Here is a 69,344-nt window from a genome sequence, read left to right on the forward strand (position 1 = left end):
TCTTACTTGACTGTATCCACAACCCTTGCTTAAATTTTGATGGGATTGTTTTTAATTCAGCCTAGACTTTCTTACATAAACTCTGAAACTTCTTTATATAGTTTAATCTTGTTTATTTGTGATATACCACTTATCTTTTATTGATTTATAGAAAATTTTATTTTAGAATTTATTCTTTGAATAGAACCTGATTTTCTTCCAACTTTATTTTAATTCTATGGCTATCCTTACCTAATTATGTACTTAAGTATCTTTCAAGATTTTTAAAGAAAATATTTTGCCCTTAACACCAAACAAGCTTTAATTTACAAACCTCACATGATTTGTTTTGATTTGAAATTAAATCGGTATAACATATTATTTATACTTTGTTTAATACTTTCGAAAAATGTTGGATTTATATATTTTCTTTTGAAAAAGACAAACTAATTCCCTCTATTTCAATTTGAAGTTGTTTAAAATTGTTGTACTATTTTCCCTAATAGCATTCATATTGAAACTGTTTGATTTATAATTTCTTCCTAAGCTTCGAATTAACTCCCTTTATGCTCCATTTCATTGCTCATATATATCTTTATTTGATGATGATCTCACATATTCCTTCAAATCCTTACGAAATACCATCTTGTACAATTGCGAACTTGAGTATTCTTCCAATTTCTCGCATAAACCTTTTGTGCCATTTGTCTTTCTCTTCTCATGTTTCATATTCCTTATATGCGCTAGTTCTTAGGGACACGATTTGTACGTACGGAAAGTGAATCTGGTCAGTATACGAAGTTATAAGGAGTTGTAGAGTTTTGAGGCAACAAGAAGAAGTGATAATACTTTGTTAAGAGTTCTGAACGAACATTGTGCCTATTTAATATTAGATTTTGAAATTTGGTTTGCATCAAATTATTTTTATTAACTTTTCCATCCCCTAATATATTTTCTTCTGTGTTTGTGATATAATTTTCTTAGTATCTTTAAAATATTCAAAAGGGGATGTGAATATGAATTTTTTCTTCATGTTAGATAAATTTTCGAAGGTGAAAATTTTTGTAAGTTGGATAGGATGTAACATCCCGCATTTTTTAAAAATCTAATTATGAATAAATTGTGATTTTATTTTATTAAGTTTAAAACTTTATAATTTTAGAAATTATTTTATTAGAAATAATTAAATAGATTCAGAGATCATTTCATTTTAAATCAAATAAGATTCTTAAGTAATTTTATTATAATTAAATATTTTGTATAATGTTAGTAATTGAAAAATAAGAAAGAATTGTACAATCTAATTTAGGTAATTTTTATTATGAAAAAGTTATGACTTATCTTATTAATATGAACTCTTTATTTTTAGAAATTGATTAATTAAGAATAATTAGATTAGTTTTATTAAATATTTTGAATTAAGTTAATTACAATTCTTGTGTTATTTTTATAATTGGTTATTTTTTTATAATTTCAAATTAGAATTCAATAATGGAAGTGTTATATAATTAAATTTAAGAAATTTCTATTGTGAATAAATTATGATTTATTTTATTAGTTTTAGTTCTTAGAGATTAATTTACTAGAAAATGATTAAATTAATTTTTATAAATACTTTTAGTTTAAGTTAATTAATGTTTATGTACAATTTTTATTATAATTAGTATATTTATTTTATAATTTAAATTAAAAATAATTGTTTGAGCTCATTGATATGTTGATAAATAAAATCTTATGCGTTTAGAAAGTAATTTTTATAGTATTATATTTAAATCTTAAATTGTTATTTTATCTCAAATATTTTGTAAAATTGTTATATTACTCATATATATTTTACCCTAATTCTAGAATTACCAAATAAAATCCTAATTTCACTAAATTCCTAAATTTATACCCTAAATCCCTAAATTAAAACGCAACGCACACACACATACGTTTAGCAAGAAATGGGGAAAAATGGAGAAGGAAGGAAAGGGAGTTCTTGAGAGAACTAGTGAAATAGAGGAAGAGAGATTGAGGGAGAACAGGACGCAGAAGGAAGAGGAGAAGAGGGAGATGGTGCTGGTGGGTATCCTTGCCACCGTCACTGTCGTTATTGCAAGAGAGAAAGAGAGCCTGCGTTCAAGAGAGAAAAGGAGATACTGTCCGCACTGCTGCCTCCATCGCGACCGATCCCCCGCCGCTACTGCTAGGGTTCGTTGCCGCCACGTCTGCCACCGCCGACGAGCCCGAAGAGAGAGATAGGAGTTCGTAGAGAAGAGAGACGTGATGGGGAAGATAGGGGCTCGTATCGCTGTTGCCGTTGCTGAGGACAGAGGTTCCGGTCGAGCTGCACGCCGCTGTTGCCATTGGAAACTACTACTGAAGCCACGATGCCATGGTGGTTGCTACTGGAGCTATACGCTACTGTCGTTGGGGCCAGTGATCGAGGTGTCGTTGCAGACTCTATTTCAGTTTAGGTCCTTCACTCCTTAACTTGTTCTACTTTCACTTTTACTTTATGGTCATCTTATTTCTGCTACCTTGTCTCCATTCTATTCTTTGTCAGTTACCAAAATTTTGAATTATTATTATTGCTGTTAGAGAGGGCTATCAGTGTTGCTATTCTAGTTCTAATCCTGCTGCTGTTGTCTTGAGTTCATTATTAAAGCGACATCGAGGTAGGGGGTTTAAGTTAAATGATTTTAATTTAAGAATGCCTACAAGGTTTATTGAATAACTGCAAATAGATTTAATAGCTGTGAATAATTGATTGATTATGTGAATAATTCTATTTAATTACTAATTGCTATACTTGATGTAATTGCTCTTGATTGTGTTTGAACCTCATTACTTGTGTTTGTAACTGATTGGCTGAATTGTGGTGAATTGGGTGTTGATTGAATTGCTTGGGCCTGAGGCCGTGACTGGTTTGTGTTTGAGGTCTTGTTCTGCATAAAGTATCTGACTGGTTCAGTATAGACTTAATGAACCTATGCTTGGAACAGGACGATCATTTATACCGTGTAGGTAACTTCTTTTATGTTTATGGATTAGTAAAGTATGAAAAATCAAACTCTTATAGCATAGACTTAATTGAACCTATGCTTGAGACAAGTTGGTCATTCATACAGTATAGGAAAACTTTTAAGAGTTTCATAAAGAAAAATATGGGTTTAAGATTTTGAATAATTAACTAATGCTTTTAAAGATGGTTAGTTTTCTTTAGATGTCTCTAAACGAAATCAACTATTTGCGTTTTATTCTTTACTTTCACAGCATTCTCGACCTCTACTGAGAACATGTGGTTTGGTTCTCACCCCCAAATTTTTCACTCTTTCAATGACACAGGTTTGAAGATGCAATATGAAGCTGCAAGCGATTAGTAGGCTTTCCTTATGGTTTTAATTACTTTCATATTGTCCCCTCGCTCTTGTCCTTTGAGGTTTTATTTTAAGAGAGGGGTAGGTGTTGTATTTGGGTTTATATAATTTCTTATGTATAAAAATTACTATTAATAATATTTATGTGATTGTTATTATTACTTGCAATGTTTATCCTTGATAGATGTCTTTAATGAATAAAAACAAAATTTTTTGGCATTTTCTTAAAACTGAATTGCGAATTCAATACAAAGGCTCGATAATTAAATAGTTAATACTAGAAAAGGTTACGTGGTGTTCTTTCTGGTAGAAATACCTTGACTTAAGCAAGGTATTTTGCTGGACGGGACGTTACACCGACCGGGTAGGGTGGGTCGAGTACCCGCGAGTTCGGGTGCTCCTGCAACCCCTACCAATTGATTACATGTACCAAAGAAGGAAAATAGAAATCGAACATATCTCCAACTGAGAAGACAAATCCCTCAGTTAGATTAAGTTGTCCTGTAAGAATATATATATATATATAGATTTCTATTTTCCTTCTTTGGTACATTGGTGTTTTGATCATTTCGAAGGTTGTGTTATATCATTCACATCCATGCTATCCAAAACAACACAACAATTAAGCATGTCTGTACAACGTATAATAGAGAATAATGAGGAAGCCAAAATTAGATCAAGCAAAACATATTAATCATTTGTCACAGCAGTAGGGGGTTATCGTGAATTAAGTTTTATTAAAGAAGATGTGAGAATTTACATTACGAGAGAGGTGCGAAATGTTTTGAAACTAGAGAATGCAAAAGAATTTGGAAAATACTTATTAAGAATGAAAGAGACGAATCAAAATTTCTTTTTCGAGCCTGAACTTGAGGCTGATCTGTCAATTAAGATTACTTTTTGGGACAACGCAAGAAGCATGGTTTCTTGTGAGTATTTTAGAGATGCTATTGCATTCGATACCACTTACAATACAAATAGGTAATATGTTGTTCTGGTTTATGTGTATTTTGAAATACTTTCAGTGTATATAGATAGTTTTTCGGTGTATATATGATTTGTTTTTGTGTCATTGTATTCGAGTATAATCTGGTTTTTAGTTCTTTTATTGGGGTGAATCTCCATGGTCAGTCAACACTTCTGGGATATGCTTTGATGAAAAACAAGGATATTCAATCATTCAAATGGTTATTTGAATGTTGGCATCATTGCATGGGAGGAAATGCTCCGAAAGACATTCTTACCGATCACTGCCCATCGATGCAAACGACTATTAAGGCTTGTATGCCCACAATAATTCACCGATAGTGTATTTGGCATATCATGAAGAAGATCCCAAGTAAATTAAATGGCTACAAGTGACTCGAAGAAATTGAACACAAGATGAGTCATGTTGTTTGGAACTCTTTTAAAAAAGAATAATTTGATAGAAATCAGAATGATTATCTAATGAAGTATGATGTTGGAGATAACAAGTGGCTCTCAGTTAATAATGTCTTTATTAGGATTAATTGATGTTAATTTTACTGTGTGGATATTTATGTATTTTGCTTCTGCAATAGAAGTGTTAAACTGTATGTCTTTCAGTGTATTTTGGTTCTGAGTTATGTTTTTTCTTATTTTTTTCAGAGCTTTTCGAAAATTATCATTTATATATTTCAGTTTATCTCAATAACTACTTCTGAGCCAGCATAAGAAGCACACAAAGGAGCGGAGCATGTATGTTTTTTTTAACAAGTTTATTACATGCAACAGCTCACTTATCCAATTTGTCAAATAGTATGATAATTTCCTGGGAAGCAGGGAGCAAAGAGAGAGAGTTAGATATTGTAAATTTTAATACTGTCATACCGTGTGTAACAAAATCTTCAATAGAAGCTCAATTTCAGCATGTGTATACTCAAGAGAAGTTCAGGAAAGTCTAAACATAATTTAGAGGAAAGGTGAATTGCATCACAAGATTAACACAGTCCTCTCTAGGTTATATGGTATATAAAGTTCTAGAACAGGTTTCTAACTCAATATTCAACAAGTTTGCGGTTACATACAACACGATATCATCTGAAGTTAAATGTCAGTGCTTATTATTTGAGTCAAGAGGGATATTATGTCGTCACTCTCTGAGCGCGTTAAGATTTGAGTGAGTAAATAAAGTGTCACCAAGATATATATTGGAATGATGTAGTAAGAATGTAAAGAGGAGGCACACACATATTAAGAGCAGCCACAACAAGCCTCTATTGGAGCCAAGAAGTAGAAGATTTGACAATTTTATATTTCGGTCACAAAATATTTGTGAATTTACATCAGAATCTAAGGAGTTGACTGGGATTTTGCACCATGCTTATGATAATGCTATGGTTGAGATGCAAGAATACAAAGCCAAAAGCAAAGAAAAATATTCTTTATCTCACGGTGATACTTCGTTGGAAGATATTAACAAGCTTCAAAGTCCTCCATGGGTGAGAACAAGAGAACGTCTGAAAAATAAATTAGGATTGAACACAGAAAAATAGATTGCAAATGCTGCAAAGAAAAAGAAAAAGAAAGCTCTAAGTGAGGTAAAAGTGATGTTCGTTAAATAGGAAAAATTGAGTTAGTGCATGTTAATAATTTTACTAATATATGATTTACTTTTTATAGTTGAACCTTTTTTATAGTGGTTCAGTGGTGTAGTCAAATTCCAGCCGTTATCATGGACATATTATGAATTATCAGTTTAGAGGTTCAAGAGAATAAGATAGATTTTCAGTATTTTTATGAATCCATTTTGTTGTTTTTTGACACAATTTTGGTGTAATTTATGGAAATGAGGTTTAGTATTTATATTTCTTGTTTTGTTCTATTTTACCATGTTTTGAAATTAGTTTCTTCAATTATTTGATGGAATTTATTTGTTTTAAATATACAGTACACAGACAATTCAATACTTAAGCAGTGTAGAAATTTAACCTATAGAATTCGATGTTTATTTGAATAGTTTACGGTGTATTCGGGAAGCAATTCAGTGTATTATAGAATTTATTCTTCTTTTCTTGCTTTTTTTTAACTTGGATTCGTTCAGATTAACAACATTTCAATATAGTACATACAGGTTCGTAGAAGTTTAATTTTGCAAAGAAAATTTATGAAAAGCTTGAATTGAATATTTACAAGATACAAAGTATGTGTTTATTTGAACTATACATTGTATAGACAATTCAGTACACAACCAGTATAAAATTTCTTAGCAATTTACAATATTCAAACTATTTACTATTAATGTCTCCTCATTCCAATGTACAGTAAGGACTTAATATTATAGCAAATTGCTTGGATAGTTTTATGGCTTCAGATTCTTGAATGGCTTTATCTCTAAGTTGATTTATTTCGTCAAATAGAATGAATGAAGCATATTCGACTCTAAAATGAGCAACTTATTCCTATAGTTTAAAGAAATTTCTTTATTAAACTCCATTGATTTAGTAATAGAGAGTTTTCTATTTTCAAAGATAGTTACTTGTTTCCAATTCTTCCATGAATATTTTCCCTTTTTAATATTTTTCGAATCAATTATCTCCAATTAGTTCATCATATATATTGCACAATCCCATCTAAAAACAAAAATGAAATAACACATTAAAATAGGATAGTACAAAAAATACAGTAAAATTTATTAAATAAAAAGATTTGATACTTTGTTCGCTGTCCACTGATGTTGACGTATGGTGTTTCGACACTCTCATCTTTGTCTATCAAAGTTTTTCCTTCGACAAATACCTTCATTTGTGAAATTTTGAAGTCCGAAAAACCAAAACAAGCCAAGTATAAGAAACTTTATATTTAACACCAAATTACACCAAAATAAATGAATGATAACGTCACACAAAAAACTACAAGTGCACCTTATTTCAAATAGATAGAAATAATAAAATTTATAGAGAAAACAGAAATTTATATCAGATAAACAACTTACAATAAATTTATTAAGTTATGTTCTGTCTTTCCGAAGGAGATTTTTTGTTTAATGGGTCAAGGACATGAAATTTCTTTTTTTCAACATCCACCATCCATATCCATCAATGCTGCGCATAACAAACTAGGACAAACATATGAAATTTGGCCAAAAAGAATAATTTTTTAGTTTAATTGGCACCTAATGTAAGAATTATTTAAGAAGTTTTAACGAAAGCTTACAAATGGATGGGATGCAAGATTTTTCTTCCGGGAAAAAGACCAACGCGGCATTCTGCAAAATTTGTATAATACACCAAAAGAAACAGTTACAACAAATAATATATTTTACAAATACACCGAAATTTCAATGTACTACAGCTTACCACAATATCAGGGGGAGACAGTATATGAGTTTTTCAAATCTTTCAATTTTTTGTTGTTCAGAATTTGACACATTGCCAAGACAACCTATGAAAATAAAAAACCCAAACTTAATACATATATGGCACAACAACTCATAAGAAAATCATTAATGTTATTCTAGTATTACCATATTTTCGATATCTGATTTGGCTTTTAAAGAATCAAAGTGCATTCTGGTTATTTCCATTGAGATTCATGCTTCATCTTAAAAATCATCTCCCACTCATTAGAGCTTCCATCATCAGAAGTCTTGATACTTGTGACCTAATGAAAGCATTTCTCCTTAAGATCATGTGTTATTTTCTTTTGTCTCATGAGAGTTTTGAACCTGTCAAGGAAGCTTAGTGTAGGCTACACCTTTTCTGGTGAGAGACTTTTTTGCTTAGCATACTTTAATGCTATTGCAACCCCAGTATTTATGACCTCAACCAATTTTTCCACTTTTTCACTAATATTAGACTGTCTTGAGAATTTTTCTTGTCATTCGGTGGTTCACCCTCCTGAGTAAATGTAGCTTCTTCACTTGATTGAGAAAAATCGAGGCTAAATGATGGTGCAGGAGTCATTCTTCAATGCAACATTGGCAACCATCATTCACGGCTTGAGCAGGTGGATGACTGCATGGTGACACATAAAATAGATTAAGAATACACAGAAAATATTAAAAAAGACTTTTATTAAGTAGAACTTAAACATTAGTAGGAGCTACTTTTTCAAGAGATTCTTGTTGAGGTTGTTCTTCAGTATATTCTTCTGTTGGAGACTTTACATTAGGTTGTTGAGGTTGTGGAGGACTGCAAGATTACAGAAAAAGAATTTAATTAATTCAACCAAATCAAGTTCACTTCAATTCACATGAAATACACCGAAAAATAAATCAAATACACTGTTATTTAAAAAGACATGCAACTCAATAAAACATCCACAAAATGACACCAGAAACACTACAACAAATTTTTATGGGCTAGTTACAACAAATGCATCAACAAAGTCCCTCAAGAAATAGTCTTCTTCTTTTGTGGCTTCTTTTGTTCCTTATTTTCTTTCATTCTTTCTCCTTTTTTTTGTCTTTTGGTTGTTTTCTCAACTGTGCTCTTTTCGTCCAGTTCTCCGGTTTCCAACGGTTTTGAAATCGGCAGTTTCAGGGGGAGGACCGGACCATTTTCCTCGTCGATTTTTGGTTCAACCAGCTGGTCCGGTCCGATTTTCAGAACATTATCTTCCTCAAACACCACGACCACTAGACCAGGGGAAGCAAGAACCCCACCACCGGCTGAGACCACCTCCTAAGACACGGTCTAGGAGACCTTCTGAGGTCGAGATACAGGAGTAGAAGGAGAAGCATCCAAACTCGCCTCCTGATCCATGGCAGCCTTCAATCTCGCCAAGATACTCAAGCCATCGGCCATTTAAACTAAAAAATATTAAGGAAAAAGTGTAAGTCACAAGCCCAGGAAAACTAAAGAAAAACAGAGGAAGAGTTACACACCAATATAAGTCTGGCACGTCGCCGGATCTCCTATAACATCTCGAGGGTTCAACGGACGCTCCCGGAAGACGTGCCATAGAACATCGGCAATATCCTTATTCTCCGAGGACAACCCCTAATATGTAACGCTCGTCAAATGCAACGCTTTGGCACCAAAATTCCAGTACGTCGCAAAACCTTTCCGGAGTCAACCAAAAGGGATGGCACCCCCGAGCTGGGCGCACCTTGAAGTACTCCCGCTTAAACCCGTGAAAAAAAAATCCTCGAAAAGACCGAATATGCGCCGGTTGGGCTGGGCCCTAAATGACACATACCCTTTCTTGTGGTTCCCCTCCTTCGTCAGTAGGGTACATAAGAAATAAAAATAAAAAGGCATCTACTGAAGCCGGGAGCTCCAGATACTCTCATACGAGCTCAAAAATTCCTAATGGCTGCCCAGCTGTTCGGGTGTAGTTAAGACGGCGCCACATAACACCTGGACAAAATTTGAGAAAATTTGAGAACGAGCTGGACAAAATTTGAGAAAGGAGGTCGCACGCCTAAGTGTGTGAACATCGACTCATACACCCACATCCAGTCCGGTACGGTGGGCGATTCAGGGTTTACGTGGCAAACCCTCTCATCAACACCCGGGAGAACGAGCTCATACTAATGCTCCACTTCACCGCCCCCGCAAACCACTCCCTGATCACGGAGCCATTGAAGATCCGTCTCCGTCATCCGAGACAGCGTTGCCCAAACATCTGATGTCACCCAATAATAAGTCGTGGAAACGCCACCAGTCGGAACCACCGGAGCACTCACCTCCTCACTCCTCCGCCAATACATATCTAAAAGAGGAGAGGAGCACCACTAATTAATTCACCAGAGCCTACGGTAAAAAAAAACGCAAAAGACCAAGTCTAATATCTACTGCAAAAACTAAAACTACAGTGGTGCTCATCCCCTTCGAATAATTCACTACGTCTACCCAAAAAAATAGTCCCGGTATAGAGAAAATGCAGAAAGCAAAAATCATTCAGACACTCAAAACATGTGCAAAAAGAGGAAGAAAAATACCAACCTTATAAAAAACTGAAGCAGAAAGCAGCACGAAGGCACTAAGAAAATGCTGAAGAAGAAATACGAGACAACAGAAAGGGGAAAATATGAAACACATGGAATAGAGAAGAAATGAAACAAACAAGGGATAAAATAAAAAGAAATTAAAATAATTTTAGAAGTAAAAAGACAAAAAGCCCCAAAGAAAACAAAAAGGCGAAGGGCAGAAATGAAAAAGCAACCCAAGCGTCCTGTCGTATATATTGTTATTAAGACACTTGGGAAAGCGCGACTGACGAAGCCCTCACGATAAAGGCAACAGGTGTATGGCAAAGCGACCAAGACCACGAAACGGTTTTTATCTCGCAGATGACACGCCCCGCGCCCGACCATGGAACGGCCTGGGTTTTTCTGAGTTTCCAAACTCGACCAGGAAAACCAAAGGATCTTCTTGCCAAACCACAAATGGCAAACAAAGATTCCTCCAGCAACGAGACCGAGCAAGCTCGCTCTTTCGCTTCGAGGGTAACTGTTACGAACCCGACCCTCGGGTCCCACACTGAAACGGTCTCTGACCCAAACACCCGAGGTCGGCACCCTTTCCTCTAACCGGCCCAAAACAGCCCCACATCCTCCAACCGATATTCAAATTCAAATACCTCCCTTATCTTAGCAAGATAAGATAATATGAGATAACTACTACTAAGCTATATAAAGGGGAGCTTAAGGCCCCCTCAGATACGCCATTCATTCCACACCTTATACCTCTCAGATTCATTCTGACTTGAGTGTCTGAGTGTCTTTGCAGGTACCACCCCTCATTGCTCTAGTTAGATAATCCGGCGATCGTTACTCGCAAGTCCCCGATCCATCTCATAACCCGTACTGAAACTCTCCAGTACAAATAATAAACCTCTCTCTCATTAAGGGCCATATTGAAACTTAAATTTGGACACTAAAACTCGTAGTATTGTCATTATATATTGTTATAAATAATTATCAATCATAATACATTGTATTATAGATATATGTAACACATTATATTAGAAATAATTCAATGTTCACTAAGCATGAACTACAGTTTTTAAAAAATATCATTTACACCCACTAACGTTATTATCACCAATGGACCAACTCCACTACTATTATGAGTATTTTAATATTTAAAAAATAATATATTATTAGCATGAGATTAATGTATTTAAATTTCACCAAAAATTAAGTAATTTTTTATATAAATCATAGCTATTAAGAGTACATTAGAATAAAAGTATAATAATAATAATATTCAAAATATGGATGAAATGAAAAAGTTATTACTTATAGTTTACAATATTGTAGGAATAACCTATAGTATTTGTTTTTTGTACACCTAATTTAGATATAGTTTTTGAGGCAAAATATTGATGGTTAGCAATGTACATCTCTATTTGTGATATCTTCAAATGGGGTTGTCCTATTAATGTGAAGTTACATCAAAGTGATGCAAGTATGAAGTTGCTCTAATAATGTAAATATGAGATGAAAAAAATGGCAGTAGGTGGTGAGAGACCATTGGTGAAGGTTATTGCATTAAGGGGAGTAAGTGTAAAGTTGCTTTAACATGAATATGAGGGGAAAGAAACGGAGAGAAACTTAAGTGGAGGAGTTAATTAAAAAAAATATTAAAAAAAAATTTAGACACCAAAACTCATATTTTACCATTATATATCGTTATAAATAACTTCAAATTTTTAATGTTTATAAATTTACTATGTATATTTTCATGTGATTAAACTTCCGTTGTTTCATAAAATATTTTTTATTCATCATATTTATAATTATGTATTTAAAATATTTATAATATTTATTAATTATTGTTATCATTTATTTAAGTTCGTGTAAGATATGGGTCTTATTCTAGTTGTATATAATTTTTCATTATTCCTATAAAAGGAAGATAAGCCAAGAAGATGAAGAAGATGATACACAAAAGTGTTCATCGATGTTATTTTATCACTCAATTTTTTAAATTAAAAATAGAATTAAGCACGTAATGAATATAATTTAAACATTAAGAAGATTCAATATGTGAAAAATTATGATAAATTAATTTGTATAAGATAAAAATGATAAAATTTATAATAAAAAATTATAAAAACTCAAATAAAAAAATAAAATAAAAAATAGAAGAAAACTAATAAATAATGATGTTCTATAGTTTATAAAAAAATAAACAGTGAAAATAATGTGTTGTGGGAGAGAAAAAAGTACTTCCAATTAAAAGCGTAATTGGTAAAAAAATGATATTTTTTTCTAATACAATTGATTTTTTATCGTGAATGTTATGAAATACAGAAATAGATAAAATAAAAAAAAATGTAGGAATGAAATTGTAACTTTTTAATAAATTAAAAAATATTCACGATGTGACGATGATATAATTGATGGTGGACATATAACTATTAGACAATAAATTGCAAAAAAATATTAATAGAAATATTAGATTTGATATTAAAATAAAAGAGTAAAGTATCGTTTTTGTCTTCAACATTTGGGGTAAGTCCTATTTGTGTTCCTAACGTTTAAATCGTCCTATTTGTATCCCTAACGTTTATAAAAGTGATTCAATGTTATCCTGCCGTCAATTATACATTATGATCGCTTTAATTTGAGTTTTAAAAATATTTTCTTTAAGTTAGAATACAAATGTCTATGATAGAATCGATGATCCACTTCGAAAATAGTTCATCCAAAGTTGAAACCAATTCTTACAACATTTACATAATTGATTTTTATAGGGACATAATTGAATCTAAACACAAATAGTGGATATAATATTAAAATCGAACACATCCAAGTGAGACCTAATTGAGAATGAAGACATCCAAGTAAAAATAGTTGAAAAATATAATCTGATTTGTTAGTATAATTGATAGTAGGATAACATTGAATCACTTTTACAAACGTTAGGGATATAAATAAGATGATTTAAACGTTAGAGACACAAATAAGACTTACCTCAAACGTTGGGGACAAAAATAAAATTTAAAATCAAAATATTTAAGATTAAGAAAGAAAATGAAGAGAATATTTTTGGTAAACGACAACTCAAACATTAACGTAACAATAAATTGAATTAAATAACATATATTTAAATTAATTACATTAAATAATTGATATAATAAATTAAATAATTGGTTGGGTCAATAAAATAAGTTAAATAAAAAAATATCTTATAAATATGTCACATAAAAATTACAACACTTTTAAAAATTATTAATCAAAATACATAAAATAAAAAATTATGTAAATTAAAATGAAAATAATTTATTTATTTCAGTCAAATCAAATAATTAATATAATTGATTAATTATAGATCAAATAAATTATTAATTATGACACTCTTATATATTTTGATTAATGATTTTTAAGATAAAAAAATTAATGCAAATTAAAACAAAATCAATTCATTTTTTCAATTAAATTAAATAATTAATGTAATTGATTAGTTATAGTTAATGTGGTCAAACAAAAAATTAAATAATTTAATATTTATCTCTATTAAATTGAATAAATCATAGTTGTCAGAATTGAATCGGTCAGATTACTAATTTACTGATTTATTGGTTCAACTGATGAGTTATTGGTTGAATCGGCAGAACTGGTCCTATGTAAATAAAAAATAAAAAATAAAAAATAATCCAAAACCTAAAATTAAAATTTAAAATATATATCTTCACTAATATTTTAAAAACAATTCAGTTTCAACAAATTACAATTAATAAGTTATAATTTAGTTATTATTAAATAAGTATATAAAATTTTAATATTTTTTCACAATAAAGATTTTTTTTATCTAAAAAAATTATTGTACGTTTTTACTATATAATTAATAATTAGCATTTAAAATAATAAAAAAGGACATAGTTTAGTGGCAAGAAGAGTATGCATACATAAAGAAGACCCAAATTTAAACTATATTTTTTTCAATTTTAGAATTTTCTCTCGAACGGTTCGATTAAACTTACTTTTATCGATTTTGGACGATTTTCACCGACTTTAACCGGTTCTATTTCTTAAGCTGTTCAAAAATTAGATCGGATCAGTTAGGAGTCTAGTTCACCAATTTTTTTGTCGAACCGATCGATCAGTTCCGATTCTTACCACTATGAAATAAATAAATAAATAAGTAAATAAATAATACCTTCAAAATGTGCCGCATAAGCTATTCTATTAGTTGAAAAAAATCAATTTTAATAATATAAATAATAGATTAGAAAACTCAATAAAGATTAATCAAAGCAATAAAAAAGAATCAAATGCATTATTGAAGATTAAGTGTGTATTTAGATGTCATTAACTAATAAAAAAATAATTTGCTTAAATAAAAATATTTTTAAAATTTTTAGCATTTGTCGACTTTTTAAATAAAAAATTTGAAAAATAAAAAATATTTTTTTAAAAGTTACAATTTTTTATTCTTTTAAAAACATCTTTTTACCTTAAAAAATATTTTAATATAATAAATAAATAAATAATTTTATATTATTATACTTAAATATAATTGATAACTAAAAAATTATTTTTATATGAGATACTCAAATACCAAATTATTTTTATTTTTTTCAATTTTTTTTGAAAATAATCCCAAACAAGCCCTAAATTATTCAATGCACAAGAAATGCCATGCATTAAACACCATCTAAGTCAATCATAAAGAAGGATATGCATAATTTAAATTGGATATCACTCACATACATGACCTGGGTTAAAAAAAGTTGAAAAAATAAAATAAGAAGAGTGAGTGACGACACATCATTGGAAATCTTCTCTGACAAAATTAGTTTCAGTATAATAATAATAATAATAATAATAATAATAATAATTACTCATTTATATAAGAATGATTTACCTGAAAAATTATAGAACTTTTATAGATTTTTATGTGTTTATTAAATAATGAGAAGACTGATTCATCTAAAATTTTTAATAAAATCTAATATGAAATTGAAAAACAAAATAAAAAAAATAAATTAGTTTGATGATTAAAAATAAAGCATCGAACTATTTGTTTTTCTTATTAGATTGAAGTGTACAAGGTAAACGACAAATGGGAGGTTTCATTGCCGTTGGATTTTTCTAGTTGAAGGACGAAACGCAAGATATCGTTACGTTGCAAAATCGGAAAGCGCTCTCAGAAAAAAACACAGTGAAACGCTAAAAACGCGCGTGCACACGACACCATGCACACCAAAACGCAACGCATTGCACAACACACAAAAGCATAAGCCCTATCCTTCGGAAAATTTCAATTACATTACACAATTGTTTCTCACTGAACCCACGAATCGTTGTTACTTTGCAAATTCAACGCGAGTTTTGCACATTACGCTAACTCAACAACACTTTCTCTGTTTTGTTCCCTCCCTTTCCAATTTGATCCCAATTTGGCTCCTCCCATTTCCACATGTAAGCCATTTCTCTCTATTCGTTGGTTGTTTTTGAGTTTTTAGTTTTGTTTTTCGCTGAGTTGTTAACTTTTCCATTGTAGATTCTGTTCGCTCGTGTTAGATATTATTCTGATGAATTGTGATAGAATGTGGAATCTGTCTTGGATCCTGAACTTGGCACTTATTCCAATTAAATTGAGTTTTATATCTGGGTTTACTAGAAACTAGCTTTTTATCACTTGTGGTGCCAACATTTGGGTTCTGAACCTGAAAGTTGTATTATTTATTTGTTTATTTTTTTTGTTTAAATTTTTGAAGAGGTGCATATTAGAAGTTGGAATAGAGAATTTGAGCTGGTTAGATGGAGGATGACAAGAGAAAGAAGAAAAACAGGAAGAAAAAGAACAAGCAAGGTAAGAATGTGGACAATGGAGTAGGAGATAAAGAAACTAAGATTGAGCAACTGGATGCTGCCGCAGGTGAGAAAATTGTAATAGTTGATTCAAAGGGGGTGGGAGAAACAACAATTAGGGATCAGAATCTGGTGAATACTGAAAAGGATGAGCGTGCTGGTGTAACTGATGTTGCTGGTGAACAAAGTACAAATGTGGATGGCGGAACAGCAACTAGGGACAACGATCTGGTAAATAATGGCAAGGTTGATCATCCTGATATTTCTGAGACTGCTGATGAGCGAAGTACAAATGTGTTTGGAGGAACAGCAGTTAGGGATGAGGATCTGATAAATAATGGTAATGATGAGCCTGCTCATAATTTGGCAACACTAGATGAGCCAAGTAAGAATGTGGATTGGAGAGGGGTTGAGGAAAACCCAAACCTAGATCGGATTTCGGTGAAGAATGAAGAAGATGAGGGTACTCAACACTTGGAGTCTGCAGATGGCCAAAACAGAAATATGGTCATGGATTCAAATGGACACCTGCCAAATGGTAAAGAATGTGTAAGTTTTCTTTCAGTCAATTCAGATTTTTACATATGTTTTGAGGTTTTATGCTCACTGTTCAAGTGTGATATGTATATTTTGTAATGGTTCATTTTTCCATGAAAGGAATCCATGCTATTGTTGCCATCTCTTGTTGAAAAATATAACTTTAGTTTCAACCTGGTATTTCCTGATTCAGCTTTTTAATAGTGTTTCTAGGCATGTGCAGCTTTCCATACAAGCTGTAAATGGCAAAGATCCTATAATGTCTCACTGTCGAGCACACTGAGTAACCTTGTCCTCATTAAATTGTATAGTTACATGCCATGTAATTTGTTTTCCTATTGATAAAGGTGATTTAACTCAACGCTATTTTTTTCAGCATTTTTTAACGTGATACTTATTCTTTCAATAAAAAATAATTATGGACTGGTTGTATAACTGCTCATATAAAGTTGGATCTCCCTTTTCTCTGTCTGTTTCATACATACTAGCTTCAAATCTGTATAACGTGAGTGCTTTTAGACATGAGCTTATTGGGTTATTGCCAAATAATTGAAACTACCATTTTGACAGGCCACCTCAGAAGAGGTATTTAAACTGGGAAATGAAAATGATATGCTCAAACAGAATTTGGTAAGATGTTACTAGAGTGTTATTTTCCATATATGCAGTGGTTTCTGTTACAGGTTCAGATATTTATTATGTATGGCTTGTATTTCCACAGGCCATTTCAGAAGAGACAATCAGGAAGCTGAAAGATGAGAACGATGTGCTAATTCAGAAAGAGGTAACATTTCACCTGAGAAATTTATTTCCTATGTTGACATTTTATAACATGTATATTGCATCCCTCTACAGACCATATTAGGTGATAGAATAAGGAAATTACAAGAGGAAAATGATATACAGATTGAGAAAGAGGTAAACTTTTTATCTGGGAAACACCTGTTGTTCGTTTTATTGTTTCAATAGACTATGACATAGACAGTGTATCACTTCATAGGCCATGTCAGAAGAGACGATCAGGAATTTGAAGGAAGTAAATGATACACATATTACACTACAGATCACATTAGAAGATACAATAAGGAAACTAAAAGAAGAAAATGATATACACAATCAGAAAGTGGTAAAATTTTTCTGGGAACTATCTTTCTTTATTTTTATTATGTTTCAAAGTATTATGACATGAGCAGTGGTATCACTCCACAGGTCATGTTAGAAGGGACAATCAGGGAATTAAATAAAAAAATTGATATGCATATTCGAAAAGAGGTAATATTTAATTTGAGAAATGTCTATTCTCTGTTTTATTATATCTCAATTATTTTATGACACAGTGTATCATTCCACAGGCCAAGTCAGAAGAGACCATCAAGAGATTAAAAGCAGAAAAAGATATGTCCTTTCAGAAAGTGGTAATATTTTGTACAAGAGTTAATCTATCCAGTGTTATTGTGCTTGTGTTTCAACTTTTAATAACAAGTATAGCCTGCCATTCCATAGGGCATGATGGAAGAGACAATTAGAAAATTGAATTCTGGAAATGACATCCATATGCAAAAAAAGGTAGTTTATTTTAATGTCATCTAAAGATCTGAGTGACATATGTTAAATTGTTAACTATTAAATATTTATCTTGCAATTTCTTTGAAGTTTTAACACAGTCTATCTTTCCACAGATTGAATTAGAAGATACTATTAGAAAATTAAAGGAACAACAGTATATGCATATGCAGAATGAGGTAACACTTTATCTATAAATAGCTTGCCTAGGTTTGCGCCTTTTTGTTTCAATGTTTTATGATATGTAGAGATCATTCCACAGGCTATGTCAGAAGCTACAATTAGAAAATTAAAAGAAGAAAACGATATGCACTTGCAGATGGAGGTAACATCTTCCAAATTTTAAAGGCATATATTTTCATTCTTTCTTTATATGTTTATCCTGCTTTTTAGCCTATCCAATCTATTTCTCTTAATATGCGTACCCTGTTTTCAATCAGGCCATATCAAAAGATACAATAAGAAAATTGAAGGAAGAAAATGATTTGCATATTCAAAAAGCGGTAAGTTACTTAAAAATGCAGCTTAGAGATTTTCTCAAGTATTCAAGTGTTTAAATCACAAACATTTTGATAATCTACAGACCATATCAGAGGATGCAATTAAAAAAATTGAAAGAAGAATGTGATAAACACATTCAGAAAGAGGTAATATATTTGAGTTTTGTCAGAGAATGTTTAATATATGAGTATATATTATTGTGGCTTCATGTTTACCTTCTCAATAAGCTATCTTGAAAGAAATTTAAGAAAAATAGCTAAAACTAGGCTTGCTTTCTACTTATGTAAATAAATTGCTTGTTTTTTTTATCATTTATTCGCTTCCCTTTCTGCACAGGTTTTGAATTTGAATTTACGGTTTAATGACTGTCTGGATAGCTCTCTTCTCTTATTTGAATATTATTATTATTCTTATATACGTGTTTGGCTATTGACTGGCATGATTAACCTGATCCCCTGCAGGCTAGTTTGGAAATGAGAATTGCACAATTACAGAGTGAGAATAGTTCCATACTTGAAAAAGAGGTGAAAGACTTAGTATTGTGTCCTTTTCGGAGTGTTGAGTCTGTGAAGTTATTAAGATTTTTCATATTTAATTTTGTATTGTATTCAGGCTGGATTGGTGGAAAAGGCCACTCAGGTAGCCTTGGAAGAGACTATCAATAAATTAAAATGTGACAATGAATTCCACACACAAAAACAGGTGAATCAATTTGAGTGAACAATTTTGACTAATATTTGGAATATTTTTCTTATATGTGTTGCGCTACTGATTGCTGGCCTGGCATGCCTAACTGGATCACCTGCAGGTTGGTTTGGAAATGAGAATTGCACAATTAGAGAGTGAGAAGAGTTCCATGCTTCAAAAAGAGGTGAATGGCTTGAGAATTATTTTTCACTTCCAAAACTTGGGAGCATCGAATTTTAAGAACTAGTTGTTAGATAATTCATTTCCTGTATTGTTTTCACATTTCAGGTTGGATTGGTGGAAGAAACCAAGCAGTTGCTGAGTGAAAAAGAAATTTTGAGCCTTAAAGTGGTACAAATTGCTCCATCAACTTTGTCATTTCCTGCTCTTATTTTTTTAATGGAAGTTGGCTGAAGGTCTAACTCTGACATACCTTTTTCCACAGGAGAGTTTACTGGAAAAAATTAATCTTCTTGAGAGTGATTTGAGTTCCTTTGTTGAGAATGAGGTAACAGCAAGATTATTCTCCCAAGTATTATTGCATTGAAATTAGCATTGCTAATGACTTGGGCTTTCTTATGTTAAATTAGTTTTTTAAATTATCTTAGCATCATGAGTAGGTTGCTGATCTTTATATGCTAATGAATGACATCTATTAGCATTAATTCTGTGTCAGGCAATGAAATTAGTTACTGTTAAGGCACTTCATCATGTTAAATGTATAGGGTTATGTTATAATAATATTTTAAAAACTGTTTCACAATTGTTTTCCCTTGGTAGAAACTACTATTGTACTTATAAAGTGATAGTTTTTATATAATAGGGTCAACAATTGGCCAGCAAACTCATCTTACATGTGATATTCAGTGCTCTGGCATCCTTATCGTGCTGTTACTTGTTATAAAGAAACAGATAGAAACCGTAGAGAACAAACAAAAGAAAATGATGATTGTATTTCTCGCTACCTCTTCCTAATATTAAAGATTCAGTAAAGAGGAATTTGGAAGAAAAGTAAGGGGGAAAAAGGCAATAGGAGAAAGTAAAAATGCAGAGCACCATGGAGCAGCTCTATTCTCCCAATTCCCAGTCAAAATTACAGTCTACTCTGCCACACTCTCATATCCCTATAAATATCCCGCTTCCCCTCAAAACAGTTTTGCTCATTTACCGCATCATCACATTCCTCATGCACCTATTGGCCAGCTCAGCAGTTAGGCTGCGTTTGTTTCTGAGAACAGGACAAGACAAGACACTAAGAACAAGACATAAGGGACAGAGACACAAAATTTTGTTTTCTTGTATTCTGTTTGGTGATAAACTAGAACAAATTATGAAAATCCAATTTATTCTTATATTTTTTCATTAAAAAAATTTGAGATGAAAGATATAATAATAAAAAATATAATTATGAAAAATTAACATGAAAGAAAAAATGAAAAATAAGTTATGTCCCCATGTTCTTCCTGTCAGGATGGACACAAAATACACTAGTTCAGTGTCTCTGCACACACTGTTTCTGTCTATGTCTCTTCTGTCAAACACGATTTTGTGTCTCTGTGTCCCTGTATTAGTGTCCTGTCTCTGTAAACAAACGTAGCTTTAGTTATCAACACACCCATCCCTGTAAATACCCTTGAATCTGTTTCTTTAAACTTTAATTCCATTAGGAGCTCTGTCCTTAACAGAAATACTTGTTTAGTTAAAATTTTCAGAACAGAAATTATGTTTACCTCTGACCTTTATATGATGTCATCCTAATCCATACAATTGTGCTAAATTCTATTTATTGTGATTTGTGAATGACACTTAGCGGAGGAAGTCATGTGTTTTGTTTGCAGAAATCAACTAAAGAAGATATTTCAAACCTGAATGGAAAGATTACCATGTTCCAAGGACAGGTATGTACTGTACCTTATGCACATATCTGAATATTTCTTGTTGAATAACGTAGTGAACAAGTATTGTACTAGTATTAGTGATTATTGTTTTTAGGAATTCTTATCATTATTTTTTGGGAGTTGTGTAGCTCAATTGAGACATTAGCTTGTAGTATAACTATAGAGTGAGCTGCCCTTGCAAGTGAGCCGATTTGCTAAAGCTCTTTAGCCTCTGTTCCAAAATGAATTTATTGACTTTGAATTTGGATGGGTATGAGAAAATTAAAAACATGCATATGTATATTGATTATATTCAGATTAAAAAAATTTGCGAAGCTAATAGTGATAATAATATTAATATGGTTTAGGGTTTGGTCATGTACATTTTATAAAAGTGTGTTAATTCTGATATGGAAATTAAAAACAAAGTTTGGCAGGTGGCTGAGTTGGAACATTTCAAGAACAATCTTTTGCTAGAAAATCGGCAACTGAGGGAAGATGTCTCAAGTCTTCAAACAACAATTCAGAACCTTGAAAACAGCTCATCTTTCCGCTCAGCTGATGCATCTGTAAAGGTTTATTTTTTGTCTAGTTTCTTGGATATACTATACAATACTATACAAGTTTTATGGGCCTTAATTACTTTCCAAAAGGAGGAGAGGATCACTGATACTTGTATGCATCAGAATTGATCTTTAATGTTTTAATATTTGATACTTAAAAATCTACTTGAGACTGCTGTCTAATGGTCGATGACGGCCTATATTCAAATGATATAGCGCACGAATGGTTATGGCTGTGTTTGGTAAGTGTTTCAGTACCAAAAGACATTGAAACTAAGATAAGGCAAAAGTAGTTTTTGTTCTCGTTCCCGGTTCTAGGACAAAAATTAAGCAAATTTTGTTCAAGGACAGATATTTTTCTTTTTTTTTTTATATATATTTCCTTAAAACAAGTGTGTCTCCCAATGTTTATGCATTTCTGTCCTTAAGGTAGTTACCAACTTACCAAATGGGGCCATATAGACCTATCAACTGTGGGAACTTTGTGGTTCAAGTTGGGGGAGGAGGGAAACTCCTCAATTGCTTGGCTATTTATGTCTGATTATATTTAGCTTAATGGTGGACAGGAAAGTGCTTCTGAAAATGAGGACTTGAAGTCTCAAATTGAAGCAGCTTGTACGTTGGTGGAGAAATTGGTGCTGGAGAATGCGGAACTTGTTGAGAATGTAATGTGCCTTGTTCTTTTTGGATTTTTTAAGAGAGCATTGCCGATGACTTACTAGAAGATTCGGTTTAATAGTAGTATGGTTTAATAGTAGTATATTAGATTGATCGGATAAGATGTAGATACTAATGCATTCTTTGTCCATTGTTTTTTTCTCAGATTAACATGTTGTATGTTGAGCTGGATCGACGCAATGCAGAAGTTGGACTTTCTGGAGGAGCTGGACCTGATTCAATTAATGTGTTTCCTCATTCTGATGGGGTGGCTTCTGATATAACCGAATCTGCAGAGATTAAGTCTGTATCAGCTCAGGAGTCAGGTTCATTGCAAGAGGCATCAGTGAGGAATGATCGTGATTATATCGACGGCGAGCAAGCTGTTGGGTTAACTCCGAACTCATCATCGTTATCTGATGACACCGGAGAAATTGTGCAGATCCCATTGGATGACAATGAAGTACGTGAAGTGGAACCGCAGGATGCTGAAATTGTGGAACAGGATAGTGTGCCACTAATGGATGCTCCCCTTATTGGCGCACCGTTTCGACTGATATCATTTGTTGCTAAGTATGTTAGTGGTGAGGATTTGGTTAACCAAAACTCTTCAAACACCACCATTCATTGAATTTCTAACACTGGGTGAAGCAGGCAGTATACTTATTCTTTTTGGTCTTGAATAGGCATTAACATCACATTAGGCAGAAAATACTAATAGGTTTGGCCTAAATTGGGGGCCATTTTAATATGTGTGACAAATTTTTTGAACATTTAGAAATATGTTACAGGGGAAGAGTATATTTATATCTTTATGTTGTGTATTCATGCTTCAGCATGGCATCATGAATAAGACAATAGTACTTGTGATGATGACTGTGCTGTAATTCCTCAACTCTTGTGATGAATTGATGATTAGGTTTTTGAATACATTGCAATATTTTATTCCACTTTTATTGTCATTGATGAACCGATTTCCAACAGAAAACAATAGTATCTTCTCCAGGTTTAACTAAGATAGGAAGATAATTTTTTTATTTTAATAGATGCTAATTCACTAAATCACAGAACTTCCAGGTTTTATCTTGACAATAGATTTTGATATATTATTTAAATATGGTATAAGACATTACACTAAAGCAATCATGAGAAGATAAAAGAAAATGGTAAGAATGAATCAAAACAAATAATAATGAAGAAAGAAATGGGGAGATGCCCAAACATACAAGTAATTTTCTAACTTCACTATTTGTTTTAGTTCATTTGTTGCTATAAGCATTAGGAAAGTATCTAGGTAATTTATGCAAACCTCCTAAACATAATGCCATGTGACCATTATATATTCAGTAGTATGGAATGAAATCATGAGTTCCCTTGAACTTGTCTGATAATGATGTCTGGTTCTCAGAATAGGATCCTATGATTTCTTCAATAACCCTTACAACTTCCTCCATTGAGGGTCTTGTGTCAGGAACCATTGCAACACATGCCATTGAAAGTTGCAGCATTTGCACCAATTCTTCCTCAATATTTGGATACCTCATTAGCTCAAGATCAAACACTTCAGCAGTCCATTCCTCTCTAACAACAGATTGAACCCACCTCGGAAGATCAACCGGATCATCATGTCCTGAATACTGAATCGGTGTTTTGCCGGTCAACATCTCAAGAAGGAGAACCCCAAAGCTGTACACATCAGATTTTTGTGTGGATTTTTGGGTCTCAATAACCTCGGGGGCTCGATATCCAGGACTCCTAAAGGAGCCTGAGAAACTCGCTAGAGGAGCTAAGCCGAAATCCGATATGCAGCCTTGTAGATCACCTAAGAGTAGCACATTACATGATTTTATATTGCCATGGACAAATTTCCTTCCACTTGCAGAATGAATATGAGCAACACCCTTAGCAGCTCCAAGCATTATCTTCAATCTGGTGTCCCAATCTAGTGGAGTTCTTCCAGTTTCCCTTGTTCCTATCATAGTTTTTAACAAGGTTTAGGTGAAAAAGGCATAACCAGCAAAATAGAAATGTATGTTAAAAATAGTAAGAATTAAAAAGATATAGTAAGAATCCTTGACAACAGTCATGGTAGTTGTTTGGTTGAATGAAGTGCTATGAAAAACTTACTCATCCAAATATTAATAATCATGACATATCATTCTGGCAACTAAAATTCTGTCTGACTCAAGTTCTTAAAAAAAATAATTCTAGTGAGTTACATATCCATTATTACCAATAAAACCTGAATTTTTTATAGTTGTCTTTTAATGTAGCCATTAAAATTTAAATCTATTTAATGCTAATATCTTGTAACGATAAAATTAGTCATAAAAAATAATAAATGATAGAATAACTCATTTTTTGTGTACTCACCTGAGACTCATCACTTTATTGACAAAGAATAAGTGACTCACTTACCATATGTTGAATTTCATGTAGTTACACAAAAATGAATCATGCAAAAAATTTAAGAAAAAGAAAAAGCTATGTAAACCATAATGGAACCTTATTAAGAATATGAAATCAAAAGGAAAGCTATGATATTGTATTTTCAAGTGATTACACAAAAAATGAGTCATGCAAACATTTAAGAAAAGAAAAAGTTATGTAAAATTTTCATCATTAAACCTTATGAATATGAAATCAAAAGAAAAGTTCATAATAACATTAAATTACCATGCAATAACTTGGAAAAGCTTCCAAATGGTAGGTAATCATAAACCACTAGCTTCTCATCCTTGGAATAATAGTAAGCACTAAATGGAACAACATTTGGATGCTGATCAAGCTTTTGCACAGTTTCCATTTGCTGTTCAAATTCTCTCTTCCCAATTGCAACTTCCTTCAGCCTCTTAACAACAACTACTGTCCCTTCTTCCAAGACTGCCTTATAAGTTGTTCCACAACTTCCCTTACCAAGAACTTCAGCTGAAGCTCTTAACAAATCCTCAAGATCAAAGTTATAAGAACACCCTCCGAAAAATACCAACTTGTTCTTCTCAGGTTCTTGCACACCACTCCCAAAATCCTCCCTAAGATTCTCACCAAGTTTACTTGCTTTTGGTGCCTCATTTTGTTCACCAACTCTCTTCTTAAGAAAATACAACACCAACATCAAAACTAGTAGAAAAAGTAGTCCGAAACCTCCCAAGGCGGCAGCGACCACCACCCCAAGAATTGGCCTCTTCTTGGAAACATCACTTGAATTTTGAGATACTATTAGTGGAGACAACATTGGACTACTAAGAGGACTTGATGAGGAACATTGTTTTGTCAAAGGTGGTCCACATAGCATCAAATTCCCATCAAATGATGAAGATTGAAACCTATGAAATGCTAAAGGAATTGAACCATTAAGGTTGTTAAAGCTCAAATCCAAATCCTTAAGGCTAGGAAGGGTTACATTAGGAATAGGCCCTATAAGTGAATTGTTCTTGAGGAACAAACCAGTTAGATTAGTCAAATTTTGGATTGAGTTTGAAATTTGTCCTGTGAAAGAGTTATGTGACAAATCAAGAAGCACAAGCCTAGGTGGAAGAAAATTTGGAAATTCACCTGAGAAATTGTTATGTTGAAGATATAGAAACCTTAGGGAATGAAGGGCAAGAATGTCATTTGGGATTTTGCCACTCAATGTGTTAGACCTTAGACTAAGACTTGTGAGGCCATTGAGCTTACCAATTGTGTTTGGTGGCAGAGAACCTCTCAAACCAACACCTGGTAGCCTCAGTGAAATTACATTTGTGCCCTTGGGATTGCAGGTAACTCCATTCCATGAATTGCACATTGAAGTGTTCATGTTCCAATTCACCTTTTTGCCATGGTGAAATGCTGATGCAAAATCAAGGAGTGCTTGCTTTTCTGAATGTAGATCAGATATTGTAGTTTGAGGGAAGAGAAGAAGAACAAGAACAAGAATCTGAATCAGAAGCAGAAAATCTTGTTCTATGAAGATGTTTGAATGTTGTAGCATCATCAAGTTCAGTGACTCCACCACTTGGTTAATTTCCCTAACAATGTGAGATTCAAAAACATTAGCACATTGATCAAATTCAAACTCATATGAAGTAAAATGTAACCATGAATTCAAAGCTATAACAACAGATTGAACACATTACATATATTTGTTCTGCAATTTATATACAATATATATTGATACAAAGAAAATGAACTTACTTAAAATGAGGTTGGAAAGAAGAATAATATATTTGAAGACAGTTAGAATGCAGTAACAAGAAACAGTGCTGAGAAATGAAAACCTTTTTAAAAAATAATAACAATTTAAAAGGAAAATCAAGTTTGGAAGTTGGAAGTTGGAAGTGGGAGCAGAAGAGGAAGAGTCACAGAATGGACTTTGAGGGAATGTTAAGTGATATGGAAATTAAATAAATAATGTCATTTGGACTTTGGAGAAAGCAATGCCTTTTATTATTATTATTATTATTATTATTATTATTATTATTATTATTATTATTATTATTATTATTATTTCTAACTTTTTTTTACTGATTTTTTGTGCACATAGTATTTTTTATTATTTATTATTTTGTTAAGGCATTGTTTGGTTGGCTAATTTTTTTTATATTGTTTAAATATATGTGTAATACATTATTATTGGAAGATTGGGTGTTTTTTTTTTGATATGGTGTTTTATTCAAATCGGACGGTCCGATTTGTTTGAAGAGAAAAATAAATTACAAATCGGAGGATCCGATTTGTTTGGAGAAAAAAATAAACTACAAATCGAAGGGTCCGTTTTGTATTTTTTATTTTTTTTATTTTTTAAAATAAAAATCAGATGGTCCGATTTCAACATTAAAATTTTTTTTTTTCGAATTCACAAATCGGACCGTCCGATTTGTGATTGTTTGTTTGAAAAAAAAATAAAACAAACAAATAGGTGCATCCGATTTGTACATCCCATATCAATGTGAAACACGCTTCTGTTCACAGCTTCTTGTTATACACTTCTCTCTCCCACATAAAAAATAACAAGCGTTGTTGGGTTAGGTTGTCCATTGGTGGTGGTGAGAGCAAATCTTTAACGGCATTATTATTTACTTCATGAACACGCCAAAAATGCCTCACACATACACAACGTAGATACTTAGATACATAGGAAGAAAAGGTTATTAATAAAAAGGGTACTACAATAGTATAGTACTATTTATTTTCTAATTTATTATCTTATGCTATAGTTTTTTATATGAATAGTGTTTAGCTTTTGGTTTTCTTGTTTATGATTTGGGAGGCACAACGACGAATTAAAAGATTTTATTGCATAAATATGATTCATTGATTAATATATTTACTAGATTAAGAAAGGCTAAACTACAAAAATATATTTAAATTTTTTTTTATAAAAACATTCTTAAATTTTGCTATCAAAAAATAATATTTTAAATTATTTAAAACATGACAAAAATATACATTCTTAAATTAAAATGTTTTACGTTAACAAAAAATAGTATGCAGTAAATAAAGTTTTTTAGGTGACAAATGAGAGTTAGACGTTAACAAATGAGTCACAATATATTTTTTTATTGTCACAATATATTTTTTTATTGGCGAAATATATCTTTGATCACAGTTGAGTATTTTTTTTAACGTTTTTTAAATTATTTAAATTATTTGAAGGTATTTTTATTAATAATTTTTAAAAATATTTTTGTCAATACTAAAATAATTTGAGTGCATCTTTTGTGGTTTACCTATTAAAATAAAGCTTCAACTATTAGTAGTTAAAAAAATTCTTTGTTACAATGATACACATTATCGTTGATAATAGCTCATAATTAATTAGTTTTATAGTAATTAATAACTACTAGTAATTAAATTATACTAAATGTAGTTTAGTATACCGAAAAATATCACTAATGCTAAAAATAATTTAAAATATCTATAATTTAAAATTATTTTATGTTCGATAAGTCGTACACCAGACGGTTTGAGATAATCCTTGTGTGAATAGGTAGGACGTGGCCTGGAATAGGTCGCGGGGGTGAGACGAGGAACCGACGTTCTGAGCTTTTGAAAAGAGAGGGGATGTGTCACCTGTAATAACACTCCGACGCTCAAGTCAATTGAGTGTGCATGCGAGAAAAGGGGGTAAGGTAGAGTGTGACGTACCTTGGGGGAAGGGCAGGTCCTTCCCCATTTATACCGTGTCAGAGGTGGACCCTTCAAGGACATGCCCACTTTCCTCGAAACTTGCTCACAGCTGTAGCGGAGAGTTGTCGAGGACGCGTGTCCGGGTCGCGTAACGAGCGATACGTGTCCGACCGTTCGGGTCGGGTCGTCATGGATTCGGGTCGACCCGCGAGTGGTTTGGGCCGGGCCGTAACATTTTATTTATCTTAATATTTATAATTTTGTATATGTAATATTTATGATTATACTTATTACATCTAAAATTATCTAATTATTTAAATAATAATTTTTTTTGGTGGTATAGAAAATGCAAAATAAAATAATTAAATTAACTTTTTGTCTTTTAAATATTTTTAAAAATGAAAATAAAATGTATGTACCAATATATATAGGTGAATACTATGGTGCCTAAAAGATGTTGCTTATTTACTAAAAAGGGTTAAAAGTTATTATTTAATTTAAAAGATATAAGAATAAATAATTTTTAAAAAATAAAAATTTACTACAAAAAGTAAATTAGGCAAAGTTTAGACAAAAATTCATAGACACTATAGAATTGGCCATATATTAACAGGCACTAGTGAAAAAGAATTTGATGTGTAAATTTTTGTTTTAAAAATTTTTTATTATATCTATAAAAAAATAGCTTTTGTTTTTAGTAAAATTTGAATCCAAAATATTTTATTATAAACTAAAATATTTATTTTTTTGATTAATTTTATCTTTATCAATATTAACATTATTATATGTATTTAATAAATAAAAATAGATTAATTAAATGTTGTATCTATTATAATACACTAATAACATTGCTAATAATGAGCCTAGATAGTTTAAATTGTGGATCTCGATGAAGGTAAGGTCAGGCATGGGATTTCAACCCGTTTTCTCATCTTCCTATGAATTGACCACTGCCTCAGTTAAAGACAATACAAATTTTGATTTGCTACATAAAGTTTTTGAGCTTGGTTCTTGTTTCGGATCACGTACATAGAAGTTCTCGAAGAAATATAATAAAATAATCAATTTCATCAAGTCAATTTATTTCTGATGAAAAAAAAAAAGAACAATAAAAGGCTTTTCATAATAGTAATAGTAAAATATTATTAAGTTTTAGTTAGCAGTAAAAATACATTAAAATTACTGATAAAAAAATATTTGCAAATAAACTTAAGTTTTTAATATATTTATCAAAATAAAAAACTTTAAAAATATTATCAATAATTTTTAACATGTGTTTTACAATAGATATTAATTAAACCCTAATAATAATATACATGGTCACTACACATGTATTCATTTTAACAAACTCCTCCCTCTTTTCTCTCTTTTTCATCTTTTTTATTTTTCGAAAAAAGTTACATGTATTTATACTGTTTACATTGTTTCATCAAAGAAAAGTGAAGGAAAATTAGAAATTAATTGATATTAATATTTTTTCACTTTAAATAGAATAATAGATCTAATCACCCAAAAAAAATAGAATAATAGATCCAACACAAAATGCTTGTCAATCGTGGAGATTTTCTTTTCTTTTTTCCTCCCCTCTCTGGGTGATTTCCTTCCACTGTCCGCTAGAGCTTTAATGGAATTTTATACCATGAGTATTATAAAACGCACTTGCCTTAAAATTACAAAATAGGTGTTTATAGCATACAAAATTAATGAATCCAACTTTGCAAAGGATAGGAACCACTGTTACTGGTATCATTTTCAGAATATGTAGGTTCCTTTTTCTCATGGGAGGGAAAATTTGCTTTCTTGGAACTGAATCCTGCTTCCGAAAACACCACTAACTAGTAACGAGATTATTGCGTTGGACCCGTGCCATCAAATCCTCGATGTGTTGTTTCTCTTTGATCATGTTCTTGGACTCGAGTTCTCCCAGCAGGAGCTTCCGCGTGACTTCCTGTGGGGTTAATCCCTGCAACACCATCTCCTCAAAGAATGAGCAAGCGCTCTCAAGCTTTCCGCTTCTACACATACCATGCACCAAAAGCGTGTAAGTTCCCACTTCAGGGCTTAAATCATTTCTCAACATGTGATCCAACAGAAACCTGAGCACCTTCATCCTCTTCTTCCTGCAGCACATCTTCAACAATGGATGATATGTCTCAAGGTCAGGCTTACATGTGCTATCTTCCATCTCCTTGAGCAACCTCAGGGCAGTCTCTTCCCTCTGGTGAGTACAAGCAATACTAATCATAGTATTGTAAGTCATCACATCCCTCACAACACCTTGCTTTGGCATATCCTCAAACACATCACGAGCATCTTTAATCCTACCAGCTTTGCCAAGAATGAATATCAAGGAGCTATAAAATGCAGTGTCAGGCACACCCCCATCAACCTTCATCTTCTCATACAACTCCAAAGCTTCTTTGAGCTGCCCTGCCTTCCCAAGAGCAAGCATCACAATTGTGTAAGTCACAGCATTAGGGGTGCAACCATTTTTCCTCATCTCCTCCATAACTCGGTCCACTTTGCGAAAATCCTTCTCGCGGCAATATGATTCGACGAAAGTAGTGTATGAGAACGCATCGGGGTGAAACCCATGTTCCTTCATGTCCTCCATTGCTTTCTTGGCCCATTCAAATTTCCTAACTTTGCACCACCCATGTATCAAAACATTGAAAGAATGGGAATTCAAGGGAACCGAACCCTTGAACTCCAAAAGAGCATCATGGGCATGCTCAACACTATTCCCTTTCACCAATGCGTCCATGAGAGCATTCAACATTGCTGTGTCCTGTTTGACACCAAACTTCCCCATTCTGCGAAACACTTCAATGGCATATTCATGCTTGCCAGCCTTTGCAAGCCTCCTCATAACCTTAACCAATGTGTCCGAGGTAACATACCCTTGTTGAAGATGAGCCATTTCCTCCACTAACTCCCACATGAGATCGAAATTCTTTGACTTTGCCAGGATATCGACCATGAAATTGTATAGTTGAGGAGAATGCTCATAACCTGTTTGAACTTTAGCCCATAAGAAAAACCCAAAAGCCGAGACCCAATCATTACTGAATCTCTTCAGAATCTGTTCAACCAAACCTTTTGAAACCTTAAAACCACTCAGTTGAGCAAGTGCTTCAGCAACTTTCTCAGGAGATGGGTGCTTTTCCTTTAGAAGGGTGGTGATTGCTTCGACCTCTTCAAGGTTGTTTGGCTGGGAAGTTGGGGTGATGACAAATTTGGGAGTGGGATGAAGGAGGTGGCCGTCGACCCAAGGAGCAAGTGAAGGGATAACAAAGTCTTCGTCATAGTCGCCATTGGGAGAGGTTGGGTTGTCAGAGAATTTGACCCAATCAGGGAGTTCGTACGACTCGGGGGTTGGCTGTGTGGTTGAATCAGCCACGGTGCAGAAAGCGCCGCTGTTGGAGAAGCGGTAGAAGCCACTGAAAGCGGTGGTTCGTGTAGAAAGATTCTTGTGGACGAAGTGGTTCAGGAATCGTAGTTTGGAGAGCATTTTGGCTTTGCTAAGTCACAGACATACTTGTCAGAACTGAATCGATGATTGAACCAGTCAGACTACTAGGTCACTTCACAGCTTAAACCGGTTGACCCGATCCTACTTAAATAAAAAATAAAATAGTCAATTAACAAGTATTTAAACCTACATTAACAGAAAATACATATCTTCACTAAGACAGTAACAACAATCAATTATCAATTTCTAAAAATAACTAACAGGAAAAATTTCAATTAGTATCAAACCTACATTAAAACAATTAAAAAAGAATAACAATCAAATATTAAACCTACATTAAAAGGGCATCAATCAAGTATTAAACTTACATTAAAACAGCAATAATCACAATAATCAAGTATTAAAACAGCAACAATCAAGTATTCTATACAAATTCCAATCAGCATCAAATTTCTATTGCTTTCAAATTTGCGATCAAGTGTCATTTTATACAAATTCCAATTAACATTAATTTATCTATGCTACGCTACATTGAAAAAAAAAAAGCTCACCTCTGCGAAGTTCAGAAGCAGAACAAAAGCCTCAGTGTTCCAATAAAATGTCACAGTATTCCGATCACAGAACCAAAGCCAGAGGAAGCACGAGGCAGAGAGGGTCAGAATCAGCAAAAAGTAACCATTGCAGCTACGTTAAAGCAGGATAAGCAGCAACAATTACCCAAATGGCCAAATAATTAAAAATTAATAATTGAATAACTAAAAAAAAACTCACCTTGGCCAGACGCAGAGAAGAGGGAGACAGAGAACCAAGACACAGCGAGGCACAGCGGAAGACACGAGGAGAGCGGTGATGCAGAGGAAGACTTGAGCAGCGCAGCGATGAGACGTGGGCCAGCGAGAGGCGGCAACAGAGAAGGTTGAGGCTTTCAGCACTGCCTCTGCTGTGTTTTAATCAAGGTTCTGAAAACCGAACCAGTCATCAAACCGCTCTAGTTACTGGTTCATTGGTCCAACTGGTTCAACTGTAATTCAACTGGAAAAACCGTTTTATAATAAAATAACAAATAAAATATAAATAAATATCCTAAAACAGAAGTATAGTCTAATATATACCTTAAAATGTCTTCCAAATTCAAAGCAGTACATTAAATGTTATCAACTAAAGTCTTAGGATCTTATGAAAGTACAATCTTTATAGTTGAATACAAAAGGAAATATCCAAATATAAAATGACATCACGAAAGTTTGTCATAATATTAACAATTTAATACCCACTATATTACTATTGAAATCTTCAATAAAATCACAAACTAAACACAATGAAGCGCAAAGCATAAACACAGCACAGCATAATATTCCAACAGCACATCACTACGCAAAAAAAGCACAAAACACAAAACAGCAGCACAGAGCAGCCAGAGCTAGTCAATAATCAATTAATCATTCAATGAAAACACAAAACATTCAATAATCATTCAATAAAAACACAAAACACAAAACACAATATGATTTCTGAACCAAGCATAAAAAAAACCGAAAAAAAAGCACTAACAGTGAGCACTGCAACTTTTTTTTACTTCAAAAGGGGATCATAAACAACTGGTTCTATGAAAGTTCAATAAATAAACAAACAAACTACAATAATATGCAATGCAAAAAATAGACTAATAATGAAATAATGAAGGGTTTCTCTTTTCAATTCTATGTTCAAGCTTGTAAGGGATCAGAATCAACAAGTAGTACCGTTGGGATAGTCTGCCTTCTTAATTCTTATATACCTCCAACTATTTCCTACAAAATGAAAATTGAGCACAAAACATGGCCTTAAAACAAAAACAGAACAACACACTCAGAAATCAATAAGAATATTAAGCACCAACTTATGGCAAAATGTACTATCTAGGATACATATATTCATGTTTTGGCGTGTTTGTTGCCACTTTATTTGGCTAATCAAGTTCAGTTTTAAAGTATGAAATCCCAAAGGTTCTAGAAGGTGATTTCTTAAACAATAAATCAAATTGCATAGTGTCAAACAGTTAAATTTTAAGTCAAAAAGTGAGGCTTGTTGGTATTAAGCATAAAGTGAAATTAACAACATTCAAACTTTGCACACAATTACTTTCAAGTTGACATAATAGTGTGATTAATCACATATCATTTCAGTGTTTCCCTGTATACAATGGTATTAACACAGACGGAAATGATATTTACCTGGTTTCTGAGAGTAAAACAGTAAAACATAGTTACTAAAATGTCAGTAAGACCATGATTATGCGAGTTCATTTCAATACATTATTTGTTACATTTTGTGATAAAATTACAAGTATTCCTTTAGGCAATGAGCACAAAATTCATCAGTATCAGTTTATCATCAATCAGTAAGTAACATAGTTAAGCAACCCAAAACAAGCAAGAACAAGCTAGTAACACTGGTGAGCAGAGCCAATCAACCAAGAAAGAGCGCCGAGCACTGACTGAGCATCCGAGGCATTACCTTCGGCGAGGGCAGCGACCATAGATTTGAGGGAGAGCGACGGACGACGGGAAGCTGCCAACGAACACTGGTGAACTGGAGACGGACGACGGGGAGCTGGCGGCGAACGCGACGGACGGACGACGTTGGAGCAAAACCTGGAGACGCTGGCGTTGGGCGAACGGGAGGGCCTTCGAGCACGACGAACCAGGCGGCGACGGTGAGACCAACGGCGGCGCAATGGAGGCTAGGGTTTTCCAGGGAGAACGGGAAAAGCTATGCGTGAGTGAAAAGCCTGAAAGGGGGAGAGTCTGGTTTCTCAAATTCAGTTTTCTCCTTTTTTAAAAAAAAAAAACGGCGTCGTTCAGAGTAAACCGGGAAGGTACCGGTTTGGTCTCACCGGTCGGTTCTCAATAATGATTTGAATATTTTATATTTTTATTTAAATAAGACCGGTTGTGACTCATGAGTCATGACCCAGTACCAGTAGTCTGATTTAATTCGATCACCGGTTTCTAACAAATATTGGTGACAGAGAAACTTTGTTTAATCTTTTGTTGTCCTTGCTTTAGGTTGTGGCCGCAGAACTTGAATTGAATCCTGGATGCTGTTTGATGTACTGGTCACCTGAGGACCTTGATTGCAGGTGGTTCTTTTACTTTTTTAAGTTCTTTTCTTACAAATCATGTACTTTTCTTTTTAAGAAGTGTAAAGGTTTCTGGGTTTATGTTTATCAAGTGATATTTAATGTTTATTTTAATATAGTATTTTGGGCGTACTAATTGAATTAAACTCGATATTCTCTTATTTTATTTTGAAAAATATAATACAGTCATATTATTCTGACTTTACATTTAGTGAGTCACCAATTTTAATTTTTAGTAGTACCAGGGGTGTATTGGTGCAACGATGCGTTTAAAGGTATAGAAGAAGGTGTGGGTGTAAGTGGGAAGTGCGTGCAAAATCAGTCTCTCTTTCACTGGTTCTGGACGAAAGGGTTTAGCAATGAAGAGGAGTTTTCCATGGGATGAGCCTGATCAGAATCCTGATTCTTCTTCCAACGACATTCCTCTCCCAATTCCCTCCATTGACCTCACCTCCCAAGGTCGTCTTCTCCTCCATCATTGTTATTAGTGCCTTTCAAGTTTTAATTTCACTCCACACTCTCATAAATCATCATGTTATGCTTATTCAACTCTTATTTACTGCTACTCCTATGATTTCTAGGGTTACATTCATAGATTTTTTTGTGCTTTCCTAGAGTAATTTAAATTTCGACAATCAATGAAATTCATCGCATTTAATTCATACAAACTTGCATCAACCCGTTCCAAGAATGGTGAAAATCAAAAGCATTTATGCCACCACTCTATTCTTTCCGTTTGATTCATGCGTCATGTTATTTACTCTCAACTTTTTTATGTTTCTTATTACTAATGCAGAGTTAATTTTTGTTGTAATACAATTATGTAGCTTTCAATGCCCATAACATGTGTAACCAAATCTCAATAAGTGATGTGTTATGTTTTTGGTATTTTATACACATTCTCCGAATTATTTGTGTTGATGATTGCTTCAACTACAACAATATCAGCTCAGAAAACTCTTTCCATGAGTGGTTTGGAGATCAATTGTGCATGCCTTTCTTATTATCTAGACCCTATACTGCTTTGCATTCTTATGAATATAACTATTCCAAAGCTCATGCTTGTATGCAGATATACTCATTAGACGGGCAGAAATGTATCAGGAGTACATGAAGCAGATACCAATACCAAGTCAACGAGGCTCTGTCATCCCGTTTAATTCATGGATGGGATTAGGCAAATCAATGAAGCAACTCTATGGGCAGCCTCTCCATTACCTCACAAATGTTATCCTTAAGCAATGGGATCAGTTGAGACTTAACAGCAAGGATGAATACACACCCTTAGACAACTTGATTCATCCGACCAAAGCCGAAGCCACCATCTGGCTCATGGAAGAAGTCCACCGACAGACCTCGTCGCATTTTCAGATTGCCGAACGCTGGAAGCTGGATCCAATGTACAATTGTTCTGTTGATGCCATTTTCCCGACTTTAGAGAATGCAATGTGAAACCAGTTAGTTTAAAGGCTTTGTTAAGTATCCTGCTAAACGTTTACTTGCTAGGTTTTGGCAAAGCAAACTTGAACAGCTCTCTTGATCATCTAGCCCCGATTCTTTTTTTTTAACTAGTCATTTGTTTTGGGGCTTCTTTTTTCTGTTGTATGTGAATATTCCAGTTCAATGGTCAAGAGTAAATTGATTTGTCAATCAGATGTGAGAAATCCCACTTTATATTAACCCATTACCAATAACCTCTACAAGAACAAAATCCATCCCTGAAAAAATGGTACCTATTATTATCTCTAACAATGATTTTCCTACTGTATAATTTTGACACTAATTCAGCAAATGAATGACAATCGGAACACATTCTAAGATTTTTTACAACCCTTATGGGTGCACCTTGATCAGTAGTGATGAGTCCATAAGCCATGGCTAGTTTTTCACTGTGCCTGCTGAGCAAATGCTCTTTCTCCTGCTCATCAACATCAAGTAAGACATTGGTTGTATCAGGGACATATCCAGCCTTGCTTAGCCTGCAGTTTATCTCCTGTAGCATTAATCCAATTTGAGTATACTCTGCGTGCGATTCATCGCCGGAGGTAAACTCGTGTATCAGTCCATGAACCTCTATTGAGCTTGATCCAGGCACTTTCTGGATCCCTTTTTCTTTCATCTGCAGCCTCACTCTTGCAACTTCATTCCATTTTCCAGCTGATGCATATATGTTGGATAACAGCACATGAATGCCAACCTTTTCAGGGTCCAGTTGAGTTATCTTCTCAGCTGCATATTGTGCCATTTCGACATTGTTATGTTTCCGACAAGCAGCTACAAGAGAGCCCCATATAACATCATTAGGTTCCATAGGCATACATTGTATAAGATCAAGAGCTTCTTCCAACAACCCAGCTCGACCAAGCAAATCAACCATACATCCATAGTGAACAATCTGAGGACTGATTCCATGAGTTGTCTTCATTGACCTGAAAAGTTGCCTACCTTGGTCCACAGAGCCACCATGGCTGCATGCAGTCAATAATGCTACAAAAACAACATCGTCTGGTCTAACCCCTTGATTGAGCATCTCATTGAAAAGCTCAATAGCCCCCTTTGTATTTCCTTCCATTGCCATAACACCGATGGCAGCAGTCCAAGCTGACACATCCCGTTTGTCCATTTTCGTGAAAACACGCAAAGCACTCTGGGGATCACCACACCTAGAAAACATGTCAACCAAAGCTGTGCCGAGCTGCTTGTCAATCTGAATGTCATTTCTCTCAATGTAGGTATAGACCCACTTAGCAAGATCAAGAGCTCCTAGATATCCACAGGCAGAAGCAACAGCAACCATGGTCACTCTGTCTGCTTCAATTCCCTGGTTTTGCATCTCCCTGAATAGCTCAATCGCTTCCTGAAACATGCTTACTTGAACCAAAGCACCAATCATAGTGTTCCAAGACACAAGATCACTCTCTGGCATCTCATCAAAGATTTTCCAAGCTAATTCCACATCACCATCCCTAACCAAACCAGCAATTAGCGAATTCCATGTCACCACTGTCTTGTTTGGCATCTGCTCAAATACTTTGCACCCAGATTCTCTCTCACCACATTTCATGTACATGTCGATGATGGCGTTGGAAATATTTTCCCAACCTTCAAGTCCATTTCTTAAGACATAAGCATGGGACGACTTCCCAACAAATAGATCACCTAACTGCGCGCAGGCCGCAATTGTAGACAACATTGTTACCTTATCTGGGCGTGGTCCCTGTTGCAGCATTTCACGCAAAACTACTAGCACTTCACCTGGCAGCCCATGTTGGACATAATTCGACATGATCGTATTGTACATAACCAAATTCCTATCAACACATTCATAAAAAATTCTACTTGCATTATCAATATCTCCACATTTCATGTACATATCAACGAGTGCATTCCCCATGACAGCATTAAGCTTCACGCCCAACTTACCAATATAAGAAGAAACTTTTTTCCCCAATTCAAGATCCTTCAACTTGGCACAAGCAGATATAACACAAACCATGGTAACTGGATTGGGTTGAATCCCAGTATCAACCATCTCAAAGAACAGAGAAACAGCTTCCTTAGGCAAGTCCCTCCCAACATACCCATTGATCAAACTAGTCCAAGACACAACATTTCTCTCAAGCATTCCATCAAACACCTTGCGTCCCAAGTCAACTCTGCCGCATTCGGCGTAGAAATGTATGAGAGAGTTTCTGACGAAGATATTTCCCTCGAAACCCATCTTAAGAAGCGCCCCATGAACTTGAAGACCCTCAGCAAAAGCCATAACTTTGGAGCACGCACTCAGCAAGGACGGGAAGGTGAACTTATCGGGTAAAACGCCCATCTCCGCCATGTGAATGTAGAGCAAGATAGCCTGGTCGCAAAGGCCAGTTGAAGCGTAACCTCTGAGGAGAGAGTTGCAGGCGAACAAGGAAACCGCGGCTGTTTCCTCATAGAAATAATCGAAAGATTTTCGAGCGTAGTCGAGGCTGTGGTGGGTGCCCACGTCGACGTAAGCGGCGATGAGGTTGTTGAGTTGAGAAGCGCTGTGAGAAAGGCCATTCTTGATGAAGTGGCAGTGTAACTGCTTGAGCTCCGTGAGGCTGTGGCAACTTTCAATAAGCTTTAGCGATGGCGGCGATGACGGTAGGTCGGTGGCGATGGGTTTCGGAGGCTGGATAGCTGGGGAAGTGCCCACAGAAGAGGGAGGAAGGGCCTTCGCCGCCATGGTGATATATTTTTATGATTATGTATTAAGAATAATTAGTTGTGAATTTTGTAGTTTCAGTGAAACTGGGGAGGCTCTCACTTGGAGGAGCAGCACCAAAACCTTCAAGTACTATTTACATATGGTTACATGATAGTCTTGGATTCAATACCTGTCTTTCCCAATTACTGGTTAGTTACATATATTTTTTCCTTTGAGGATTTTGTTATAGCGAATCAATACCATTTGACATAATAAGTAGTAGGTAACATGTCTCCAAATTAATGCAGGACTATTTATCATCTGGCAGTGTCCCCTACATATTGGATAACTCCCTCGCTTTACTTGTAAAGTCCAGATAGCCAGAGAAGCTGAGCTACTGAGAAAACGACATAATCATGTGCAGTCGAGGCAACAAGTTTCCAGTTAACCGGTGTTACTGTCTTGTGTCGTTGACAGAAACTAAGGGAATCCTAACTTAAATGGCTTCCCTTGCATTTGTCATCACAATGCATTCTGATGGCAGTTGGTTGTATAGGTGATCTGGTAAGCATGCGATTTCTCTCTTCCCCCTCTATTATTAGTATAGCTGTATAGGTGTTTTCAAATGATATTTCCTTTAAAATATAGTTTGGTTACACCCAAGACCAAGAATAACTTAAAATTCTAGATTGTCACAAGAAAATGTAGTGACTCATGAGTGAAGCAGTCAGATTCATTGATGGTAAAATGACATACCTTTCATAGCAGGTTTTAGAATTTAGAGATAGTATGGTCCTTGTGCTTATATCAATAGCATTAGATATGTCTTTATGGATTTGTTGGGAGAAATCTGAAAAGATACTACTTTTCTTTATGCCCATGAATAAGTCTCAAGGTTGTAGACTTGTAGTACAAGAATTAAAAATCATTCAGATCTACTTTTGAACCTAGGGAGTAGGCATACATCAAGGCTTTTTTTTGGTAGTAAAACGGGACTTAAAAGCCCAAAAAGAACAACGAAATTAGATGCAAACTACTGAGTCTAAGAGGCTGCTCTATCACTTCATGAAGGATTTTGATGAGCTCTGAAGGAACATCAAGGCTTATTTATATAGGTAACAATGACTTTAATAATTTATATGAAATCTTTTCTTTTTAGTTGGATGAAATCTTTCGAAAGTCTTGAATTTGTCTATAATTATAGACAATGCTGCCTATATTTTCTATGGGATTCGAACTTGAACTTTATTTACGATTTGGTTCTTCTATATCATTGGCACCTATTGCTCATATTTCATGGACGAGCATACAATTTATACCTAGTTTTTTTTTACTATTTTTACATCTAGGATTAACATATATTACTGTCAAGGTCAAGAATAAAACAATGAATTTATTTAAGAATTAAAAGACTTATAATTTTTTAATATCAATAATTAATTTGTCGTAGATCGGAACTTTATTTAAGAATTTATTGTTGGCCAATAAGTTGTTTGTGCATAAGGTGGAATTTAAACCCACCATAATTTGTTAAATAAATGAGTGAGCTAAATCATAAAAAGAGCTTTGAGCTTAGCCAAATTGTCATTATTCCTTAAACAAGTCGAAAGAAAAAAAATTCAAGAACGTTCTTTCACTATTCTTTTCCCTTTTTCCTATTTGATGCTGCATTAATATAATTATGAATTTAAAAGAACGAATGTGATTACACAACTGTGTAAAACGTTTTACACTGTAAGTGCATCAAAATTAAACTCTATAATTATATGCTTATTCAGATAAAGCGTTAAAAAAAGTTGTTACATTTTATCAAATAGAAACCAAAGGGCTGTCAAAATAGTTATGCACTCACTACTAACTTGAAGAGCCACAATGCTAGTTACCTACCATGAACTAATAGAATCTCTTTTTGTTTTTTATTTAAAATATTTTGAACTCAAACAAGCAAACCAATGTTTGCTTAAAGTTAAAGCATCATATCCATCTCTATGAGCTTAGTAATACACTTGTCTTTTGACAAAAGCATACTTTTGTATGCACAAAATACTTGTGTAATGTAATTCTTTGGTAGAAGGGAAACAAAAAAAATATTAAGAAATAACCATTATTAGAACATAGATATCATATTACAAATCATAAAAATTCACCAAGGATTATTATTAACCTCCTTGAATGCTACAAGAGACCAAAAGGCTCTGGCAAATGCTCAAATCCATTATCAAATATGGGACCTTGATCACATTTGTCATCAGCACTATGAAGCCAATTTGTGTTCTTCAAATCTTCTTTGAGCAACAGTGCATCGTAACGCGAACTCTCGTAAATGTCGACTTCACTACTAAGTTTTGATGAGGATAGTCTTTCATCCACCTCTCTTCCTCTTACCATATGTATTCTGTTAACATCATTTCCAATATCCAGATTGGAGACTCCATTGGTATGCAGGGTGGTTCCATTCATGTTGACAGATGCCAGAGCACTCGAAACCCGGTGGCTCTTGGGAGTGGACGAAGGTCTAATGCTCTGAGGGAAGAGTGTTGTGTTTGACAGCGAACGATGATTTCCTGCGCCGTTCCTTATATCCTATTCAATAGATAAATCAAATGGTGATTAAGTTTGGATTTGATATAACAAAATCAGAGGATTAATAGCTTATGGTGCAAAAATTTACTTTAAGGCATGTAGATAAAGCAACATGAAGGAACATGAGCTGAATGTGAAAAATCACATTGAGGGAGAAGATTTTAATATCATTTGGACCATGATTTTTACTCAAGGTATTTGATCCATGAATAAAATTTTCAAGAATCTGATAGTTTAACTCACTGTTAATGGAAAAATGTTTTTCATTTGCATCGAATGATACGCTGCAATATCATTTAATGTAACTCATCCTATTGTCATCTACTCTTTAGAAAGGTGTCAAAGAAAACATGTAGTAGTAGCAATGTATCAAAATTTTAAACTAAACCTTGAAACTGTTGACATTGGTAATCTAAGTAAATTTTGATTTTGATTACTTTAATCATGCAGAACTGGAAATATAGAGAGTACGAAGTACAAACCATGTGCTTAATAGCCATATCTAAGGATTTCTTTGATATGGTCCTCCCAAACCCAGAGTTGTCTGTAGCAGTGGTAGTTGAGGCCCTAACAGATCTCCTTGCAACGACTTCAGGTGGATGTTGGACTTTCCTAGGCTCAGGAACATCAGCATGGTGGCCATTGGTGCTGCCATAACTGCGAGTTCTCGCTGCAGGCTCTGTAGACCTCCCCCTACTCACAATCGGAGAAGAATGTCTTCTTGACACAGGAGCTGAAGCTTGAGGTTCAGAACTGTTTCCCTTCATGGTGACACTGCTGGGGCGAGACCTGCCTGCTGATACAGGCCTATCAGGCAATGTTGTTCTGAGATTTGGAGGTGTGTCGAGGGGAAAATCCGGGGGAACTATTGGTTGTGGTGGCTGCCTTACTCTTGGACTCGGCGAACTTGGCCTTGAAGATGGAGCTGAGTTTCTTCCACTAAGTGAAACACGTGAGGATGAAGTTAGATAAGATGATGTAGGAGAAGGGGATGGAGACAGAGATGGCATTGAGTTCCTTCTAGTAGGGGTAGAAGGCCTGGATAGTGATCGAGTTGGCGTAGGGGCCGATGGAGAATGCAAATTTGTAGAAATATGAGGCCTAGAACTTGGTGTTGATGGCCTTGAGCTTTGTGTTGATGTTCTTTGTCTGTCAGCAGAGGAGGAGGAGGCTGTGGGGTTGTTAGAAACCGAGCGCACTCTGGAGGGAGTTGAAGGCCTAGAAGACGCTGCCGGGCGTGAGGAAGGAGTAGAAGGCCTAGCTGCGGACGAGGAGCGAGTTACAGGGGAGGATGGTCGGGAGGATGGTCGGATGTATGACGAAACTGAGGCAGAGCTTGTGTTGAGAATTGAGGTGGATCTGTTAGAGGAATAGGTGCTGTATTGTGAGTGTGAGTTTGAGACCGAAGGGCGTGTCACCGAACTGCTTCTTGCTGGTCTAGAGTGATTATTGTTCTCAGATTGTGAGACTGAGAGCTGAAAAATCATTATGAAGACTAATAAATATAACAGCATTTAGCTCACCATTAAAATATATCAAACATGTATAAGGTTGTGACCTAGGATAAATAAATAACAATCACCAAGTGCATGTATACATGTAGGGAATGCCTAATAGATGATTTGGTTGCCATCCAATAAAATCCTTTCTTTTAGATGACCATTCAAATAGCCCATAGATAAAAGTAGCTAACTTGTTTATGTATCAATTTATGATTGGATATCTTTGCATACAAATTAAATCTATGAAGAATGATTTGAGGGAACACATACCCTTGAGGCCTTTGTGGTAGAAGTTGATCTAGTCAAACTTCTTCTTGGAGGCACCGTGGTTGGTTGGGGCTCGCCTTCTGATGATGGAAAAACTGGTGTGCCGGGGGGAGTGAGAAGCCTAGTAACATAAAAACAGAGAAATAATTACAAATTGGGGCAACCAACTGAAAAAGTTGGAACTTTTTGAAGTTGCACTCTCATTTCTGAAGTTGAATACATATAAGCTGGCTCACTCTCCCCTGCTATTAGAAAATAAGGACTGGAACTCAAATCAACACACCCCATCCAATGGTGGAGAGAAGGAAGTTGACTGGGTATACATGGAAAGGTGGGAACAAGAAAATTTCTTTACATATAAAGCAAGCAACAACAATGTCTTAATGATAGAACAAGAAGTCACAGATCCAGAATCAATATGTTCTCTCCATTAACTAGTGATTTCTCATCCACAGCCACAGAAACCTGAGAATCGACATGACGAAATCGATGCTTACCAGTCATAATCATGCTTTCCTACTTCTGTGGAAGACAATAGATCATCAATCCCATTTCTTGAAGGTTTTGGTGCTGCTCCTCCAAGTGAGAGCCTCCCCAGTTTCACTGAAACTACAAAATTCACAACTAATTATTCTTAATACATAATTATAAAATATATATAGTTATACAAATCAGTTAATCACTTCAAACAAAATAGCTGAAGCATACTTCAGATTTAGCACTTACCTAGTTAACAACATATCAAATCAAATAATAAGAAAGGAAAATTATTATTAATTTTCAATCACAATACATCCCTTTCACTCCCCAACATCAGTTCTTAAAAAGTTAAAACAATACAAAGAAAACAAACTAAAAGTGTTTTATGTTTAGAAAAAGAATCAGATTCAAACAAAACAAAAACATAATAAACCCATAAACAAACAAAAGATTGTTCAGTGACACATTAGTTGCAACAAAAAATACAGACAAAAAAGTGTCCATTCCCACATCCCAAGTGCAAAACCAAAAACCAAGAAACAAATTAAAAAAACCAGTGTTCACACAATTCACATACCATCGGAGGAATCATCAGAGGAAGTCACAGAGAGGGTACGTCTGTTCCTGGAGAAGAGATCCAAGTTATCTTCATTGTTGTTGTTGTTGTTGTTGGAAGCCATTCCATAACCATTCAAGCTTTGTCCTCTGCGGTGGTGATTCAATGACCCCAAAAGAGACTCTCTCACATTACTACTATTATAACTATTCCTCATCATTGGATTCATGTAACTAAGATCTAACAACTGAAACCAACATACTAACTAATCTACACTGTTTCAAAGTTCAAAGTGCAACACTCTCATCATTCATTCATTGATTCAAGATTGGATTTGGATCTGTAACTATGTAGACTTTGTGTTTACTTAGCTTGGTTGTGTTATTCATTGATGTACCATTATTTTGTGTTAAGTTTCTCTTTGGCATTTCATCAGTTATGTGGTGTGTGTGTGTCAGAAAATAATAAAAATAATAATTAAGAAAAATGATGGAGTTGGGAGATGATACCCACATGGCTTCTAATTTGTGGACCCACCACCTTCCTCAGATCTCTCACACTCATCACTTTTATCCAATTAATTTTGTTTTTAAATTTTTCTATTTTTTTCTTATTTCCCTTTCATTGATTTTGTTATTTTGTTGCTTCATTGATGATGAAGGATCAAGAAGGGATTTGTTGTTGGGAGAGACACATGCAAATTATACTAATCAAACTGTGCAAGTGTAACCATCCAGCACATGGCTTGGGTCATATCAATGCCAAATTCTTATTTAATAGAAAAAAAATAAATTGAAGATTTAAGATTAAATTATATTATTTTTATAATCTTAAAAATATTAAATATTGAAAAACAGAAAAATAAAAGATGTAAATGTAACCTTTTTTCCTTTTTTTATATTTAACAATTAATCTTTTGTATATACATAACATTTTTAATATACTGACTAATCATTTGTTAAATTATTGTAAATATTTTCAATGAGTAAAATTATACATACATTTTTTAAATGTTCTTTGTTCTAAACGATAAATTAACTTTCTAACACTAGGTTGACCCCAGACAGCTTTCAACAACTCAACTATACTCAATGTAATATTTCACGTATAATTTAACAATAAGATATGTTATGTGTACACTAAAATCAGCTATTAAAGTCACGTTAAAATATAAATACACATTAAAAATAAATTAAACCATACATATATTTATATATAAATACGCTGGTGAGTACGAATAATATTTTTGTTATTTAAAAATGTTTTTAACGAAAATCTAGTTGAATTCAAGGGTAAGCCATATCAGATGACAGACCAAACTTCTAAATAAGAGAAAGTTAGTAAAATGAAAAAAGTGAGAATCTAATAACTCTTGAATTATAGGACAGATATTCCCACGATAAAAATTACAAATTCAATTATGACTAACTCATTATTTTGTAGTTAAATTATATAATTGGTCCCTACACTTTTAGTGAAATTATAAATTGATCCTTACACTTTAAAAATTTGTAATTGGATTCCTAAAGATAATTAAAATTTGCAATTTAATTCCTATCGTTCAAAAAGTGTTTAATTTAATAGAATATTTTTAGCATATTCTCTATTTTAACAGAATATTTTCAGCATATTCTGAAAATATTCTGTTAAATCAACACTTTTTGACCGGCGATGACTAAATTGCAGATTTTAACTCTCTTTACGGATTCAATTACAAAATTTTTAAAGTGTAGGACCAATTTACAATAATTTCACTGAAAATGTAGGACCAACCGTGTAATTTAATCTTATTTTGTTACTTTATAATTTTTCTCATTTTAATTTTTTTCTAATTAAATAAATTAAATTCAATAACCAATAATAATTTCTTTTAACTAAAGCAAAAAATATTAAAAAGATGCTAGCTATAATTACTTACCATGAGCACAGCTTTTATATGATCTAGAGTGAGATCAAAGGAGAGTGAGTGATCATTCATCATCTCTAGAAAGATATCAATGATGTCTTTAACTTGTTGCTCATTGGATTTATTAGCCCTAGCTGAATCCATATGGTCAAAGATAACTCTTTCATAGAACTTGTCCAATTCCTTGAAGTTCTTATCTAGCCTCCAAAGTGTTCCTCTAAGCCAATCAACCCACCCCAACATGGGAAAATGATCTGAAAAGTAAAACTCAACCAACAATGCTTGAGCCTCATTTAGCAACACTTGCAACTTGCTCCTTTGGCCACACCCTAATTCTTCATCAACAACATGGTACTCATTACCATATTCTTTCCCAAAAGCAACCCTACATATCAAAGTGTTGGTAAAAAACATCAAAGTGTCACTCAAGTTTACAACTTTGTTTGAATCTTCATGTTGGGATATCCTCCTAATCATGTTTGCAACCTCTTGTTCTCTAAAGGGTCTAAAAGAATGGACCCTTTGAGAGCTAAAAAGGTGCAAAACACAAAGCTTCTTCATCTCTCTCCAATAAGGGCTATAAGGTGCAAAACCTAAGTCCAAGCCATTATATGACAATTTCCTTAGGCCTAAGTAAGGTGGCCTACTTGCAAATTTGAGGTCATGTGTCTTTAACACTTCTTTGGCTAATTTTGATGAGGAAATAACAAGGGCTTGGGTTGAACCAAGTTTGAAGGACATGATGGGGCCATAGTGTTTGGAGAGTTCTCTAAAATAGTGATGTGGGGATTTGGCATCAAGTTGGTGGAGATTTCCAATTAGAGGAAGGCCTTTAGGGCCAGGTGGAAGTGGTGTTCTTGATCTTGTTCTTGTGTTTCTTTGTGTGATAATGAAGAGAACAAAGATGGATACTAAACTTAGAATAACAACTAGGCTCTCCATCTTGCAAGCATACAGATTCTAGCACCATCTTTCAAATTTATAGAACCAATCATGTCTTTGTTTTTTTATGTAGAATTTAATTAATAGAACGGACCATTAATAAATAATAGTTAGGCTTATTAGAAATTATTGAGAGTATAAATAAGAAATTATACTATGTAATAAAAGAAAAAGAAGGAAATGAATGGAATAGGATAAATTTAAATTTATTATAAAGTTTAGGAAAATTTTCACCACTTTATTGAAATAGTAATGTACTGGGTAGAATAGGTAGATAGTTTAAATTTTGTTTGATAGTATATGCGTAATTCCTAAAACATTCATGTGTCGTGCTCAAATATAAATAGTAACTTTAAGATTTTAGTCTTTAATATACCAAAACTGCCTCAATAACTCTTTTTCTATCGAAGGAATTACAATTCAGTCATCTTATTAAGGATATAAAAGATTTTAATTGAATAAGACTGAGACAATTTTTCAATTAATTTCTAATTTTTATAACTAAAAATACATTTTCACACTATAATATATATAATTTTTTGTGATTCAGTATAAATAATTTGGATTAATGAAATAATTTATTCCAACATGCATACACTTTGTTGGGACTCATACAACCTATTTTACCATGTAACCAACTAAAAAAAATTAAATCCAAATCTAATTTACTGGTCAAGTACCACTCATTGTTAATAGTCTATCATGACTGCTAAAGAAACAGCTCATCAGCTTCAAATTGGTTATTAGTCCTTAGCTGAAATCGCTTGCATTTTAGCTTGATCATGTTCACTATTATTTCCGTCATTTCACTATCTAATTAGGGATATTTTAGGAATTGCGTCATATACTATCAGACAATTTAAATTATCTACCTATTCGTACTCGGTACATTGCTGTTTTAATAAAGTGAAAAAAACACGTAAAAATTTTTCTATTTTTAAATCGTTTTGTAATTATTGAATACCGGTGTACTAGTCAAGTATACTGGTACATGTGAAAGCTTTCCTAAAGTCTATTCCCTCAACCAATACAACACTTTCATCTTCTGTTGTTACATTGCTTGATTCAATTTTCAGAAATTGTTTTTTCTTTAATTTTTCAATTTTCTTCTTAAATTTTGTTTTCTACAAATGGATGTCCAACAATGGTCTAAGACGAATATTTTCTATCACTTGAAATTTGTACTTTTAGATTACGGGAAAAATGGTAAATTTACTTACCATTCATACCAATTTGGACTGTTCATCTTTTATATTTAATCATAGTGTTTTTTTTAAACATGTGATGAAATATTATAATCAAGAAGTTGCATGCCATTCTATCTAACTGCTGTTTGGACTGTACCGTCCTAACTTTCAAAAAATCATTATTCCACTGCAAACTCTCTCAGCCACTCATTGATGCTTATCCACAATACCACTGTATTTCCGAAAGTATAACAAATCTTTGTCCTTTCAAGAAATAATCAAATAATAAAAAAAAAATTTAGTCGCTTTTAAAATTTAATTTTGATATACTCGTATTGTAAAATATTTTTCACAGTTATTTAATTACATTTGTTCTTTTAGATAATCATTTATATATTCAAGTAAAAAATAGTTATTTTTACTGACGTGACAGTCACGTGATTAAATGTACGTATTTACTCTACATTTATAGTTTTTTTGTCAAATAAATTTTTGGGCCACCAAACTCTTATCTTTTAGGCCCAATAGATTAAGCCAAGAACACAATCATTTTCTTGAGCCCATTACCAACTAATTCCACTGAGCCCTTTATATCCATGAGGCCCATTAGAATATGTAGTTTTTGTCATTTCCTTTTGGGCTTTTTCTGAGCAACACAGTCACAGGGTCACACCTTAGTGCTCATTCTTTTTTCAACTTCAATAATATGATCCAAAGTCCAAAAATGAAAAACTTAACTTCAATAACATGATAATGTCAAACTCACTCCAAAAAAATAATATTGAAAAAGAGAAGGTCACGAGTTCCTTTTTTTTATGAAAAATATGGAGTAACATGAATTAGTTGACTACAAAAAAGAAAGAAATTAAACACAAGTGTCAATGAGGACATTAACTTCTCACCAATAAAGACAAAAAAAAAAGTGTCATAATGCAATATGTGACTCTAAAGCATGAGGATTCATTTCAAAAATAAACATGTGTGACATGCAAGCCATCATTATCATTAATGTTATTATTATTAGTATGTAGCTCTCAACAATTTTGTGACTCATCACCCAACCACAGCACTATGGCAATGGTGGGGGATCAAGAAATTGGTACTGAAGGGACAACAACACATATAGGAACCACTTTGGTCCATGCATTTTATGCATCCATTTTCAGCCATCTCTATTGAGTGTATACACATACATGTGCTATGTGTAGCTGGCATTTGATCATTTCAGGTCCATATCCTTTAACTGAGGGTTTTTTTTACTTTTTTTATCATACACTCCCTTTGATACTTTGGATGCAAATTCTATGAAACTTATATATATTCTTAAATAGAAGATGTAAAAGAAATAGAGAGAATAGTATTTTGAGTGTACTAGTATTCGATTAGGTTTATTCATTTGACACATATTATATTTATATTATTTTATACTTACGTTGTATTTGGTACGGCCCAACCCAGTTGGCATATTGTCCGATCCGGTCTGGCGCACGGGACAACTCAAACCGAGCGGCCGATTTAGCGGGCGTAACACGTCCGGATCATAACCCGAACACCTACTCTCCAACAATCAGCCACATGACAGTCGAGAGAGAAAATTTTTAGGAAAGAGGGCCTATCTTGTGGGACCCGCCTTACTGACAGAGTATATATGGAGAGGGCCTTATCCTTCCTCCACGGTATGTCACTATCCTATTACTCCCACTGTCATTTGCACCACCTCTGACTTGGGCGTCGAAGTGTCATTGCAGGTAGCACCTCTCACACCGCAGCAGTTCGGGATGTTGTGAAGTTTCCATCCTCATCCTCTGGACCCAGACCAAGGCTGGTTTCTACAATCACACCCTTAGAGCTCCACCGACCCGTCTGAAATCCGAAAAACCGAACAATATTATATATCATATTTAATTATTTTATATTATATATGACATCTTTTGTTTTGTTATATTTATATTGGATTTCTTAGTACAAAAGTTAATATCATATATTAAGGATGTTGAGTATTAAGAAGGTTTATAAAGTAAATTAAATAAAAATTAATTACTTTTTCATTAATAATTATATTGCATGGAACAAATTTCACCGAATAATCCAAGAATAGCCAATATCTCATTTCTCCTTTTTTTTTCAGTTTACAAAAATCTTCACTTTAAAAAACTAAAATAATACTAATAAAAAGCGTTGATGTCATATAATAAGCATAATATTGTTACTGATTTGTATTTGTAACTCACTGAATCTTAATTAATCTAATTTGAGTTAATTAAACCAACATGTGTTGCTAGAAAATACTCAACCCACCCATTGGCCAGCGACAAATCTTTAAATGGAGTTCAGTACCGCGGTGGATTAGTCTCTGGCCCGGGCTAAAAAATACCATGGAAAACTAAAAAAAGAAAATACTCAACCCTAAGATTTCACTTGAGAAAATTGTATCAAGTAGCTGATAATTGGAACTCTTTAATTAATTTGATGAAGTGAAGATGGTGGTAAGGTTGGTTCCCATGTGATATGGGCCTCCATATGTTGGAATTTATTAATATTTATTATTATTAAAATTGATTTAAATGGTTGGATAGTCATGTGCCGTTGCACCTAAACGTCCTTTGATTGCTGAACTGAAAATAATATAATATAAATTCTCCTTCAACCCTAAGCGGTGGCATCAAAATCAAATTGGTGACACAATTGATTTCTATGTACCTTTCTTATGATTGGAACATTTTGCTTTCATTGAGATGTTCATGCTACCAAAAAGGAAGTTTAGTTAGGAATCCAATCCAATATATAGTATCATTACCACTGTGTTTATTATCATATAATATCAGTATTCTTAGTAAATAAAATTCAAATATTAATGATCTAATCGACACTAAAATAATTGTTAGAAATTAAGCATACATGTTAAGAGACAACTACTAATATGCAGACTATAAATTATCATAATTTATTCTTACTGATTAGAATAATTTATTTTGTATAGTCATTCAATTATTATTTGTATTATATTTCGTTATTATTGTTTGTAGTTATTGAAAATTCAATCGTTAAATTCAACTTAATCGAAATTCTATCGATCTAAGAACCAAAAAATATTATTTTGGGTTAATTTACGAATAAAATCTAATAAATTAAATAATTTGAGTTGATTGAATGGTCAATTTACTCGTTTACTTAAATAATTGTTGGGATTTAAATCTTGTCTTGTGCATACAGTAATTTATTGATTAACGATAAATTTTTAAGTGAAATTTAAATTTGCGATAGGTTAGTTCTTGTTTTTTGGGAGTAAAGAATAAAAAATATCGTGGATAACAAAAAAAATTAATAAATCGATCAAAGTAAGTTGTTGACCAATTTAATTTTTAAAATTCAAGTAATAATGGGCTAATGATAGTAAACGTTGTCGTTATTTTTCTGTATGCTAACTTGCTAAGTGTGTTTGACCTAATTTTTTTTTTACCTAATAGTATATGGGGCCTATTTTATTTTATGATAATTAGTTATTAATATTGGTACGATTACTAATTTATGTCTCTAAATTCAAATGGTGTATGTGTCTACTCTGGGAGGGGCATTAATAATGAAGTGACCTTGATATGATAATATTTGATGTGTATAAAGAAGAAAAAAGAAAAAGACAGAGCATGGATGCTTGGACTCTAGATGATTATTATTTGAGCCACAAAGACAAAAGAATCTCAACACAAAAATTGCTTCATTATTATTATTCCAGCTACTCTCAATCACTTTGGTTTGGGCCAGAGACATGAGACGTGAAACATGAATGTACATGTGAATTGCAGGCAATGTTATGGTGCACCTTTGTTGAATATGTTGCAGTGTGCACTCTAATATTCTAACCACATTAACTTATGTATGTGGCTAACTCTGGTGGCAATAGGCCTGGAGTGGATAATGTAGGGAGATACTATGTAAGTGAAGTCCCGACAGAGCCTGAGAAAATCATGTTTGAGTACGAGTCCAAGGAATTGCACACATCTATGGGATCAGAGGATGAAAGTGAAGGCCACAAGTTTCCCGAGTTTGATGATGACTATGCTCATGGTCAGGGCAGATTCGAGTTAGGGATGAGGTTTGCAACTGTTGAACGGTTTAAAGATGTGGTGAAGGACACATTCATTGCTGAAGGAAGGGAGGTTAAGTGGATCAAGAATGATACGGAGAGAGTGAGAGTGGGCTGCAAGGATGAAGAGTGCAATTTCTTGGTTCATCTGTCTTACAACAAAATTCTGCAATGTTACCAAATTAAGACGTACCAGCCAGAGCATAGTTGTGCAAGGGATTTAGGGAGTAACGTAGCAGACCAGCATTGGATCAGCAGGAAAATTGTGAAGAGGATGGCTACCCAACCACACATGACCACTAGGGAGGCAACTGAATTTCTTAGGGAAGAATTTTCTTTAGCTCCCCATCCTAAGATGGTGTATAGAGCAGTAGTTGAGGCCAGGGATAAGATTATGGAAAACGAGAAGGAACAATACAAGAGGACAAGGGACTATTGTGAGCAGATTTTAAGTACAAATCCAGGATCTACTACAAGGTTGGAACTTATGACAATTCCAAAAGCCCCCTGTTTTTGACAAGATATACATATGCTTAGATGCCTGTAAGCGAGGGTTCAAGGAATGGTGTAGGCCTTTGCTGCACCTGGATGGATGCTTTCTCAAGACATACTACATGGGGTGGCTTCTAGCAGCAGTTTCCCAAGACGCAAACAACCAATTTTATGTTGTTGCATATGGGTTATGAGGGCTGAGACGAAGGATGCCTGGAAGTGGTTCCTGACTAACCTTTAGGCAGACATAGGAGATGATGCAAACCATGGCTGGAACTTCATTTCAGATCAACAAAAGGTATGATGCATTATTGGTTCATTATTGCACACTTCATATATTTGCTGAATTGTAAATGTTGGCTGCTCATGTTCAATGCAGGGTTTACTCCCTGCCTTAAAGGAAGTCATGCCAAAAGCCAGGCACAGGAACTGCGTGATGCACATGTGGAAGAACTTCGTTAATAGGTTCAAAGATTTATACATAAGAGAGGTTGTCTGGGAGTGTGCCAGATGCACAACAGTTGTGGAGTTCAAGGACTGTATGGAAAGGCTGAAGGCAGTGAATCATGGGACTTGGGAATACCTCTCAAAGTTTGAGCCAGAGACATGGGTCAAGGCGTATTTCTCGCATGGGCCGAAAGTTGATAACCTCACTAACAACATGTGTGAGGTCTTCAACGCCAAAATTGTTAATTACCGCTGCAAGCCAATCCTGACTATGTGCGAAGAAATCAGGTGTTACCTGATGAGGATGATGGTAAATCACAAGCGAGTATTGGAAAATCACACTGGTAAACTAGCACCAGTACAGTAAAAACGGATGGAAAGATTACTTACTCTTGGGACAAAGTGGACAGTAGAGTGGGTTGGAGATAATGAAAGAAAAAGGTTCGAAGTGAGCCGCAAAGGAAGCAAGGTAGATGTGGACCTCATTAAGTACACCTGTAATTACTGGTAAACCACAAATCTACTTGTTAATTACATTGTTAATTGTTTTATCACCTGTAAATCTGTAATTTAACTAGTCTTTGCTCTATGATCAAATTGAAAATATTTTTTGGTTAGGGATGCCATGCACACATGCACTTGCTGCTATTGTGAAGAGGCGTGACAAGGCAGAAGATTATGTCCACCCCTGGTTGTGTATAGAATCAATTAGGAAGACATATTCACACTGCATCAAACCAGTCCCTAGTGCAGAATTCTGGCCTCGAACTGAGTACTCACAACCAGAACCCCCATCATCAAGAGACCTATTGGCCAGCCAAAAGTTCACAACAGACAGAAAAATCCTGCTGAGCCATTGATGCAAGGTGGAAAATTGAAGAAGTCATTCTCGGTGGCTTGCAGTAAGTGTGGTGAAAAGGGCCACAACTACAAAACCTGCAAGGGAGCTCCATCAAACCCCAACTGGAAGCCTAAAACAAAAAAGCCTAAGAAGAAAGGAGGAAGCAGCTCTCAACAACTAGTTGTGCTTCCTTTATCCCAGTTAGCTCCACCCCCAGTGGTAAGTTTGCATTGTATATTTTTGGTTTGGATTATACACTACTATACAGATGCTGGCTTAGAGCATAGTTTGTCAGGGACTTATCTGTCTGATTGCCATATAGTTCAGGGGTTAATTAGTATTAGTAACGTTTCCTCAAGGATCAGGATGTCTTAGTGTAGACAAGTTAGAGGACAAATCTGTCTTATTATCTTGTTGATACCCCATGTTCATTAACTGTCCAGGATTCTTCAAGCAGCCAACCAACCAACACACAACCCCTGCAACAAGCAACTACTGTAACTGTTTAATTTGTGCTCTTTGTGATGAAGTTGATATACCTACTTGTTTGAATTCCAGTTGATGTGCTTTAAATTTTTTTCCATTGGTTAGTCTCCTCATGCGTGCAGGTTATGAGTGCAGCAGGACCAACTCATGCAAATGCTGCACCAGCTCCAACCAGGGTTACTAGATCCACGCTTGTGATAGCACCTCCGGTCCCAACAGTCACTCCATTCAGGCCACCAACCCCAAGTACAACCCCTCCATGTAATGCTCCAGGCAAGGCTCGAGAGATTGTTAGCAACACTTCTCACCCGAAACCATCAAAATTCAGACCAAAGCAGAAGATCTTCAGGCCACTGGCACCACTGGTTCAAGGACAGTCTGGCACAACGCAGGAAGCAGCAGCTCAGGAAGTCTCCCAAAGAACAACACCAAGTGACCCAGCATCTAGGGAATCAACATGAGTGAAGGTTGACGATATTATGATTTTTTTTTGTTTACATGTGACCCAATGTAACTGATAACCACAAATTCTAGATACAATTTCCTTTTTTTGATTTGGGTCTTTATTTTGAGTTAAAACAGCACTTGTCAAGTAAGGAGATGTTAATGGTAGCATTCCTTTTATTTTGATGTCAGTTTAGATGATGAATGTATACTTTTACACTTTAAATATCAGTTGTTGAAACTTTTATTTCCTGTGATTTTGCCAACTTTTGTTACCTACAAACATAATCACAAACATGACCCAAAGTGATACCAGATGCACAAATGATTAATACATTTCATTTCCAACATTTTCACCAATCTTACATCATTCCTTACAACTAAATAAAGCAAAAATCAGGACAACAAACATCACACGTATGCTCCAACCAATTGGATTTTTTTAACCTCTAACGCTTCTATCCTCTTCTCTAACAACAATGTCTTATTTTCCGTGTCTTTCATCCTGAGATACTCTTCACCATGCAGAATTTGCTCCTACCCCAGGTACCTTGTAACACCACACCAAGACCGGCAACGTGCTCGTCCAGCCACAAAAAAAACTTGCAGCATTGTTGTCTTACCTGCACAAAATCAATCCTCAAGGCTCAGAAAAGGTTGGAATTGAGGATAAACCCTAACACAAACGGAGTTACTCAGATGTCATTTGCTTACCTTATAAAAGGGACATCCCAGAAACAATCTGTTCGGATTGCTGCTCGTTCTCGACATGAACATGATTACATTTTCTCCACAGAAGCACCTTGGTGACACACCCTCTTTTCCATCATTGCCATTCGGAACTGGGCATCTTCTCGAGCTTGACGATACTTCTTCGGATGCCATGGTCGCAATGCTCCATTTCTTCCTTCACCCGCTTCACTCTCAGACTGCATTCGAAGGATTAGGGTTAAAGGATTTCATAGATTGGGGATGGGGGAGAAACGACAGCGTTTTGGGCTTTGAGGACATATTTGACTTCTTTTGGAAAGCCCAGCCGACGTGGCAGCCCGTTACGGCTAGCTCACCGCCACGGGAGCCACGTCACCTTTTTCCGTCAGGGCTAAACGGAGACACTCTAACGAAGTGGTAAAAATGTCCAATTTTCTAGAGCGTCAGGGACATTACCGTATTTCCCAACTCTCGAGGACGAAAAAGTCTGCGGTAAAAAAAGTTAGGGACGGATTTGTCCTTTACTCTAAAACTTAAATACAAATTCTTTTTATGAACAACGTAAAAAAAATTAAACTCTAATGGTCTAACTTTATTTACTTTTACTTGCATTAGGGGGCATGATAATTAGTAGAGTAGGAAACGAGATGATAGCAAACAGAATAGTTGTAGTAGGAGACGACCAAGAAGAATACGGATATTTCACTTGAATTGGGTGCGACGTCATCACGCACCTAGCCTATGTTCACGGTGACTATATTTATTTATTTTTAGTTTGAATAAAAACTTTTTTATATTATTTATTGGCTATATCAAAAATTTAATTATATAACATGTATTCTAATAATGTATGTATTTATTATTTACAATTTATAAAAATTAAAAAAATTATTTAAAAAAATTATTTTCAATTTTTACTGACTTAAATTAATATTGTTTTCTAATGTTATTATTACTAACAGTCATGTTATCAGTATATTAAAAATAATTATTTTATTTTATCGTCTGTAATATTAATTAGAATTTACTAATGTTAGCTTCACCAACGGTCTTTTACTATTGGTAAATTTAATTACCAATGTTTTAGTGGTTGATAAAGTCATCAGTAAAATTCGCAATTTTTATGTTGTCTGGTTTTATTTTTGATGAGTTTTATACTCATATTTCTTGTTTTTCTTTTCTTTATTTTACTGTAAAAATATTCATATATAAAACAATGAGTAATTAGATTTTTTTTAAATGAGTCATATTAATTAGGAGAAATTTTGGATGTAATTATTTTTATATAAAATTAATAATAAAAAATTATTAAATAATAATTTAATTAAACATGTTAAATTATATAATGACTTTTAACTAATAATTTTATATAAAAATAATTGTACATGACTCTTTGTCTATTAATTAAAAAAAATACGGATGTCAAATTCTAAATGCAAATACAAAGGAGACTGCAAAAATAGGAAAGCAAATAGATTTTGATCTGGTTTATACCAATTAATTATTAGGTGAAAATTCAGGTGCATTTAACTTTACGTAAAGTTAATAGTTGAAAGCCGTTAAATAATTTAAATAATTTGACTAAATTTTTATCTAACAATTCTTAATTATCAATTTTATGTGAAGTTGATTGACCTAAATTTCTACCTAATTATTATTATTATTATTATTATTATTATTATTATTATTATTATTATTATTATTATTATTATCTCATTTTAAGATATGTACGTAAAAGGCTTTGACTTGGATATTTATATATTCATAAATAAACCACCAGTTAGTCATTAACATATATAAATCGATTATGTTATGTGTACACTAAAATCAGTTATTTAAAATTAATTATTAATATAAAATATATATTAGAATATAAATACAGATTGAAAATAAATTAAATTACACATATATTTATAGATAAATACATTAATAATTAATTTTAATGTATAAATAGTATTTTTACATTAATATATGTTTAAAGCGTGGCTCATTTTTTTGGATATCTAAACTGTGTATGTGTGTTGTGCGTCGTTATGAAGACTGGGGGTGTAGATATGAATGTAGGGTAGCTTTTTCTGAACGATGGGGTGAAAAAGTTGGACAATTCGATTTCTTTATTAAAAAAATAGGTACACAAATCGGACTATCCAATTTGTGTGGGAGAAAAATTTTGAATTTTGGTGTATGTAATCGGATCGTCTAAATTCAATATAGTTTTAATTTTTTTTTAAATTTTGGCAAGATCAAATCGGACCGTCCGATTTGATTATAATATATGTTATTTTAATGCGTCATTATAAATCGGACCAACCGATTTGTTGTGTGTGTGTACTAGTTTGCAGATCTCATCATCATCATCATCTTCTTCTTCTTCTTCCCTCAACTCTTCCACCCAGATCTATTATTTCGTATGTGTTTAAAAAAAAATTTACAGTGAAATTCATATTCATGTGAGTGAAAAAAATGGATGATAGAGTTCTATTAAAAGTATATTATTTTGGTCAAATTTTGTTACAAATATCTGAAGGAGTGAAATTTGTTTGTGAAAATCCGTTAGATATTGTTATTCCATTCACAATCTCATTCGAATAACTAAAAGGCGTTATTTGTAAAAAGATAGATTTTGAAATGTCAAGAAAAATATCATGTATTTTATACAGGTATCCTATACCGGTATTTGGTGGATTCGTTCAATTTCAAACCAAATATATAACTGATGAAGCAAGTATGCAAGAGATGTTTTCAATGTATATTGAAAGTCGCGCTCAGATGTCATTCATTGAGTTGTTTATTGAGTTTGAACAATCTGAAGACGACCGAAATATTGAACGGGAAGATTACAATAGTGACAATGAGGACGAGTTTGAAAGCAATTACGAAGTTGTTAGTCTAATGGAGACGAAGATCAAGGTGACGGCACTATGGAGGCAAACGTCACAGGCGTGGCAAATGCACTGAGTTTTCTGAATATATGAATGCGGGTACGTAATTTCCTATATTTATGACTTCTTGAAGATCATCCAATGACTTCCTAAAGTGAGCAAGACAAAGATACATATAGCGTCGGTTTTCGCGCTCCCAGTTACGCCACCTAATATGATTTATTTCATTAACACAATTGGATTCTAAATATGAAGGTACGATGTAAATCGATAATGTTACCTGTTTGCAAGCAGAAAACTGCAGGGTTCCCTAGGAACCGGCGCAATATATGGTAGACGGATCTAAGCCTAAGATAGCAGAAGTGTTAGTGGACCATTGATTTTCTTATAGTCAAAACGAGATGCCCTGCATAACACCCTGTACATGTGTGCTAGGCATGTCGATCCCCAACTATACTATCCGATACTGCCAAAATCACGAAGCAAAGGCAGAAACTTTCAATGCACACCTGCCCTAAACTTGTCTCCAAACAAGATCATACTAAATAACAACATAATGTGACACTTCACGTACCTCTGAATGCTCTTTTTGTCAATCAACTGTAAACGTTCTTTTAAATCCTGAAACCACGTCAATTTTATGAAGCTTCCTCTACAGTCTGACTTTCTCGGTGCAACCCCAAATTGGTGCAAACACTCAGCCTCTAAATATTCGTCACTACTTATAGTCACTCCTGTCACTTGAAGACCATTTATCCGAAGACCAAGAATAACAACCACATCTTCCAGTGTCACAGCACACTCCCCAACTGGAAGGTGAAATGTGTGTGTGTGTCTGGGTGCCACCTCTCAACTAGAGCATTTAACGGTACTTTCTGACATTGAACTATTCCAATATGAAAAACATAATAAAAATCAATAAATTATAAATACTCCTCCACATTATAATTGTACCGATCCGGAACATGGTTATAAAAACCAGATCAGACCGACCAGTTTAATAAGGTTAATCGAGAATCGATCATTTGACCGGTCCGGTCCATTCCAAAATTGTCCTACAAAAAACCAAAGAAAAAACCGGCCAAATCAGTAGTTAACCGTCGAACCGGCCAAATCAGTTGGGTTTTTGAAAGTGCTGGTTTCTTAAAATCCACCAAACGGCGTCGTTTGACGTAGAGAAAAGAAAAAAAAAAACCTAAAGTTTAACCCTATGCAACCTATTTCAAAGAGCACCCACCACACAGCACACACAGCAGTCACCACACCTCCTCAACCCTAATTTCCTCTTTTTAGCTTCCTCCAACAAACTCCACCATCACTACCACAATCGTTGCCAGATCGGAGCTGTTGTAAGCGGATCGAAGCAGTTGTCACCGTCGCGCATCGAAGCAGCTGTCAATAGCGTCGTTGGCTTGAACTCTGAACTCTGAAGCTTCTAGCGTCACGAACGTCTACTCAGCCCTGTTCTCCTCGCCATCGCCACCATGCATGTTCTCCTCGCCGTTGTTCTAGTGCCTCCAGAAGCTTCCTTCCTTCAACAAGTTCACCTACAACTGCGACAACCACACTTTCAACTTCCTCGTCGATAATGGCTTCAGTCAGTTCTCATCTTTTTCTCTCTAAATCTATTTTTCTCTGATTCAATTGTGTATATATATATGCATCTTTTCAACTGTACGCTTCTTTTTCCTTAATTTTTGTTTAATTATTTTCATCTTATAATTTTTACACTTGTTATAATACCTTAATTTTTCTTTAATTATTTTCATCTTATAATTTTTACACTTGTTATAATATAGCTTCCGATGCCCCCAAAATTATCCTAATTAAAGATATAACCTTTTTTTTTTATTCTCTGGCATGATGTGTTAATAATTAGATTGATAGCAAAAATTTTTGAATTATGAATCGTCACGATAAAGATAAATAATTAGCTACAAAATATAATATTTTATTAGTATATTTATTATTTGTGTGATCCTTTTAGATTTACTGGGTTGTCAATTGTAATTTTCTACTAGGGACCAAATTCTTAAGAGCCTGAATTTGTTCATTTTTTTTTAATTCTGATAGAAATTAATAAACAATGGTGATAATGCTGTGATGAATAGCTAAGTGGGTTCAAAAAAGGAGATTCTGTGTTAGATTGTCACGAAATTTGTAACTAAAATTGAACTATGGAAGGATATAATAATGGTAAATTAGTAATGCTGTATTGGATCCTTAAATTCTTGTGCTTGTGTTATGATGATATCAACTAAACTATACATATTCATTTCCTTTTGATCATTTCTGGTTCTCAACTCTGTTATTCCACTTTTCTTGAAATTCTCATTATATTTATTTATTTTAAGCTCAATTCTATATATTTAAAAAATATTAAATTTAAATATTTGAAATATGTATATTAAATTTTTAATAAATTTATTTTATATTTAATTAAATCGGTTAAATTCTGATTGAACCTCAGTTAAATTTTTAAATCGTTGTACCAGTCATTCTACCGATTTATTGATTGGTTCAATTCTTGCAACCTTAATCCAGAAACAGTAATTAATTATATGTCAAATTTTGTGAACTCTACAAAAACATAGCAAACTATTAGTCAAATTATTAATAATTACTAATTTACTACTAAAAATTAATAATTTTCTAATAATAGTAACTAATTTATTAAATTAATGCTAAATTTATTATTAATTAGCTAATTTAGTAACTAGCATATTGTATGCATAAATACAACTAATCTACTAATTATTTATCTATTATTATTAAAAAATTTCTAAATTTAACTACACAAAATATATTAATTAAATAATCTAACAATAATCGTTAATTATTGAAAATACCAAAAAAAATTGATTTTACTAAATCCAATTTACTAAACTCCATAATAATAATAATAATTTAACTTCTAAATTTTATTAATAATACCAGAAATTATTTCGCATAGCTTTTAATTTTTAAAAATCATGATATTATTATTCATATTAAATATTTTAGTCAACTGTTCTCTAAATTTTTATTGAATTAATTCTTACATAATTATTTATTTATTCATAAATAATTTATTGAATAATCATTTTTATTTCACTAATAATAAATACTAATTTACTATTGATAATAACTAATAAATAAATCCTAAACCGTATGACAATTCTAATTTAACTAACAATATTCCACTTTAAAATTTTAACTACAATAATATATTTCTGTCAATTAAATATTTAACAATAAATAAATCATTATTACCGAAACAAAAATATATTATATTTTACAATAATAACGTAACTCTAATAAAATTTAATTATTAATCATAATTTCCAAAATTATTACAAAAAATTATACAACAATAATAACGTGACTCTAATAATAATTAGTTATAATCTTTAAAATTATTACAAAAAATTATAAACATATATTTTTTATTAATCTATCAAATTAGTTTAATTCAAATATTATCATCGATTAAAATGTTCACTAACTAAATTTAAACATATATATTTTTAACTATTACACTAACTATTAACTAACAACCTAAATTTCAATAATTATTTATAATATTTTTGTAACATAAAAAAATTAAAAAAGCAAACTTACATAATTATAATAACAGATACAATTAATAATATAAAGTTCATGATAATTAATATTTTTATATTTTTATTTTTTTGACATTATAATTTTTTTTATTGAAAAAAAAAGAAATTAAAATGATAAAAAAAAGAGAAAAAATAGTTGCTGAGAGGGCTCAAGAAAGGAACTTTAGAGAGAGAAAATGGGACTTTAGAAAAGAGGGTATGTTAGTACAAGAGGTATTGTATTAGGGCTTAATGCATTTATGACACGTAACTAGAAGGACATAAATTAGACGGTTTGATTTGTGCATCTTAATTCGGATCGTCTAATTATTTAATTTTAAATCGATCTTGACATCATAAGTGCATAAAGTATTTATAGATTTTATAACTGCATTTTATATTATTTTTTTTATATCTAAATTAAAAAATATTAAAGCGTAACTATCTAAATGATGTGTTTAAATAACATTTCTTTTTATATCTATTTAATCGCTCGAGAAGATAAGTAACAATGAATAAATCAAATGTAGTCCCATCTTAGAAAAGGGGTAAGCGTCGGTAAGCCTCCCAACTACTACAAGATATTATTAAACTATTGCTAGATTTTGTTATATTTGGTTTTAGTATAAAGAGATTTAGTTATTTAATCATGCATATGAAATATCATTTTTAAGGTGCATTTTGAGAGACGTTGCAACTAACGTTAGATCTATCGCACCAACTAACCTAAATCTTCCTTCGTGTCTCTTTTATGACCACAGCCTACGCTCAACAGGGTATATATTGTTTCCTACTTAATTGACAATACTATATTATTTGCACTTGCAACTCATCAATTCCACATTTATTTTAATTAACGGTGATACTATGTTGCATTGTATTTTCGAGCAAAGATTATTATATATATGCAATGTACACATTGTTTACAAGTAAAGAAATTTTTATTTAATACTTTTACAGCTCAATTTTAAAACTCAACCTAAAAATAGCGGTTTGTCCAAGTATGTCTTTCTTGAGAACATGGTGGCCCAAAAATAAAACTTAATTGAACGAAATTCAAATTAAACTCTATCCAAATCTAATACAGATCGAACTAAGGGTTTTTTTTTTTTTTGAATTTCTCACCATTTACTATAAAGAAGTCTAGGGAGTTAATTATAACATAAACCAATTTAAACTAATTTTTTATATTTTTAATTTTAAAATTTAAAAAATTAGAATAATAGAGAGTTGTCGAGCTAATTTTTTGTATTTTTAATTTTAAAAATTAAAAAATTAGAATAATAGAGAGTTATTTTTTTTCTTTTTTATAACAAATTTTTTGCTTTTTTTAACTAGTTGGCTCTAGTTAGTTACCTTCTTAGTTGGTTCCTAATGAAACCGTTACTATAAATGAAGGGTATAAAATTTTCCTCAATTATGTAATAACTCTAATTCTTACCTCTTGGACCTTTATTAAATTTGATTATCGAAATTTTTTATAGGTGCTTCTACTATTATTTCTTTAGATAATCACTTACTCGAAGTATGCTTCCTTCAATCGCCAGAGCTAGCCCAACTTAGGATACAAGTTAGCACTTGCTTAGCCCACATGGACCCCAAACAATGCTGATCGAGGAGTCCCACCAACTATTTAGGATGAGATGATATGCCTCTTAGAGAAGGAATTGGCCACTGTCCCCTGTAACCAAGGGTGCAACTCCTAGATCCAGTTGGAGGCCACTCGAACAACAAAATATCATGCCAGGAAGTAGGCGAAGATTTTATTAAATATCAATGGTCTGAATATAATAAAAAGCTAAACAAAGTAGAATATAATGAAATATACGTGAAATAAATTAAATTCCTAAACCCTATGAATTTCGGTAACCATCATCATCGTTGTCGTCGTCTTTTTCCTACTGAGGCGGCAGAGTAGGCATTGATGTCGGTACCCCCAGCAGCGTTGCCATTGGTACCAGTAGCACCGCTGCTTCCAGCACGTATTTGTTCGTTGTACACCTCCATCTGCTCTCAAAAACACTTTAGTCACTCCACTTTCTCCGTCAAGTCTGAGCTGATGGCAACAGCTCCTCCCACGCGTGCAAGAAGCTCGTTATACCTCTGCTCAAATTGCTGAGCTTTTTGGTGAAGCTCCTGAGTGAGCTTCTGCACCTCCTCCCTCAAGTCGATAACTTCCTTGGGATTAGCAAGGCTGGTGACAGAGGCAGAGGCAGACGAAGCTGCCAATGTAGAGGTGTGGAGGCCACTGGAGAAGAACGACCCCAACCCGAAGACGCGATTCTTGTAGGGCTCAGAGGCGGTCTCGCGCCAAACCTTATTAGGATCTACCATCGAGGCATCAGAGCTGGTGGGGTCGTCCCCACTAGGGGGTTGAGATTGCTGGGTTGCGACATCCAATCTCTAAGTGTAGTCTTCCTGTGTAACACATGTTGTGATTAGGATGACAGTTAATTGATGTTAAATTGAATAAATTTCAAAGTTAGAATTAATTGAAACTCACATAATGAGTTGCAGACATTCATCAGCAAATCTCTCCTTGTTGGCCTTCAACGTATGGGTTTAATTGAAAGTCTTCGCTAATGTCGCCTCATGATCCAACGACTTAGACTACACATATTGAAACCAACTAATAAAATAAATCAAGTAACAATTAATTCAAGTAAAAATTAACAAAGATTACCAAATAAACTACATACCAGCCTACTCTTCATCTTCATAAAAGTCACTGATCCACTAGTATATTTCGAAGACCTCGACGAAGCCCTGTTAGCTCTATTTATTAGACAGTGACGCTTGAACCCCTCATTAGTACTAAAACGGACATCCAGTTCCTTCTTATGATCTGGACGGAGCCAAATAGTGAGGTTGTCATGCCCTTGACGAACGTCCTGCGTCATCTGCTGAAGTCACTTAACTACGAACGTCCTGCATCATCTTCCTGATCTTCCTTATCCCAAATAAATTTCTCGTGCACAAAGTAATTCAACATTAGTTAGTCAAAATAAAAAACAGTTAAAATAGAGTTAATTCAACAACATTGGGTTCTTATCGCCCACTTATGAAATAATCAATCTCTGGTCTCGGTCATACAGTGTGGTACATGGACTTAATCACATTGGAAATCTGCTGTGTATATGCATTGTTGTTTGGTGCAAACTTATCATTGAAAAATTTAAGATTAACAAACACATAAAAATACATAAAACTTAACAAATTCAAAATACATTGCAGATAAAAGACATTAAAATAGTATGTATTCACACCTGCATGCTATCAGGCCAAATTCTCATCCGCATTACGATCAATGGTAGAGGGGCATCTAGCTAGGAATCAATAGAGGAATCACCCACTGCGGGCTCTGTTGCTGGAGCTCTAGGGGGCATAGCAGAAGAAAGCACGTAGTTCAGATTTGGGACCATGATGAGCTGTTGGTTCGTTGGACCCACCTGAGATGTCATAGGGATCGACGGAGTAATCGGGGTAGAGGGCGATGATTGAGCAATCCCTGGAGATTTGGTGAAAACCATCCCTTTAACATGACCACTATAAGAAAACGCTGAGTCCCGTCAGATTTACCGTCGAATTTAGCGTTGAATGTTAGCAGCGAGTTTTCCATTGGATTGACTGTCAAATTTTGTAGTAAATTCGTCACCTGAAGTTATTACCGTCGGAATATTGTTACCGTCAGAACATTGTTTTCGGCGGCAATATTTGGGGGAAGGAAATAAGTTTCGACGTGCTTAACGTCGATGGTAATATTTGGAGGCTAGATCCGACGGTAACGTTTTTAGTAAAACGTTGTATTTTGGACACGCAAATTATATTTCGATAAATTTGGGACTAAATTTAAAACATGAATCCCTTCTCCCTTACTTTACGAAGTCATTCTCTCTCCTCTCTCTCTCTCTCTCTCTCTCTCTCTCTCTCTCTCCTCGTCTGCTCACAGTATCTCTGCAGGCAACCGTCAACGTGGCCAAAAGTGTTGACTGACTACATGGAACTGTTTATATCTGAAGGGATTTCTAGGTGTCCGTGCTAAAAGTGTTGACCGACTACGTGGTTAGGACTGACAGACATAATGCTTCACCTCTACCGTAACATGTTCAAGGATGGGTATTAGATGTGGACGAAATATGGAGAAGTAAACGAGCGGAAAACTAACCAGTCTATCTCTAATTTGAATCGGTTTAGTTGTCAATCAATGAGAGTTCGGGTGTTGAGAGACCTAAATATGGATGACATGACTTAAAAGAATAACTAAGAGAGATACAACGAGATAGTGTGTGATGCAACGGGTATTACATAATTAGAAGGGGCTGAAAAAGAGCCTAACCTAGATGAGAAGACATTTTATCATCTGTTAGAATCTGCTGTGAAACCTTTGTACGAGGGGGCGTTCATTTAGAATTGTCTGCATCTGTTAGGATGATGAGTATTAAGTCAGAGTCAAATTATACCCATGACTCCTTTGACAAGTGGGCTACCCTTTGCAATGAACTGGTACCTGTCGAGTCCACTGGCATCCCCGAAATCGCTATGAAGCAAAGAAGCTAGTTTCAAAGTTGGGTCTAAATGCGGTGAAAATAGATTGTTGTCTGAATGGTTATATATTGTACTACAAGACGGATGCAAACTTAACGGAATGCAGATTTTGTAATTCACCGAGGTTTCAAGTCGAGAGAGAATAGATTGGTAAATGCCGGTTAAAGAGAATTCCAATGAAACGGATGCACTACTTGCCCTTAATCACTAGACTGAAACGATTGTATGCATTGATGAGTTCGACCCCTTACATGACCTGGCATAATAATAACAAGAGAGATGATGGAATCATGACGCATCTGTCACATGGAGAAGCTTGGAAGCAATTTGATCAGGTTCATCCTACATTTGCGAGCAAGTCCAGAAATGTTAGACTAGCTTTGTGCTCTGATGGGTTCACACCGAATTCAATTTCAGTAATGCGTACTCTTGTTGGGCTGTAGTCGTGACACCTTATAACCTGAGTCCTGAAATGTGCATGAAGGATCCATACATGTTCTTGACTTGCATCTTACCTGGTCACAGCAATCCTAAAGCCAAAATAGATGTCTTCTTGCAGCTCTTGGTGGATGAGTTAAATAAGTTGTGGATTTATGGTTTAGAGACGTATGATATTTCAATAAAGATAAATTTCCAACTATTAGAGGTGGACGAGGATCGGATCGGATTGGATATGACCAAAATTTTGACCCAATTTGCACTAAAATCATCGGATTGGATCAGATTCAATATCCACAGTTTTTAAACTTGAATCTGATCCGATCCGCACATTTGCGAATCGAATTGGACCGGACATCAGATATATCTAGGAAACACAAAAATATTTTTAAAAGCTTATTTTTATTAAAAAATATCAATAAAATTCATTTTTTCTATTCTTTTAAATATGTTTACTCTTAAAATAATATTAAACATACTTTTCTTAAATAATAAATTAATATAATACAACATATATGATAATTATTAGTTAAAATAAAACATAAAAAGAATATTTATTTATTTATTTATTTTTGCGGATATGCGAATACCTACACAAAATCCGTAATCCAATCCGATAGCCTTGTAGATCGGATCCATATCCATAATTTTTGGATCAAATTCGGATAAACACCGCAGACATGTGGATTAGATCCGATCCATGAACACCCTTGCCAACTGTAGGCTGCGTTGATGTAAACCATTAACGACTTTTCTGCATACGACATGTTGTCAAGTTGGTCCACTCAGGGAAGACTGTCATGTCTCATTTGTATGGAAGACACGAAGACATTTTGGTTGTCGAATGGCAGTAAAAATTCGTAGTTTTATTGCCATCATATATTCTTTGACTATGATCATCCTTTTCGGCGTAATAGAGACTCGTTCAAAAAGAATAAAATTGAACACAAAGAGGGACCTGCAAGGTTGGGTGGTAGGCAAGTTTGGCAACATGTTTGTAGAATTCTAAGGGTCGTCAATAACGAGGCATGTTTCAAACCTCTGGGATATGGCCGGGAGCATAATTGGACTAAATAGAGTATATTTTGGGAGTTGTTGATGAGCGGATAATTTATACGCTTTTTGGCATTGTTTTTAGTATGTTTTTAGTATGATCTAGTTAGTTTTTAGTATATTTTTATTAGTTTTTAGTTAAAATTCACTTTTCTGGACTTTACTATGAGTTTGTGTGTTTTTCTGTGATTTCAGGTATTTTCTGGCTGAAATTGAGGGTCCTGAGCAAAAATCTGATTCAGAGACTGAAAAGGACTGCAGATGCTGTTGGATTCTGACATCCCTGCACTCGAAGTAGATTTTCTGGAGCTACAGAAGCCCAATTGGTGCGCTCTCAACGGCATTGGAAAGTAGACATCTTGGGCTTTCCAGCAATGTATAATAGTCCATACTTTGCCCGAGATTTAATGGCTCAAACCGGCGTGGCAAATCAGCCTCAGAATTTCCAGCGTTTAACGCTGGAACTGGCATAAAAATTGGAGTTAAACGCCCAAACTGGCATAAAAGCTAGCGTTTAACTCCAAGAGAAGTCTCTACACGAAAATGCTTCAATGCTCAACCCAAGCACACACCAAGTGGGCCC

General features: G+C 33.9%; 9 protein-coding genes across 18 annotated transcripts; 4 read left to right on the forward strand and 5 right to left on the reverse strand.

Moving 5' to 3' along the window:
• The first annotated feature begins 15,450 nt into the window (after window positions 1-15,450).
• Window positions 15,451-23,409, forward strand: LOC107485349 (COP1-interactive protein 1). 3 transcript variants are annotated; one of them, XM_021140783.2, is made up of 15 exons: window positions 15,452-15,681; window positions 15,981-16,623; window positions 17,182-17,241; window positions 17,333-17,395; window positions 17,467-17,529; window positions 17,612-17,737; window positions 17,821-17,883; window positions 17,964-18,026; window positions 18,115-18,177; window positions 18,291-18,353; window positions 18,437-18,499; window positions 18,615-18,677; window positions 18,758-18,821; window positions 19,137-19,199; window positions 19,288-19,367. In XM_021140783.2, the coding sequence occupies exons 2-13, from the start codon at window positions 16,024-16,026 to the stop codon at window positions 18,800-18,802; spliced, it is 1,335 nt and encodes a 444-aa protein (XP_020996442.1). In that variant the 5' UTR covers window positions 15,452-15,681; window positions 15,981-16,023; the 3' UTR covers window positions 18,803-18,821; window positions 19,137-19,199; window positions 19,288-19,367. The 3 variants fall into 3 exon arrangements, with proteins under 3 accessions (XP_052116303.1, XP_020996442.1, XP_020996446.1); XM_021140787.2 differs by lacking the exons at window positions 15,452-15,681; window positions 15,981-16,623; window positions 17,182-17,241; ... (4 more) ...; window positions 17,964-18,026; window positions 18,115-18,177 and adding exons at window positions 19,484-19,546; window positions 19,651-19,713; window positions 19,808-19,870; ... (2 more) ...; window positions 22,369-22,467; window positions 22,626-23,409 and having other exon boundaries at window positions 18,297-18,353; window positions 19,288-19,377; XM_052260343.1 differs by lacking the exons at window positions 18,291-18,353; window positions 18,437-18,499; window positions 18,615-18,677; ... (1 more) ...; window positions 19,137-19,199; window positions 19,288-19,367 and having other exon boundaries at window positions 15,451-15,681; window positions 17,805-17,883.
• A 101-nt stretch (window positions 23,410-23,510) lies between these two features.
• LOC107485359 (probable inactive receptor kinase At5g58300) lies at window positions 23,511-26,797 on the reverse strand. Its single transcript, XM_016105887.3, has 3 exons — window positions 26,719-26,797; window positions 25,136-26,469; window positions 23,511-24,431 (listed from the first exon to the last, which is right to left on the reverse strand). The coding sequence occupies exons 2-3, from the start codon at window positions 26,433-26,435 to the stop codon at window positions 23,803-23,805; spliced, it is 1,929 nt and encodes a 642-aa protein (XP_015961373.1). The 5' UTR covers window positions 26,436-26,469; window positions 26,719-26,797; the 3' UTR covers window positions 23,511-23,802.
• Window positions 26,798-30,113: 3,316 nt separating this feature from the next.
• On the reverse strand, window positions 30,114-34,813 carry LOC107485355 (pentatricopeptide repeat-containing protein At3g22670, mitochondrial). 6 transcript variants are annotated; one of them, XM_016105876.3, is made up of 5 exons: window positions 34,539-34,813; window positions 33,785-33,832; window positions 32,814-33,063; window positions 32,594-32,726; window positions 30,114-32,183 (listed from the first exon to the last, which is right to left on the reverse strand). In XM_016105876.3, exon 5 carries the CDS (start codon window positions 32,079-32,081, stop codon window positions 30,402-30,404), a length of 1,680 nt encoding a protein of 559 aa, XP_015961362.1. In that variant the 5' UTR covers window positions 32,082-32,183; window positions 32,594-32,726; window positions 32,814-33,063; window positions 33,785-33,832; window positions 34,539-34,813; the 3' UTR covers window positions 30,114-30,401. The 6 variants fall into 6 exon arrangements, with proteins under 6 accessions (XP_015961362.1, XP_015961359.1, XP_015961367.1 ...); XM_016105873.3 differs by having other exon boundaries at window positions 32,814-33,074; XM_016105881.3 differs by lacking the exon at window positions 33,785-33,832 and having other exon boundaries at window positions 32,814-33,001.
• A 206-nt stretch (window positions 34,814-35,019) lies between these two features.
• On the forward strand, window positions 35,020-36,816 carry LOC107485357 (protein RDM1). 3 transcript variants are annotated; one of them, XM_021140792.2, is made up of 3 exons: window positions 35,020-35,163; window positions 35,376-35,622; window positions 36,236-36,816. In XM_021140792.2, exons 2-3 carry the CDS (start codon window positions 35,523-35,525, stop codon window positions 36,613-36,615), a joined length of 480 nt encoding a protein of 159 aa, XP_020996451.1. In that variant the 5' UTR covers window positions 35,020-35,163; window positions 35,376-35,522; the 3' UTR covers window positions 36,616-36,816. The 3 variants fall into 3 exon arrangements, with proteins under 3 accessions (XP_020996451.1, XP_015961368.1, XP_015961369.1); XM_016105882.3 differs by having other exon boundaries at window positions 35,400-35,622; XM_016105883.3 differs by having other exon boundaries at window positions 35,403-35,622.
• Window positions 36,817-36,847: 31 nt separating this feature from the next.
• Window positions 36,848-39,543, reverse strand: LOC107485354 (pentatricopeptide repeat-containing protein At3g22690-like). Its single transcript, XM_016105872.3, has one exon. It carries the CDS (start codon window positions 39,371-39,373, stop codon window positions 36,848-36,850), a length of 2,526 nt encoding a protein of 841 aa, XP_015961358.1. The 5' UTR covers window positions 39,374-39,543.
• Window positions 39,544-41,422: 1,879 nt separating this feature from the next.
• On the reverse strand, window positions 41,423-45,267 carry LOC107485353 (flocculation protein FLO11). The gene is made up of 5 exons (XM_016105871.3): window positions 44,744-45,267; window positions 44,184-44,295; window positions 43,690-43,807; window positions 42,400-43,392; window positions 41,423-41,917 (listed from the first exon to the last, which is right to left on the reverse strand). Exons 1-5 carry the CDS (start codon window positions 44,949-44,951, stop codon window positions 41,510-41,512), a joined length of 1,839 nt encoding a protein of 612 aa, XP_015961357.1. The 5' UTR covers window positions 44,952-45,267; the 3' UTR covers window positions 41,423-41,509.
• A 1,339-nt stretch (window positions 45,268-46,606) lies between these two features.
• Window positions 46,607-47,606, reverse strand: LOC107485348 (cytochrome P450 83B1-like). Its single transcript, XM_016105865.3, has one exon. It carries the CDS (start codon window positions 47,568-47,570, stop codon window positions 46,623-46,625), a length of 948 nt encoding a protein of 315 aa, XP_015961351.1. The 5' UTR covers window positions 47,571-47,606; the 3' UTR covers window positions 46,607-46,622.
• Window positions 47,607-52,629: 5,023 nt separating this feature from the next.
• LOC107485347 (uncharacterized) lies at window positions 52,630-54,147 on the forward strand. The gene is made up of 4 exons (XM_016105864.1): window positions 52,630-53,278; window positions 53,379-53,476; window positions 53,575-53,631; window positions 53,713-54,147. Exons 1-4 carry the CDS (start codon window positions 52,630-52,632, stop codon window positions 54,145-54,147), a joined length of 1,239 nt encoding a protein of 412 aa, XP_015961350.1.
• A 492-nt stretch (window positions 54,148-54,639) lies between these two features.
• Window positions 54,640-55,568, forward strand: LOC107485346 (flocculation protein FLO11-like). Its single transcript, XM_016105863.1, has 3 exons — window positions 54,640-54,840; window positions 55,065-55,118; window positions 55,230-55,568. Exons 1-3 carry the CDS (start codon window positions 54,640-54,642, stop codon window positions 55,566-55,568), a joined length of 594 nt encoding a protein of 197 aa, XP_015961349.1.
• Window positions 55,569-69,344: the final 13,776 nt, after the last annotated feature.

Source organism: Arachis duranensis, chromosome 4, assembly GCF_000817695.3.
Source record: "Arachis duranensis cultivar V14167 chromosome 4, aradu.V14167.gnm2.J7QH, whole genome shotgun sequence".
NCBI lineage: Eukaryota > Viridiplantae > Streptophyta > Magnoliopsida > Fabales > Fabaceae > Arachis > Arachis duranensis.

Coding starts and splice junctions, on each gene's coding strand:
- LOC107485349 (XM_021140783.2), top strand. CDS start 16,024: ATGGAGGATGACAAGAGAAAGAAGAAAAACAGGAAGAAAAAGAACAAG. Junction 16,624..17,181: donor TGCCAAATGGTAAAGAATGT/GTAAGTTTTCTT, acceptor CCATTTTGACAG/GCCACCTCAGAAGAGGTATT. Junction 17,738..17,820: donor ATATACACAATCAGAAAGTG/GTAAAATTTTTC, acceptor ATCACTCCACAG/GTCATGTTAGAAGGGACAAT.
- LOC107485359 (XM_016105887.3), bottom strand. CDS start 26,435: ATGATGCTACAACATTCAAACATCTTCATAGAACAAGATTTTCTGCTT. Junction 24,432..25,135: donor CTTTTCCAAGTTATTGCATG/GTAATTTAATGT, acceptor AAACTATGATAG/GAACAAGGGAAACTGGAAGA.
- LOC107485355 (XM_016105881.3), bottom strand. CDS start 32,081: ATGCTCTCCAAACTACGATTCCTGAACCACTTCGTCCACAAGAATCTT.
- LOC107485357 (XM_021140792.2), top strand. CDS start 35,523: ATGAAGAGGAGTTTTCCATGGGATGAGCCTGATCAGAATCCTGATTCT. Junction 35,623..36,235: donor CATTGACCTCACCTCCCAAG/GTCGTCTTCTCC, acceptor GCTTGTATGCAG/ATATACTCATTAGACGGGCA.
- LOC107485354 (XM_016105872.3), bottom strand. CDS start 39,373: ATGGCGGCGAAGGCCCTTCCTCCCTCTTCTGTGGGCACTTCCCCAGCT.
- LOC107485353 (XM_016105871.3), bottom strand. CDS start 44,951: ATGAATCCAATGATGAGGAATAGTTATAATAGTAGTAATGTGAGAGAG. Junction 43,808..44,183: donor GGAAAGCATGATTATGACTG/GTAAGCATCGAT, acceptor TTATGTTACTAG/GCTTCTCACTCCCCCCGGCA. Junction 43,393..43,689: donor CTACCACAAAGGCCTCAAGG/GTATGTGTTCCC, acceptor ATGATTTTTCAG/CTCTCAGTCTCACAATCTGA.
- LOC107485348 (XM_016105865.3), bottom strand. CDS start 47,570: ATGGAGAGCCTAGTTGTTATTCTAAGTTTAGTATCCATCTTTGTTCTC.
- LOC107485347 (XM_016105864.1), top strand. CDS start 52,630: ATGTATGTGGCTAACTCTGGTGGCAATAGGCCTGGAGTGGATAATGTA. Junction 53,279..53,378: donor CAAGAGGACAAGGGACTATT/GTGAGCAGATTT, acceptor ACATATGCTTAG/ATGCCTGTAAGCGAGGGTTC. Junction 53,632..53,712: donor TCATTTCAGATCAACAAAAG/GTATGATGCATT, acceptor TGTTCAATGCAG/GGTTTACTCCCTGCCTTAAA.
- LOC107485346 (XM_016105863.1), top strand. CDS start 54,640: ATGCAAGGTGGAAAATTGAAGAAGTCATTCTCGGTGGCTTGCAGTAAG. Junction 54,841..55,064: donor AGTTAGCTCCACCCCCAGTG/GTAAGTTTGCAT, acceptor TTAACTGTCCAG/GATTCTTCAAGCAGCCAACC. Junction 55,119..55,229: donor CCCTGCAACAAGCAACTACT/GTAACTGTTTAA, acceptor TCATGCGTGCAG/GTTATGAGTGCAGCAGGACC.